The 71,903-nt window shown below is 38.6% G+C and overlaps 3 protein-coding genes across 23 annotated transcripts; all 3 read left to right on the top strand.

Moving 5' to 3' along the window:
* Positions 1 to 18,128: 18,128 nt before the first annotated feature.
* On the top strand, positions 18,129 to 22,130 carry LOC306768927 (uncharacterized protein). Its single transcript, XM_079257406.1, has 5 exons — positions 18,129 to 18,522; positions 19,789 to 19,844; positions 19,946 to 20,308; positions 20,411 to 20,464; positions 20,906 to 22,130. Exons 2-4 carry the CDS (start codon positions 19,796 to 19,798, stop codon positions 20,443 to 20,445), a joined length of 447 nt encoding a protein of 148 aa, XP_079113532.1. The 5' UTR covers positions 18,129 to 18,522; positions 19,789 to 19,795; the 3' UTR covers positions 20,446 to 20,464; positions 20,906 to 22,130.
* Positions 22,131 to 25,580: 3,450 nt separating this feature from the next.
* On the top strand, positions 25,581 to 39,364 carry LOC306769541 (uncharacterized protein). Of its 19 annotated transcripts, none has more exons than XR_013771698.1 (12): positions 25,581 to 26,041; positions 27,493 to 27,542; positions 29,751 to 29,952; positions 31,219 to 31,274; positions 31,533 to 31,862; positions 31,951 to 32,040; positions 32,257 to 32,382; positions 35,591 to 36,016; positions 36,439 to 36,503; positions 37,447 to 37,502; positions 37,604 to 37,966; positions 38,167 to 39,364. XR_013771698.1 is itself a non-coding variant. In XM_079258195.1 (12 exons), the coding sequence occupies exons 9-12, from the start codon at positions 35,994 to 35,996 to the stop codon at positions 38,364 to 38,366; spliced, it is 642 nt and encodes a 213-aa protein (XP_079114321.1). In that variant the 5' UTR covers positions 25,585 to 26,041; positions 27,493 to 27,542; positions 29,751 to 29,952; positions 31,219 to 31,274; positions 31,533 to 31,862; positions 31,951 to 32,040; positions 32,257 to 32,382; positions 35,591 to 35,749; positions 35,870 to 35,993; the 3' UTR covers positions 38,367 to 39,364. The 19 variants fall into 19 exon arrangements, 12 of the variants coding, with proteins under 12 accessions (XP_079114314.1, XP_079114313.1, XP_079114319.1 ...); XM_079258195.1 differs by lacking the exon at positions 36,439 to 36,503 and having other exon boundaries at positions 25,585 to 26,041; positions 35,591 to 35,749; positions 35,870 to 36,016; XR_013771694.1 differs by lacking the exon at positions 36,439 to 36,503 and having other exon boundaries at positions 35,629 to 35,749.
* Positions 39,365 to 55,182: 15,818 nt separating this feature from the next.
* Positions 55,183 to 59,292, top strand: LOC306769545 (uncharacterized protein). Of its 3 annotated transcripts, XM_079258201.1 has the most exons (5): positions 55,183 to 55,644; positions 56,909 to 56,964; positions 57,066 to 57,428; positions 57,531 to 57,587; positions 58,029 to 59,292. In XM_079258201.1, the coding sequence occupies exons 2-4, from the start codon at positions 56,916 to 56,918 to the stop codon at positions 57,563 to 57,565; spliced, it is 447 nt and encodes a 148-aa protein (XP_079114327.1). In that variant the 5' UTR covers positions 55,183 to 55,644; positions 56,909 to 56,915; the 3' UTR covers positions 57,566 to 57,587; positions 58,029 to 59,292. The 3 variants fall into 3 exon arrangements, with proteins under 3 accessions (XP_079114327.1, XP_079114328.1, XP_079114326.1); XM_079258202.1 differs by lacking the exon at positions 58,029 to 59,292 and having other exon boundaries at positions 57,069 to 57,428; positions 57,531 to 57,922; XM_079258200.1 differs by lacking the exon at positions 58,029 to 59,292 and having other exon boundaries at positions 57,531 to 57,922.
* Positions 59,293 to 71,903: the final 12,611 nt, after the last annotated feature.

Raw genomic sequence — 71,903 nt, 5'->3', positions numbered from 1 at the left:
CTGGAATGACTGAACTTTGACCTCATGTGTTCATGACTCTTCACCTCTGTCTCCTCTCACAGGAAGAAGATGATCTGCAGGATGCTGCTGCTCCTCATCCTCATCTCATGTGTCTGTGGTGAGTTTTCATCTTCAGAAACGTCTCTAGATGTAGTTAAAGACTCCCATGTTCCAGTTGTCAGTGTGTCTGCTCCTCTCTTTCCCTCTCTGTCTCCTCAGCAGCAACATTTGTAGTGAATGTGACACAGAGCTCCTATCAGGCAGAGGAGAAGCACAACATCACACTGGAGTGGACGTTCACAACCAAACCTGACAGCTCCCCCGACTCTCTCTTCATCTACTGTGAACTTCAAGCTGCTGAAAAACTCAAAGTCCTGTTTCATGTTTTTAAAGGTGTTGAAGCCTCATCGTTTACAGATAAACAGTTTGCAGGACGAGTCCAGAGTGATAAAGACGTCCTCAAAGAAGGACGAATCAGACTTCATGTGTCCAGACTCAGAACTAATGACTCAGGTGTGTACAGATGTCAGGTGAACACAGATTCTGGATGGGGCTCTGCCAGCTGTCAGCTCAGTGTTACTGGTAAGTTTACTGAGATTAAAATAGTTTCTTTTTTTTCCTTCTTCTTTATGAATATCTGTATTTTCCTACGTTAAACTGTGAAACCAGTTTAATGAAGTTTGACTGCTGAGAAGTGGATTATTTACTAGAATGTGTGGAATCTGTGAACACCATCAGTCCATGAGTCCATTTTCAACCTAGAAATATGATGTTATTTCCAGAAGCTGTAGAAGAGCTCCCACCTCAGAGACCAACCATCAGACCACAACCAGAGAGAGGAGGAAACATCTCACCATTCATTCTGATGGGATTTGGAGTTTCAGCAGTTCCTCTACTGATCATTTCTATCACTGCTTTTGTTGTCATGAAGAGAAAAAGCAGAGAGAAACGATATGTTGACGTCCCACAGAGACAACCCTAAAACATCCCTTTCATCATCAGAGCTTCATTTACAGTTTTTCTCAGTCGATTTGATGTTTTTCTCACAACATTTATCATTCTCAGAACTATTAGTTCAAAATCCACAACAATCAGTCCTTAGAGGAGCATTTCTCATTGCACTGATCAACTTGCAGATACAATATAATTTAATCCAATTCTCTGCGTTTTCATGACATCATCATCTGCTTTGGTCAAATCCCTCCAGATGACAGTTTTTCTGCATTGGTTTGGCTCATTTCTTGAAACAGAAACAATCTCAAAATAACACGACAAACCTCCAAACCACTTGGCAATTGTTCACATGATTGAATTTCCCATTAATTTCCTGAGACTGCAGATGTCTTAGTGTATGTCTCAGTGTCTCAGTACATCTTTGCAGATGCTTCAGTACAGGAAGCCTAAAGGCAGCACAGTTAGCCTACATTTAGCACAATTACCAAGTGAACAGATATTGTTGATGGAACCGCTTGTTGATTCTCAGTCTAACGCTTGTTCTCTCCACAACATGTCAGCATCATTTCATTGTACAAGTTATCACATGCACAGAAGTCTGTTCAGTTGTCTAAATTAGTCAAGAACATAATAGCATGAATACCATATATGAATCTCCTGGAACGTTTGATTTCCTTGTTTTATGTTTGTGTTTATATTCCAGCATATTAATCTGCTGTTTCCATTTTCTTTTTACTCTGCTGGATGGAAGTTACTTTATGTGTGTGAATAATAATAATGGTTACAGTTTCCTTGGAAAGAAGAACTGTAATGTATAGTTCAAGGGTTTATCCTGTATTTATCAAGCTGTCAGACCTCCAAACAGACCCAGTTGTTCCAGCTCACTGTATCACATGTTTTCATTTTAATTATTGTTTCATGCACTGCCTCACCTCATGTTTCTGTAATATTATATGTACATTATGTAAAGAAAGAATTTTTTTTTTTTTTATCAAACATTAAACAGTTTATCTGCAACAAAAAATATGTATAATTTTTCTTTCTTTTTTTTTTTTTTAAATAAAACAATCTTTTTACCCATAAATATCTAATTCTATATCTCCATAACACTCCCACTAACTACATAAACCAGTGGATATTTATAATGATGTAGGGGGATAAAAAAAAAAGGAAGCAGAAGAGAATATAAAGCAAAATACTGTAATAAAAAACGAATATAAAGGGTCTTTATAATAATAAAATAATGAGTGTAAGAAGAACTTTACAGACATAAACAGGAGAAAACACAGTTACATTTCTATGAGGAGCTTCTGGACAAACACATCTCTGTTGTTCCAGATTTCTCCACCAGGTGGCAGCACACCATCATGCTGACATAGGAAGTAACATTATTGACAAAGGTTTCTGTAAAAACACACCTCAGTGTGTTCAAACTTTTCAGTGTGTTCATCATGTGGAGTCATGTCATGATAAAGTGAAGCGTCAGGAGACATAAAAGCAAGAAGTTTTTATTCTAATCTTTAATATCAGCATCAGGACTGTGTGTCTGATCCAGTTTCATCATCACACACAGGATAGAAAGCTGCTGCTGTATGAAGAAACATCCAGAACTAGAATAAGAAACACTCTCATCGCTCAGTTTCCCTCCACTTCATTTCAGCCCAGACCTTCCTCATTTCCATCTTTTCCTTTATATTTTCCATCAAGTTCTTTTGAGGCTCAGTTTCCTGTTTTATGTTGGAATATTAATTCCTCACCGTACCGACATGAGTTGTTGTTCCTCCCATAAATTCATGGAGCTGCAGTTCTGCCATGTGAGAGAGAACATTATTATTTACCTCATTATTCCAGATGCAACCCTGGTGGAGCTAAACTGACTCGGACCAAGAATAAAAACATAGAAGCCATCATTGACGAGGCTTTTTTTTCTAATCAAAAGGATGCATCTGTCTTTAATAAAAGTAAAGATTCTTTGTAGGATGATTGAAATCACACAATTTGATCAGACGGAGGTGTTAGAAGCTCAAACTTGTGTTTCTTTTATTGTTTGTTTAAACTTTAGTCAGAACTTCTGTAATTACTATGATATTCATTGAAACCTTTGTTTGGTTCATAATGCTTGGAATAAAATGTCATGAATCTGGTTAAATGAAACTCAAAGAGTCTCCTGTTAACTTCCATCACATCCAGTTCAGCTGAGATTTTTCCTCTAAATAAAGAGTCTGAAATCATTTCTTGCTACTTGCAGCTGCACAACTAAAAAGTACAAAGGTAAAACCTGCAGTAATATATCAGGTTTCATTCTGAAATGGATCAAGTTCTTGTACTAAGCAAAAGTAAAAATGGACTTTGTCCCTCAAAAGCTGATTTTAACACTCATTGTTTTGTAAAAGAAAAAACCTTTAGAGGCTGACAGAACAGTGATGTATCTGCAGTCAGAGACATCAGATTGTAGAATAAACTGAATAAAACTGTAATAAGAGAAACTTTGACAAGAGTAAAATAGTTTTCAGAGATGTGAAATGACAGCAGTTTTCTCTGGTTCCTGGTTGTCAGGGACCAAGCAGTAAAGCCACGAGGACACAGAGGTCTTTTCTAAACCTGGGCTTTTATTGCTCAAACATGAGGGCAAAAAATCCAAAGAAATGAATAAACTAGCCAGCCTTTAATAGAGGTCACATAAATATAATGACACTCAGTGTCACTTGAACAGATCAAACTCAACTAAAGAAAACTGACCTCACACAGAGACACATCAGGGTAAGTTAGAAAGTGCTTCAGCCAAACCAAATTACACAGAGAGGGGAAAACAACATGCTGAACAATAACCAGACTAAACTCAAGAACCTGCATAGTAATAATGTCCATCAGCTGTAACAGCTTTCAGATATAATCAGAGTCCACATCATCATGTCTTGTTGGGTCCAGACAGCAGTCTGTCTGAGTCAACATGGGACTCTGTAAAAGCTACATTACTGCCATCTACTGGTTTTACTGGGAGCTGCAGTTTCAGGATGATCACTTCACACCAGCAGCTACTTTGTCAGAGTCTGAATGAACAAGTCTAAAGAGAGATAAAGAGTTCATGCTGTACTGTCACATCATCCCATAAGACATTAAAGTATCATTTACACACATGCTGCTGAACAAAACACTGAATGTTTCTGGTCTAAAATCCATTTCTGCTCTGATGAAACCATATGAGACATCAGGACCAGTTTGCTTTCCATCTTGTGAGTCTAAACCCTGCAGCAGTCTCTGCAAACAATTTGTTCCTGCTTCCCTTCTTTGCAGCCTTTCTGCTGGGCTGTAACAGTGGTCTTCACAGTAGATTTAGAAAAACAGATTATTAAAATGAATCCAATCATCAGAGCTGCTGCTGTTATCAGTCCCAGTGCAGCAAAGAGGCCGATCCTTCCTCGACTGTCTGCTTGTTGTTTCTCAGCTGGTTTCTGATGTTGATCCTGATGAGAAGCTGCTGTAAAGGACATCAAATATAACATAATTACTCTCATGATGAAGAGAATCAGGGTTGTTGTGTTAAAAAGGTTTTCAGAGCAGATTTCTAGATGGAAGTATAACTGTGTAGAAGCTGCTCTTTTTCCACCATGTACAAGGTCAGTTCATAGAGAACTGGGCTTTATGTTAGAACTGGACTGAAACTGAACATTCCTGTGTGTTGTCAACTCTGAAAAGTTGAAGCTTATTAAACTTATTCAAGTTTGAACAGAACATGAACAGAAAATCCTACATTTGTTTTGGAAACAAGAAAATCTTTTTACAAAAGAAAGAAGAAAGTAGCTTCACTCACCTGTAACATTTAGTTGACATTTTACAGAGCTGGAGCCGTAATCTGTCTTCACATTACACACATACAGACCAGAGTCATTAATTGTGAGTCTGGACACATGAAGTCTGATTCGTCCTTCTCTGATGAGGTTTTTATCACTCTGGACTCGTCCTGCAAACTGTTGATCCTGAGACTCTGGTACCTCATCACCATCATATACATGATACAGAGTTAAGACTCTGTTATCAGTTATCAGTCTACAGATGATAAACAGGAACCTCCAGGATGTGTCAGGTTTGGTTATATTCACAATATAATAAATATGAACTTTCATCACTTCAGACTGACAGAAGAAGAAAACAGACTAAGTTTTATCCTGATTGTACCACAGCAGGAAAATCAGCAACAAGCCACAGAGCACATAAACTGCAAAGGATACAAAGAGAAAGGCTACACCTGACACGGACAAGCACACAAATAACACAATCTAGATCACATTGTGTAGAACATTTTGTTAAAGCTTCCACAACAAAGTCTGTCATGTTGTCCACATTGATGATGTCATGAAGGATTCATGATCCTGAAAAACCTGATTGTTCTGATGTGATGAATGTTAGAAGTTGTTCAGAAGAAGTCCAACTTTTCTCTAAATGTATTCCAGCATTACTGTACAATGTTCAGAGAAAAGGTCTTTTAGTTTAGTCTGGCTGAGGTAACAACACATGGACACAGTGTCTCGTCTGGACATCTGACACGGAGGAAAGACGTCTTTATTATCTGAAATCTTGAAGGTTTAAAAGTCCAAATCTGAACTTTCTCTTTTAAAGCTGGAATTTTAAACTTGATCATGTTTTAATACTGTTAATATTTGTTTTTCTGTCCCTTGTTCCTAAATTTAAATTATACTTCTTATTTTCTGATGTTTCAGTCTCTGTAAAGCACTGAGTTGAATTGTTCTGTACAAACTTACCTTGATTAGTTTTGTTATTTACTGTCAGTGACTGTTTATCATTCTGATGTGTAGGTTTTACAAGAACGAAAAAACACAACAAATACATATTCTGTAAACAAAATAAAAATAATAATAAAAAGCTACTTGAATAAAATCTGGTTCTGTGTTGAGCTTGAAGTAATGACACAAAGATCATCTTTAGGACTTTAATCTGCTACATGTAATATGATCATATGAAAACAAGTGAAAAGTAAATGACATGGTTCAAAGAGAAGAAAACATCTGTAAAACACAATCGCCAATGCTTCTGCAGACAGTTAAAACCTTGACATTATTCTAGTTACGACATACTTTAAGCATTAAAAACTGCACAGAAAGAAGTTCATAAAAGGATTTGAACAATTTTAGACGAGTTTAAATATGAAAGTGCTTAATGCTGATATATAAAAACACAACCCTGTGGTTCCAGTTCCTTCTCTTGTCTCAGCTTCATTAAAGCTCCTCTCTGCTGTTTCCTCTGCAGCTACAATCTGATCCAAAGTCTGGATTTCCTGAACTGGAGGTTTCTCATGTCTGTTACTTCCTTCATGTCAGAAATACAATGAATATTCTCAGACATATGGAGCAGGATTAAGTGCAATTTGTTCATCTGAGTCCATAAAGCAGTTGATTTGTATCAGGAGGACAAGCAGGCCGATTACATTTACAGCAACAGATGGGAGAACTAACGACAGTATTATACCAGCTGATGGTTCATTCTCTGGTCGTTCTGCCGCTGCAATAAAGAAATAAAAACAGGAAAATTAACATTGTAACATTGAACATTTAGTGTAGAAATTGTAAAGAAATTCAAACCATTTAAGTTTTAATCCATCTTCACATCTTTCTGAAAATCTCTGTTTAACCTTTAACCTGTAAATGTGTTTGTTGTTCTACAATCAGTCTTCAATTTAACCCTCTGAAATTAAAACTTTTTTATTTTGCTTTGTTTTAATCTAAATAAAGGATTTGTTCATTTATATAATTTCCAATTAATTATTTCTAATGTCTATAGTTACCATGGTAACAACTTATTTACCTTCAACAGGTATCAGTCTAGATGTTGATGTGCTGGGAGTGCTGAGAAAGACTAAACTGTCCTCATGAGAGGTTCTGGTCACATTCAGGACAAAATGAACTGCGGAAGATATTTACATTAGTTATATGACACAACAGCAACACACACATCACCGCTGGTTTTAACTGGTAAAAATCTGCCAACTTACACTCATCCTGGAGCCGCCATGTCCTTCGAGTCGTATCATAAGCAGCCAGTTCACATCGGTAACTTCCAGAGTCTCCAGCTGTGAGTCTGGACAGATGAAGTCTGACTCGTCCTTCTCTCAGAGCGTCTCTGTCACACTGAACTCTTCCTGCAAACTGCTGATGCTGAGACTCTGGAAACTCAACACCATTTATCATTTCATACAAAACAAACAAATGCGTTGAGTTAAAAAGACAGATCATGTTGGTGAGAGACATGTCTGTTTGGTTCTGATCGTCCCATCTGATGGTGATGTTGTCGTCTTCCTCTGACTGATAGACTGTCAGAGTTGTTTTCTCAGATGACTTTCCTGCAGAGGACAGATGGAGATGATGTTTTACTGTCACTGAAATCAAGAGAACAACTTTTTTCTCTCTTCAACACCGAGAACTGGAACATACTATTCTTTTAACTGTGTCTATAAACGTTTCTGTCAGATCAACCTCAGGTTAAACTGGTGTTACCTTCACTGACAGTCTGCTCTGAGTTAAAACAAGATACTAATAATATTAGTAGTCTAAGCACTAACTGAAGATTTTAAAACACTTTAAATTTTATAAAGTATTTTAGTAAGTAAAATCTGAAACTCATCACAGACACATGAGATGAGGATGAGGAGCGGCAGCATCCTGCAGATCATCTTCTTCCTGTGAGAGGAGACAGAGGTGAAGAGTCATGAACACATGAGGTCAAAGTTCAGTCATTCCAGCATCTGATCCTGTTCATCATCCTGTTTATTACACATCACTGACCAAAGAACTTTCTGACTCAACTATATGAACTACAACCACTGACATGGAAGCTGTCACCATGGAAACCTGCACTTTGTGTTTCTATGGAAAAGTTTGATTTGTTCTTCAGGAATGTGTTTCTACCAGCAGGAGGCGCCAGAGACAAACTGCAGCGGAAACAGGTAAACTTAGCAGCTGGAAGTAAAGAGCATTTATTCCTGCTGTTATTTACTAGTTTATTTATTACAAGTAGGTCTAATATTCACAATATCATCCACTAAGTTTACAAATGAATCTAATTTCAGTTGATTTCGATTATTTCATTTTTTTTAAACAAAATGAATATATTTAAATTAAACATGCTCTTATGCTATTTCTGCATTATCATGTTGAATGCCGTAAAATTTGGGTCAATTTTGTTGTTTCTTAAAGTACATTATGAATTAAAAATGAAGTTTCACCACTTCAGACTGACACAGGAAGACAAAATCACCAACTACCTTTGCTAATTCATCTGATTTAATTTTACTTTGATAATTAAGGTCCGAACAATACAGCTTAATTCTTTTTTAAAAATAAAATGAATGCATTTAAATGCTCTTTTGCTATTTATATTCGTTATGTTATCATGCCGAAAGTCGTAATATTTGGGTCAATTTTATCGTTTCTCAATGTGCATAATAATAAATAAATATGAAGTTTCACCACTTCAGACTGACAGAGGAAGAAAACAGACTAAGTTTTATCCTGATTGTACCACAGCAGGAAAATCAGCAACAAGCCACAGAGCACATAAACTGCAAAGGATACAAAGAGAAAGGCTACACCTGACACGGACAAGCACACAAATAACACAATCTAGATCACATTGTGTAGAACATTTTGTTAAAGCTTCCACAACAAGAAACTTTCATGTTTTTCTTTCTAAGTGTTGTTAAACCCAGAGGGCAGAGTTAGGAGGTGACTACTTGGACTCAAGCTAATGGAGCTAAACTGCTCAAACTAAACATGCAGTGAAATATTAAAACATGCAGAAAAAGCCGCATCAACAGCGATCCTGTCACATGTTTACTTCACAAACACTAAAATAACATGTTTTATGTGTGAATGAAGCTGAGAAGACTGCGTGGGATCTTCCTCTAAAATACTGAGAATCAGATGATTCAGAAATGAAAAACAAACAACAGACATGTTAATAAAGTTAAAGACAGAAGTTAAAACATTCACACATACCTGCGTACTTTTCCACGTACAACATGAAACTTTTTAACACTATAATGAAGTCGGTTATGTCGTGACCACGTTACTGGCAAGTGAAACAATACAATATAGAGTCTTCTTCTGAAATCCAAAAGATTAAGTTCAACCTACACTGTTCGTTTTTGGCGGGAGTGTATCGTTGCGAGTCTTTCAGCTCATGCTGTTTATATTTTCGCACTCCACAAGTTCCGGGCTAATAGAGACGTTCAGTGAATTAAATGCACAAGTAGGAGTGTCAAGTCTCCAACACGAGACTGTTTTCAGAACTGGTATCACAGGTTGATAGTAGTGGTGCCAACAAGTAAAACAGATTTAGTCAGAACGTAAATTAAATCAAAAGGAAAAACGTACTTCATGTGATTACCACTTTAATTGAACTTCTAAACGATCAGAAGTAAATGATTCTTTTTGCGACATTATGTCCAATAAGTCTTAGCGGCCGCGTTCACTCATTAAAAATAGGCAGGGCTTTAGCCAGGGGTGTGTTATTTTCTGTTACCATAATATAACACGCTTTGTTGTGCAGAGTAGACAAGCACGACACCAGGTTGCGCACTGCATGTCCCCTTTTTTATTGCCGTAGGTTCGCGGCCAAAACACAACAGATCCACAACAACCGGATCAAACTCGCCTTACTTCCGCCTAAGAACGGGCACTATTTTATATAAGTATATGTGCGCGGCACAATATACACAATATATGGGCAAGAGTCCCCATCAGATGAAGACTTTGCCCCCTCAAATCAAATTCGTCAAAAAACTACCTAACTCTTCCTCCCCTGTGCATCAAGCTGCGTGCCGGTTGTACAACATTACACTGCAGGACCCGTACAACATTTACATTATCCGACATTTATATGTACAAAAAAAAACAAAAAACAAAAAAAACCATCTTCATGTGTCCAGACTCACAATTAATGACTCTGGTCTGTATGTGTGTAATGTGAAGACAGATTACAGCTCCAGCTCTGTAAAATGTCGACTAAAAGTTACAGGTGAGTGAAGCTACTTTCTTCTTTCTTTTGTAAAAAGATTTTCTTGTTTCCAAAACAAATGTAGGATTTTCTGTTCATGTTCTGTTCAAACTTGAATAAGTTTAATAAGCTTCAACTTTTCAGAGTTGACAACACACAGGAATGTTCAGTTTCAGTCCAGTTCTAACATAAAGCCCAGTTCTCTATGAACTGACCTTGTACATGGCGGAAAAAGAGCAGCTTCTACACAGTTTTACTTCCATCTAGAAATCTGCTCTGAAAACCTTTTTAACACAACAACCCTGATCCTCTTCATCATGAGAGTAATTATGTTATATTTGATGTCCTTTACAGCAGCTTCTCATCAGGATCAACATCAGAAACCAGCTGAGAAACAACAAGCAGACAGTCGAGGAAGGATCGGCCTCTTTGCTGCACTGGGACTGATAACAGCAGCAGCTCTGATGATTGGATTCATTTTAATAATCTGTTTTTCTAAATCTACTGTGGAGACCACTGTTACAGCCCAGCTGAAAGGCTGCAAAGAAGGGAAACAGGAACAAATTGTTTGCAGAGACTGCTGCAGGGTTTAGACTCACAAGATGGCAAACAAACTGGTCCTGATGTCTCATATGGTTTCATCAGAGCAGAAATGGATTTTGTGTTCTCTCCTCCCCTGATGCTCCTCCCTCCTGAAGTTGTTGGCTGTTCTGAAAGATGTCTCCCTTCTTCATTTTCACTTAGACCACGATCACTTCTGTCTCTCTGTTTTAGAAAGAGACTTGGTGACTCAGCCTCCGCAGTGTGTGGATGTGTCCTTCTCTAGTGGTGTGACCTGCTCTGACAACACACTCCTCAGTTGAGAAGTCATTCTTGTCCGTCCTCTCCGTTTCAATAGTTTTTCATAACCTTGATTGTCCTTGAAAAATTAAATTTGATCTTTTTTTCTTATTTAATCTTTTCTTTCTCCCTTTCTCTTTTTGTTTCTTTGTTCTTGATGATATTTCGAAATACAGAGTTTATCACCAAAATCTAATCAGAATAAAATATTTGTAAAAGGTGGAAAGAAGAAGAACCATTATCACTGTGTGAGACTGCTGCAGGGTTTAGACTCACAAGATTTCATTTCAGACAAATAACAATTCAGCTGCTAAACCAGAGGAATGAAACAGATGTACGTCGATGAAACTGTTGGGTTCAGTTTTATTTAGCAGAAACAGAAATAAATATTAATGTTTTCCTCCTTTTCCATGTTTTCTTCAGAAAGTGGTCATAGTCAACAAGTGAAGCACAAAATAAGAAACATGATGGAGGAATCAGGATCCATCCATTTCTCTACTAACAGGAAACATTAGATGATCAGATGGTTGTGAGATGGTTGGTTTTACAAAGATAATGATGTGTTTTTGCTGCAGCAACTGTCTTTAAATCTGACCCACTTATATCTACTTTGTCACTTTAGTTCATAACTTTTCTAATATTTAGGAAGGAAGTTTCATCAAAATTCACTGTGTTCACTTTACTTTCAGAAACATGTCTGCTTGTAACTTATGTGTGTAAAATGGCTCCACTTTTAGTCTTCATCTCCATGTGTTTCTAATATATTCATGTTTCTGTCCAGTCTGTCATGTTGTCCACATTGATGATGTCATGAAGGATTCATGATCCTGAAAAACCTGATTGTTCTGATGTGATGAATGTTAGAAGTTGTTCAGAAGAAGTCCAACTTTTCTCTAAATGTATTCCAGCATTACTGTACAATGTTCAGAGAAAAGGTCTTTTAGTTTAGTCTGGCTGAGGTAACAACACATGGACACAGTGTCTCGTCTGGACATCTGACAAGCAGCACTGACTTTATTTTACTTGATCATGTTTTTATTATTGTCTCCTTTGTTTATAATTTAAAATGATTCATTTTTATTTTCTAATGTTTCAGTATCTTTGTAGCATTTTGAGTCACCCTGTTGTTGAATTGTTCTGTACAAATAAACTTGACTTTGACTGAGTTTTAATGTTATTTCCTGTCAGTGATGCTGATCATTCTGATATTGTGTTGGTGCAGGTTTAATAAAATAACAGTGGTGTTAAAGATGTTCAGAGGGAGATTTTACTGGATATCAGATGATTATCTTCAGCTGGCTGCAGGTTACAACTGTGCTGAAATGGAAGAGATGATGTTGGGAGATTCTGATGATATAAAACATTAAAACTAAACTTTTTTGTGTAAAAGATCCATTCTGTGTCTGTTTCTGCTTTAGAACCAGAAATGATGTTTATCCATCACTTCTGGAAACTATGCAGGCAGTGTATGCATTAATTGTGTTTTTTAACAAATGTCTGAGGTTTCAGTTTGTGGTACAAATATTAGATTGTGAGGAAAGTAATGACACAACATGAAGTTACATCAAAATGCAAACTGAGTGGAAGAGATGACTCAGGTTTATTTCTACAGATTTAAAATAAACATAGTTATTAAAACATAAACTATTGACATGAAGGAGTTAGAAACAAGAAAATTTAACTCACAAATATATAAACAAAATAAAGAAAAAAAAGGTGCTTGAATAAAATCTGGTTCTGTGTTGAGCTTGAAGTAATGACACAAAGATCATCTTTAGGACTTTAATCTGCTACATGTATTATGATCATATGAACGTCTTCTACAAGTGAAAAGTAAATGACATGGTTCAAAGAGAAGAAAACATCTGACCTCAGAGAGTTAACCAACATTTAATCTGTACTAGTAAATGTCTAGCAGGATATTAATATTAAATTAAATTATATTTTGTCTCTTTATCACACAAACACAGATAAACCAGCTCAGTCCCAGTATCCCTTCATGTCCCAGTAAAGAAGGTGAGTAGCATTATGTTCAGGCAGGGACATGACAGATAATGGGGATTTTTTTTTATCATTTAAAATCATATCATATAAATGAAACACATTTTTAAAGAAACTGAAAAACATTTTTATTACATAATAATCAGTATGAAATAAGAAACAAGTGACTGTAATACTTTTACTGGAAACTGGACAGTTGACTGGAAACACTGAGGAGCTGTCCGTATTAAGATGACTGTCAATATTAAAGGACAGTTTTTGATTCACTTATTCTACGTATTGTAAATTGTCTTGTGTTTTAACTATTTTATGTGGTTATGTGTGTGTGTGCAGCACTTTGACCGATCTGGATTGTTTTTAAAGTGCTCTAGAAATAAAGAAGAGTTGAGTTTAGTTGAGAATATTAAAACAGCCCATTCGATGTAAACACTGTGATTTAAATACAGACATTAAATACAGACACAGATCTTTATTACTCCAACTAAAAGATATTTATTTCATCATCTTAAAGCAATTGAGGCAAAACTAAAACTCTGAAATTTACAACCAAGTGGCTTGCCGGCTTGCCAGATCCACTGGTCAATCCTCAGTCCTGGTCCTGCTGGATCAGTCTGCTGCTTTTGACACAGTGAACCATCAGATTCTCCTCTCCACACTCTCTGAGCTCGGCATCTCTGGATCTGTCCTCTCCTGGTTCTCATCCTACATCTCAGGAAGAGCCTTCAGAGTATCCTGGCGAAGAGAAGTGTCCAGCTCACATGGTTGAAAACAGGGGTGCCTCAAGGGTCAGTGCTTGGCCCTCTTCTCTCTCTTCTCTTCTCACGAACAGCAGCAGCTCTGATGATTGGATTCATTTGAATAAAATATTTAACTAAATTTATTGAGAAGACCAAACACTTCAGAGCAGATGTTTAGCAGAAAGATGAAGGTCCATGATGCTGGTCTTCCTGAACATCCTGACAGACCTCTGACCTTTTCTCTTTTCTATCTTCACCCACTGAGACAAACAGACAGGATGAGAGACAGAGAGACGACCAACATGTGATTAGAGACTGAGAGGAACATGTGCTCTCTGCTCCACTCATATATACATGTAAAATATTTGTAAAAGGTGGAAAGAAGAAGAACCATTATTACTGTGTGAGACTGCTGCAGGGTTTAGACTCACAAGATGGAAAGCAAACTGGTCCTGATGTCTCATATGGTTTCATCAGAGCATAAATGGATTTTAGACCAGAAACATTCAGTGTTTTGTTCAGCAGCATGTGTGTAAATGATACTTTAATGTCTTATGGGATGATGTGACAGTACAGCATGAACTCTTTATCTCTCTTTAGACTTGTTCATTCAGACTCTGACAAAGTAGCTGCTGGTGTGAAGTGATCATCCTGAAACTGCAGCTCCCAGTAAAACCAGTAGATGGCAGTAATGTAGCTTTTACAGAGTCCCATGTTGACTCAGACAGACTGCTGTCTGGACCCAACAAGACATGATGATGTGGACTCTGATTATATCTGAAAGCTGTTACAGCTGATGGACATTATTACTATGCAGGTTCTTGAGTTTAGTCTGGTTATTGTTCAGCATGTTGTTTTCCCCTCTCTGTGTAATTTAGTTTGGCTGAAGCACTTTCTAACTTACCCTGATGTGTCTCTGTGTGAGGTCAGTTTTCTTTAGTTGAGTTTGATCTGTTCAAGTGACACTGAGTGTCATTATATTTATGTGACCTCTATTAAAGGCTGGCTAGTTTATTCATTTCTTTGGATTTTTTGCCCTCATGTTTGAGCAATAAAAGCCCAGGTTTAGAAAAGACCTCTGTGTCCTCGTGGCTTTACTGCTTGGTCCCTGACAACCAGGAACCAGAGAAAACTGCTGTCATTTCACATCTCTGAAAACTATTTTACTCTTGTCAAAGTTTCTCTTATTACAGTTTTATTCAGTCTATTCTACAATCTGATGTCTCTGACTGCAGATACATCACTGTTCTGTCAGCCTCTAAAGGTTTTTTCTTTTACAAAACAATGAGTGTTAAAATCAGCTTTTCAGGGACAAAGTCCATTTTTACTTTTGCTTAGTACAAGAACTTGATCCATTTCAGAATGAAACCTGATATATTACTGCAGGTTTTACCTTTGTACTTTTTAGTTGTGCAGCTGCAAGTAGCAAGAAATGATTTCAGACTCTTTATTTAGAGGAAAAATCTCAGCTGAACTGGATGTGATGGAAGTTAACAGGAGACTCTTTGAGTTTCATTTAACCAGATTCATGACATTTTATTCCAAGCATTATGAACCAAACAAAGGTTTCAATGAATATCATAGTAATTACAGAAGTTCTGACTAAAGTTTAAACAAACAATAAAAGAAACACAAGTTTGAGCTTCTAACACCTCCGTCTGATCAAATTGTGTGATTTCAATCATCCTACAAAGAATCTTTACTTTTATTAAAGACAGATGCATCCTTTTGATTAGAAAATAAAGCCTCGTCAATGATGGCTTCTATGTTTTTATTCTTGGTCCGAGTCAGTTTAGCTCCACCAGGGTTGCATCTGGAATAATGAGGTAAATAATAATGTTCTCTCTCACATGGCAGAACTGCAGCTCCATGAATTTATGGGAGGAACAACAACTCATGTCGGTACGGTGAGGAATTAATATTCCAACATAAAACAGGAAACTGAGCCTCAAAAGAACTTGATGGAAAATATAAAGGAAAAGATGGAAATGAGGAAGGTCTGGGCTGAAATGAAGTGGAGGGAAACTGAGCGATGAGAGTGTTTCTTATTCCAGTTCTGGATGTTTCTTCATACAGCAGCAGCTTTCTATCCTGTGTGTGATGATGAAACTGGATCAGACACACAGTCCTGATGCTGATATTAAAGATTAGAATAAAAACTTCTTGCTTTTATGTCTCCTGACGCTTCACTTTATCATGACATGACTCCACATGATGAACACACTGAAAAGTTTGAACACACTGAGGTGTGTTTTTACAGAAACCTTTGTCAATGTTACTTCCTATGTCAGCATGATGGTGTGCTGCCACCTGGTGGAGAAATCTGGAACAACAGAGATGTGTTTATCCAGATGCTCCTCATAGAAATGTAACTGTGTTTTCTCCTGTTTGTCTGTAAAGTTCTTCTTACACTCATTATTTTACTTTTATAAAGACCCTTTATATTTGTTTTTTATTCTAGTATTTTGCTTTATATTCTCTTCTGCTTCCTTTTTTTTTTTTTTTTATCCCCCTACAACATTATCGATATCCACTGGTTTATGTAGTTAGTGGGAGTGTTATGTAGATATAAAATTAAATATTTACTGGTAAAAAGATTGTTTTGTTTTAAAAAAAATATCAGCAATAGAAAAAAATAGATAAACTGTTTAATGTTTGATTTAAAAAAAAAGTTTATATTATGTACATATAATTTTACAGAAACATGAGGTGAGGCAGTGCATGAAACAATAATTAAAATGAAAACATGTGATACAGTGAGCTGGAACAACTGGGTCTGTTTGGAGGTCTGACAGCTTGATAAATACAGGATAAACCCTTGAACTATACATTACAGTTCTTCTCCATCGGTTTGGCTCGTTTCTTGAAACAGAAAAGACGTTCTCTAAACTCTCCGATCATTTAACAAAACAGTCTTACAGTTCAGCACAACACCACAGCTCACTAGCAGAAGCTCATATCTCTCCCAAAACACTTCACTCACGTGTCAAAACTAAATTCCCTTCTCATGTAAATAGTCAGTCCTCCCAAAACACATGGTCTCTTTGACATTGTGGAAGCACTGCAAGTCAACATGTCCAGATGTTTTGTCACTGTGGCAGAGGACCACAGAAATATCCCTCATGTCCACCTCTCAGTCTGAGCCCAGTCCTTCATAGACAATAGTTACTGTACTCATTGTTTTAGTCCAGCTAACAGAAGACAACTGTGTATAAAAGTGGAGAAAGTTGGCAGAGCTCCATCTGTAACCTGTGTTCACCTGACATCTGTACACACCTGAGTCTTCACTTCTGAGTCTGGACACATGAAGTCTGATTCTTCTTTCTCTGAGGACGTTTTAGTTTAGTTTAGTTTCTTTGTCTTAATTCATATAAAATGTTATCTATATTGTAAGGACATTTAATAACAAAGTTTATGAGAAAACACTGAAACGGAGTCTGACAATGAAACCATGTTACCTCTGTAAATATCCATGTCTGAATAGTAGCAGGAATATATTTATTGACAGCAGCAGCCAGTTTATAATGAAACAGAAAGAGACACATCGTTCTCACCAGCCGCAAAGGCTCATGGGAGATGATGTTTCAGCAGAAAGAATCACGAAGATATTGTTCACATTTAGCAGTAAAATACAAGTGCTAATACTATTACTTCTGTTTTTTTTATTCAGTTTATTTAAATTTTAATCGAAAATTCAATTTTACTTGTTGACACCGTGATCATTAACGACACTTAAAAAACTAGTTTCATACTGTAATTCAGGAAATTGCTTTTACACAGAAGCATCGATTAAGTATCGTTTCACATTTCGGACCGTGACCTTAGTTCACAGTAACATCGTCTGCCAGTCTGTGTTCTCATCACAACAAGAAAAGGGGAAATATACACTGACGAGTAAAGAACAATTCGTTGCAACATGTAGTTGAAACCTCAATCTTGCAGAGCAGACACATGTACAGAAGTATAAACAGTTCACCAAATCAAGCTGCGATCCTGGAAACAGCGTCTCGAATGAAAACATAACAACCACGTTGGAAGTGATTTTCTCTCCAGGTGAGAAGGAACCGGGTCATTTTCAGGCTATTGGTAAAACTTAGGATGGAGGAAAGAGATTGTAAACTTTATCTTGTATTTAACGTGATCACGACGTGTCAGGTTACCTCTGTAAATATCCATGTCTGAATAGTAGCAGGAATATATTTATTGACAACAGCAGCCAGTTTATAATGAAACAAAGAGACACATCTTTCTCAGCAGCCGCAAAGGCTCATGGGAGATAAGGTTTCAGCAGAAAGAATCACTAAGATATTGTTTGCATTTTGCAGTAAATTTCAAGTGGTAATACAATTACTTCTGTTTTTCTCTTAGGTTTATTAAGGTTTGATAGAAAATTCTATTTTACTTGTTGACACCGTGATCATAAAAGGCGTTTCCAAATATCAGTTTCCTGCAGCACGTGACACAGACACATAACAGACTCGAGTGTGCTCGAAGTTTCTGTAAGTGGGATGCGTCCAAATGACATGTTAATTTTAAACGCCTCGCGCTATGAATAATATGACGCAAATATTTCTATGCTGGAAAATTGTTCCTACGAGATTTCACTAGACCCTTTCCACTGTATGTGCACACTCATGCAAATGACAACGGAGGTTAAGTTGCCGCCGTTTGTTTCGCTCCTCCCGAGACTCGGGACAAGTTCTAGATAAATATGAAGCCAAGTAGTTCGGTCCTGGAAACAGCGTTTAGAATGAAAACATGATCTTATAATATCTGCAGGTGGGAACGGACCGGGTCAGCTTTGTGCTATGTAAGACCTAATGTAGCAGTGGGGGTACTGGGATCCTGGACTGGGAGCTGCAGACCCATTAGAAGACAGAAACTGGAGGAAGGACTAGTTAGCAGCAGGTCTGACTGCAGGACTCCTCTTTTTAAAACCCCGTGTTTCCTCTCTCCTGACTTTTGATCCTCTCTACCTCTGGTAAGATACTTTTGGAGTTTGATTGTTTTATAAGTTTCAGTATTTTAATTGTTCAGGTTCTGTCGGGGTGTAAGACCCCGAGGTATTTGTGTTTTTATTATTGTAATTCTGGGTCTGTCAGGTTTGTTTCATCATGTTTTATGTGTTTGGCTTTTTAGTTACAACAATGGCCGCCGTTTTGTCTTAGTTATGATACATTTTTAGTTTATTGATCTTATTTCATTTTAGAGTTTTAACATCTTGTCATCTTGTTTCTAGTGCTGGGGCTGGTGTGGTCTTCCATCCACCGGCCTGGTTTGGACGCTGGGAGTTCACTTTAGAGGGTGATGTGTTGTATATAGTTATTGGTGTGGTGTTTTTTCATTTGAGTTGTTTATGTAGACCTCTTTGTTTAGGAACTAGTGTACTCCCAGCTCCCCTTGTAGTGAGTGGTTAGCCTCACAGTTAAGTAGTCACCTCCTAACTCTGCCCTCTGGGTTTAACAACACTTAGAAAGAAAAACATGAAAGTTTCTTGTTGTGGAAGCTTTAACAAAATGTTCCACACAATGTGATCTAGATTGTGTTATTTGTGTGCTTGTCCGTGTCAGGTGTAGCCTTTCTCTTTGTATCCTTTGCAGTTTATGTGCTCTGTGGCTTGTTGCTGATTTTCCTGCTGTGGTACAATCAGGATAAAACTTAGTCTGTTTTCTTCTTCTGTCAGTCTGAAGTGATGAAACTTCATATTTATTATAATGCACTTTCAGAAAATACAAAGTTGACCCAAATTTCACGACATTCAACACAACACAACCAATAGAAATAGCATGAGGGCATGTAAATTCTAATTATTCATTTCACTTTGAAAACACATTATTAAAAATGATAACGAAGATTAACCAAAATCAGATCAAATAGTAAAAGTAGTGGATGATATTGTGAATATCAGACCTACTTGTAATAAATAAACTTGTAAATAACAGCAGGAATAAATGCTCTTTACTTCCAGCTGCTAAGTTTACCTGTTTCAGCTGCAGTTTGTCTCTGGCGCCTCCTGCTGGTAGAAACACATTCCTGAAGAACAAATCAAACTTTTCCATAGAAACACAAAGTGCAGGTTTCCATGGTGACAGCTTCCATGTCAGTGGTTGTAGTTCATATAGTTGAGTCAGAAAGTTCTTTGGTCAGTGATGTGTAATAAACAGGATGATGAACAGGATCAGATGCTGGAATGACTGAACTTTGACCTCATGTGTTCATGACTCTTCACCTCTGTCTCCTCTCACAGGAAGAAGATGATCTGCAGGATGCTGCTGCTCCTCATCCTCATCTCATGTGTCTGTGGTGAGTTTTCATCTTCAGAAACGTCTCTAGATGTAGTTAAAGACTCCCATGTTCCAGTTGTCAGTGTGTCTGCTCCTCTCTTTCCCTCTCTGTCTCCTCAGCAGCAACATTTGTAGTGAATGTGACACAGAGCTCCTATCAGGCAGAGGAGAAGCACAACATCACACTGAAGTGGACGTTCACATCCAAACCTGACACATCCTGGAGGTTCCTGTTTATCATCTGTAGACTGATAACTGATAACAGAGTCTTAACTCTGTATCATGTACATGATGGTGATGAGGTACCAGAGTCTCAGGATCAACAGTTTGCAGGACGAGTCCAGAGTGATAAAAACCTCATCAGAGAAGGACGAATCAGACTTCATGTGTCCAGACTCACAACTAATGACTCTGGTCTGTATGTGTGTGAAGTAACGACAGATTATGGCTTCAGCTCTGAAACATGTCGACTAAATGTTACAGGTGAGTGAAGCTACTTTCTTCTTTCTTTTGTAAAAAGATTTTCTTGTTTCCAAAACAAATGTAGGATTTTCTGTTTTTGTGTTTCTGTTCATGTTTTTCCAGCAAAAGCAAGAAAAGTTGCTCTGATGTGTGAATGAAAACCTTGTGATGCTCATGGTGGTAAAACTTTGTCATTAAGAGTTACATTTCCTTTTTCAGCAGCAGGATTTCAAGACAAAAGTTGAAGTGAATTTTCAGTGTGAAGCAGATAAAAAGCTGCAGCTAACCATGAAAACCTCAGCTGCCTCTTGGAAATCAAAGCTGATGTTCAGCATCCCTCCACACACACTGAGCTTCATTTAACTTCAAGACAAACTTGAATAAGTTTAATAAGCTTCAACTTTTCAGAGTTGACAACACACAGGAATGTTCAGTTTCAGTCCAGTTCTAACATAAAGCCCAGTTCTCTATGAACTGACCTTGTACATGGTGGAAAAAGAGCAGCTTCTACACAGTTTTACTTCCATCTAGAAATCTGCTCTGAAAACCTTTTTAACACAACAACCCTGATCCTCTTCATCATGAGAGTAATTATGTTATATTTGATGTCCTTTACAGCAGCTTCTCATCAGGATCAACATCAGAAACCAGCTGAGAAACAACAAGCAGACAGTCGAGGAAGGATCGGCCTCTTTGCTGCACTGGGACTGATAACAGCAGCAGCTCTGATGACTGGATTCATTTTAATAATCTGTTTTTCTAAATCTACTGTGAAGACCACTGTTACAGCCCAGCAGAAAGGCTGCAAAGAAAAGAAACAGGCAGATTTTTTTTGTAGTTATTTGTGTCCTAAACTCGACCCAGGTTAGACCACTGATCAGCACGACTCCTGCAAATACTCAAAACAAAATCATAATGGAGCCATCTCAGCAACGTCAGAGCAGATGTTTAGCAGAAAGATGAAGGTCCATGATGCTGGTCTTCCTGAACATCCTGACAGACCTCTGACCTTTTCTCTTTTCTATCTTCACCCACTGAGACAAACAGACAGGATGAGAGACAGAGAGACGACCAACATGTGATTAGAGACTGAGAGGAACATGTGCTCTCTGCTCCACTCATATATACATGTAAAATATTTGTAAAAGGTGGAAAGAAGAAGAACCATTATTACTGTGTGAGACTGCTGCAGGGTTTAGACTCACAAGATGGAAAGCAAACTGGTCCTGATGTCTCATATGGTTTCATCAGAGCAGAAATGGATTTTAGACCAGAAACATTCAGTGTTTTGTTCAACAGCATGTGTGTAAATGATACTTTAATGTCTTATGGGATGATGTGACAGTACAGCATGAACTCTTTATCTCTCTTTAGACTTGTTCATTCAGACTCTGACAAAGTAGCTGCTGGTGTGAAGTGATCATCCTGAAACTGCAGCTTCCAGTAAAACCAGTAGATGGCAGTAATGTAGCTTTTACAGAGTCCCATGTTGACTCAGACAGACTGCTGTCTGGACCCAACAAGACATGATGATGTGGACTCTGATTATATCTGAAAGCTGTTACAGCTGATGGACATTATTACTATGCAGGTTCTTGAGTTTAGTCTGGTTATTGTTCAGCATGTTGTTTTCCCCTCTCTGTGTAATTTGGTTTGGCTGAAGCACTTTCTAACTTACCCTGATGTGTCTCTGTGTGAGGTCAGTTTTCTTTAGTTGAGTTTGATCTGTTCAAGTGACACTGAGTGTCATTATATTTATGTGACCTCTATTAAAGGCTGGCTAGTTTATTCATTTCTTTGGATTCTTTGCACTCATGTTTGAGCAATAAAAGCCCAGGTTTAGAAAAGACCTCTGTGTCCTCATGGCTTTACTGCTTGGTCCCTGACAACCAGGAACCAGAGAAAACTGCTGTCATTTCACATCTCTGAAAACTATTTTACTCTTGTCAAAGTTTCTCTTATTACAGTTTTATTCAGTTTATTCTACAATCTGATGTCTCTGACTGCAGATACATCACTGTTCTGTCAGCCTCTAAAGGTTTTTTCTTTTACAAAACAATGAGTGTTAAAATCAGCTTTTGAGGGACAAAGTCCATTTTTACTTTTGCTTAGTACAAGAACTTGATCCATTTCAGAATGAAACCTGATATATTACTGCAGGTTTTACCTTTGTACTTTTTAGTTGTGCAGCTGCAAGTAGCAAGAAATGATTTCAGACTCTTTATTTAGAGGAAAAATCTCAGCTGAACTGGATGTGATGGAAGTTAACAGGAGACTCTTTGAGTTTCATTTAACCAGATTCATGACATTTTATTCCAAGCATTATGAACCAAACAAAGGTTTCAATGAATATCATAGTAATTACAGAAGTTCTGACTAAAGTTTAAACAAACAATAAAAGAAACACAAGTTTGAGCTTCTAACACCTCCGTCTGATCAAATTGTGTGATTTCAATCATCCTACAAAGAATCTTTACTTTTATTAAAGACAGATGCATCCTTTTGATTAGAAAATAAAGCCTCGTCAATGATGGCTTCTATGTTTTTATTCTTGGTCCGAGTCAGTTTAGCTCCACCAGGGTTGCATCTGGAATAATGAGGTAAATAATAATGTTCTCTCTCACATGGCAGAACTGCAGCTCCATGAATTTATGGGAGGAACAACAACTCATGTCGGTACGGTGAGGAATTAATATTCCAACATAAAACAGGAAACTGAGCCTCAAAAGAACTTGATGGAAAATATAAAGGAAAAGATGGAAATGAGGAAGGTCTGGGCTGAAATGAAGTGGAGGGAAACTGAGCGATGAGAGTGTTTCTTATTCCAGTTCTGGATGTTTCTTCATACAGCAGCAGCTTTCTATCCTGTGTGTGATGATGAAACTGGATCAGACACACAGTCCTGATGCTGATATTAAAGATTAGAATAAAAACTTCTTGCTTTTATGTCTCCTGACGCTTCACTTTATCATGACATGACTCCACATGATGAACACACTGAAAAGTTTGAACACACTGAGGTGTGTTTTTACAGAAACCTTTGTCAATGTTACTTCCTATGTCAGCATGATGGTGTGCTGCCACCTGGTGGAGAAATCTGGAACAACAGAGATGTGTTTGTCCAGATGCTCCTCATAGAAATGTAACTGTTTTCTCCTGTTTATGTCTGTAAAGTTCTTCTTACACTCATTATTTTACTTTTATAAAGACCCTTTATATTTGTTTTTTATTCTAGTATTTTGCTTTATATTCTCTTCTGCTTCCTTTTTTTTTTTTTTTTATCCCCCTACAACATTATCGATATCCACTGGTTTATGTAGTTAGTGGGAGTGTTATGTAGATATAAAATTAAATATTTACTGGTAAAAAGATTGTTTTGTTTAAAAAAAAATATCAGCAATAGAAAAAAATAGATAAACTGTTTAATGTTTGATTTAAAAAAAAAGTTTATATTATGTACATATAATTTTACAGAAACATGAGGTGAGGCAGTGCATGAAACAATAATTAAAATGAAAACATGTGATACAGTGAGCTGGAACAACTGGGTCTGTTTGGAGGTCTGACAGCTTGATAAATACAGGATAAACCCTTGAACTATACATTACAGTTCTTCTCCATCGGTTTGGCTCGTTTCTTGAAACAGAAAAGACGTTCTCTAAACTCTCCGATCATTTAACAAAACAGTCTTACAGTTCAGCACAACACCACAGCTCACTAGCAGAAGCTCATATCTCTCCCAAAACACTTCACTCACGTGTCAAAACTAAATTCCCTTCTCATGTAAATAGTCAGTCCTCCCAAAACACATGGTCTCTTTGACATTGTGGAAGCACTGCAAGTCAACATGTCCAGATGTTTTGTCACTGTGGCAGAGGACCACAGAAATATCCCTCATGTCCACCTCTCAGTCTGAGCCCAGTCCTTCATAGACAATAGTTACTGTACTCATTGTTTTAGTCCAGCTAACAGAAGACAACTGTGTATAAAAGTGGAGAAAGTTGGCAGAGCTCCATCTGTAACCTGTGTTCACCTGACATCTGTACACACCTGAGTCTTCACTTCTGAGTCTGGACACATGAAGTCTGATTCTTCTTTCTCTGAGGACGTTTTAGTTTAGTTTAGTTTCTTTGTCTTAATTCATATAAAATGTTATCTATATTGTAAGGACATTTAATAACAAAGTTTATGAGAAAACACTGAAACGGAGTCTGACAATGAAACCATGTTACCTCTGTAAATATCCATGTCTGAATAGTAGCAGGAATATATTTATTGACAACAGCAGCCAGTTTATAATGAAACAGAAAGAGACACATCGTTCTCACCAGCCGCAAAGGCTCATGGGAGATGATGTTTCAGCAGAAAGAATCACGAAGATATTGTTCACATTTAGCAGTAAAATTCAAGTGCTAATACTATTACTTCTGTTTTTTTTATTCAGTTTATTTAAATTTTAATCGAAAATTCAATTTTACTTGTTGACACCGTGATCATTAACGACACTTAAAAAACTAGTTTCATACTGTAATTCAGGAAATTGCTTTTACACAGAAGCATCGATTAAGTATCGTTTCACATTTCGGACCGTGACCTTAGTTCACAGTAACATCGTCTGCCAGTCTGTGTTCTCATCACAACAAGAAAAGGGGAAATATACACTGACGAGTAAAGAACAATTCGTTGCAACATGTAGTTGAAACCTCAATCTTGCAGAGCAGACACATGTACAGAAGTATAAACAGTTCACCAAATCAAGCTGCGATCCTGGAAACAGCGTCTCGAATGAAAACATAACAACCACGTTGGAAGTGATTTTCTCTCCAGGTGAGAAGGAACCGGGTCATTTTCAGGCTATTGGTAAAACTTAGGATGGAGGAAAGAGATTGTAAACTTTATCTTGTATTTAACGTGGTCACGACGTGTCAGGTTACCTCTGTAAATATCCATGTCTGAATAGTAGCAGGAATATATTTATTGACAACAGCAGCCAGTTTATAATGAAACAAAGAGACACATCTTTCTCAGCAGCCGCAAAGGCTCATGGGAGATAAGGTTTCAGCAGAAAGAATCACTAAGATATTGTTTGCATTTTGCAGTAAATTTCAAGTGGTAATACAATTACTTCTGTTTTTCTCTTAGGTTTATTAAGGTTTGATAGAAAATTCTATTTTACTTGTTGACACCGTGATCATAAAAGGCGTTTCCAAATATCAGTTTCCTGCAGCACGTGACACAGACACATAACAGACTCGAGTGTGCTCGAAGTTTCTCTAAGTGGGATGCGTCCAAATCACATGCGAATTTTTGAACGCCTCGCGCTATGAATAATATGACGCAAATATTTCTATGCTGGAAAATTGTTCCTACGAGATTTCACTAGACCCTTTACACTGTATGCATACTCATGCAAATGACAACGGAGGTTAAGTTGCCGCCGTTTGTTTCGCTCCTCCCGAGACTCGGGACAAGTTCTAGATAAATATGAAGCCAAGTAGTTCGGTCCTGGAAACAGCGTTTAGAATGAAAACATGATCTTATAATATCTGCAGGTGGGAACGGACCGGGTCAGCTTTGTGCTATGTAAGACCTAATGTAGCAGTGGGGGTACTGGGATCCTGGACTGGGAGCTGCAGACCCATTAGAAGACAGAAACTGGAGGAAGGACTAGTTAGCAGCAGGTCTGACTGCAGGACTCCTCTTTTTAAAACCCCGTGTTTCCTCTCTCCTGACTTTTGATCCTCTCTACCTCTGGTAAGATACTTTTGGAGTTTGATTGTTTTATAAGTTTCAGTATTTTAATTGTTCAGGTTCTGTCGGGGTGTAAGACCCCGAGGTATTTGTGTTTTTATTATTGTAATTCTGGGTCTGTCAGGTTTGTTTCATCATGTTTTATGTGTTTGGCTTTTTAGTTACAACAATGGCCGCCGTTTTGTCTTAGTTATGATACATTTTTAGTTTATTGATCTTATTTCATTTTAGAGTTTTAACATCTTGTCATCTTGTTTCTAGTGCTGGGGCTGGTGTGGTCTTCCATCCACCGGCCTGGTTTGGACGCTGGGAGTTCACTTTAGAGGGTGATGTGTTGTATATAGTTATTGGTGTGGTGTTTTTTCATTTGAGTTGTTTATGTAGACCTCTTTGTTTAGGAACTAGTGTACTCCCAGCTCCCCTTGTAGTGAGTGGTTAGCCTCACAGTTAAGTAGTCACCTCCTAACTCTGCCCTCTGGGTTTAACAACACTTAGAAAGAAAAACATGAAAGTTTCTTGTTGTGGAAGCTTTAACAAAATGTTCCACACAATGTGATCTAGATTGTGTTATTTGTGTGCTTGTCCGTGTCAGGTGTAGCCTTTCTCTTTGTATCCTTTGCAGTTTATGTGCTCTGTGGCTTGTTGCTGATTTTCCTGCTGTGGTACAATCAGGATAAAACTTAGTCTGTTTTCTTCTTCTGTCAGTCTGAAGTGATGAAACTTCATATTTATTATAATGCACTTTCAGAAAATACAAAGTTGACCCAAATTTCACGACATTCAACACAACACAACCAATAGAAATAGCATGAGGGCATGTAAATTCTAATTATTCATTTCACTTTGAAAACACATTATTAAAAATGATAACGAAGATTAACCAAAATCAGATCAAATAGTAAAAGTAGTGGATGATATTGTGAATATCAGACCTACTTGTAATAAATAAACTTGTAAATAACAGCAGGAATAAATGCTCTTTACTTCCAGCTGCTAAGTTTACCTGTTTCAGCTGCAGTTTGTCTCTGGCGCCTCCTGCTGGTAGAAACACATTCCTGAAGAACAAATCAAACTTTTCCATAGAAACACAAAGTGCAGGTTTCCATGGTGACAGCTTCCATGTCAGTGGTTGTAGTTCAGGAAGGAATCTTTCTGAACAAAGATGATTATTAAAATAACAAGAGCTAAAAAGCATATACATGTTTTCCAGGCTTCCTGCAAGGTGCAGCAGTGTCTCTCAGATGTCTCTTAACACGGACAAACCTTTACTGCTTAGAGCAGCTGAGCAGAATTATAATATAGACCAGGGTTGTCCAAAGTCGGTCAGTTTGTGTTTAGTTGTTTTCAGGGAAACATTAATAATTGAAACAAGGTTTGATAAATAAGGAGACCCAACACCATGAAGACATTTGAAAACAACTAAAAGAACCTCATTCATCTGTTTCTTCTGACAGGAAGATGATCTGCATCATGCTGCTCCTCATCCTCATCTCATGTGACTGTGGTGAGTTTGTTTTATTTTAATAAGTTGTGAAACTATCACAGTGTTCATGATGTGTATTGTTATTGACTGTTACTATATTCACACTTTACTATGTTTAAATCTTGTTTTCATGCTCCTTTTTGGAACAACTGGGTCTGTTTGGAGGTCTGACAGCTTGATAAATACAGGATAAACCCTTGAACTATACATTACAGTTCTTCTCCATCGGTTTGGCTCGTTTCTTGAAACAGAAAAGACGTTCTCTAAACTCTCAGATCATTTAACAAAACAGTCTTACAGTTCAGCACAACACCACAGCTCACTAGCAGAAGCTCATATCTCTCCCAAAACACTTCACTCACGTGTCAAAACTAAATTCCCTTCTCATGTAAATAGTCAGTCCTCCCAAAACACATGGTCTCTTTGACATTGTGGAAGCACTGCAAGTCGACATGTCCAGATGTTTTGTCACTGTGGCAGAGGACCACAGAAATATCCCTCATGTCCACCTCTCAGTCTGAGCCCAGTCCTTCATAGACAATAGTTACTGTACTCATTGTTTTAGTCCAGCTAACAGAAGACAACTGTGTATAAAAGTGGAGAAAGTTGGCAGAGCTCCATCTGTAACCTGTGTTCACCTGACATCTGTACACACCTGAGTCTTCACTTCTGAGTCTGGACACATGAAGTCTGATTCTTCTTTCTCTGAGGACGGTTTTATCACCCTGGACTCGTCCTGCAAACTGTTTATCTGGATACAATGAAAGAATGTGAGAAAAAAGGATTTCTGCTCTTTAGTTTCTTTGTCTTAATTCATATAAAATGTTATCTATATTGTAAGGACATTTAATAACAAAGTTTATGAGAAAACACTGAAACGGAGTCTGACAATGAAACCATGTTACCTCTGTAAATATCCATGTCTGAATAGTAGCAGGAATATATTTATTGACAGCAGCAGCCAGTTTATAATGAAACAGAAAGAGACACATCTTTCTCACCAGCCGCAAAGACTCATGGGAGATGATGTTTCAGCAGAAAGAATCACGAAGATATTGTTCACATTTAGCAGTAAAATTCAAGTGCTAATACTATTACTTCTGTTTTTTTTATTCAGTTTATTTAAATTTTAATCGAAAATTCAATTTTACTTGTTGACACCGTGATCATTAACGACACTTAAAAAACTAGTTTCATACTGTAATTCAGGAAATTGCTTTTACACAGAAGCATCGATTAAGTATCGTTTCACATTTCGGACCGTGACCTTAGTTCACAGTAACATCGTCTGCCAGTCTGTGTTCTCATCACAACAAGAAAAGGGGAAATATACACTGACGAGTAAAGAACAATTCGTTGCAACATGTAGTTGAAACCTCAATCTTGCAGAGCAGACACATGTACAGAAGTATAAACAGTTCACCAAATCAAGCTGCGATCCTGGAAACAGCGTCTCGAATGAAAACATAACAACCACGTTGGAAGTGATTTTCTCTCCAGGTGAGAAGGAACCGGGTCATTTTCAGGCTATTGGTAAAACTTAGGATGGAGGAAAGAGATTGTAAACTTTATCTTGTATTTAACGTGATCACGACGTGTCAGGTTACCTCTGTAAATATCCATGTCTGAATAGTAGCAGGAATATATTTATTGACAACAGCAGCCAGTTTATAATGAAACAAAGAGACACATCTTTCTCAGCAGCCGCAAAGGCTCATGGGAGATAAGGTTTCAGCAGAAAGAATCACTAAGATATTGTTTGCATTTTGCAGTAAATTTCAAGTGGTAATACAATTACTTCTGTTTTTCTCTTAGGTTTATTAAGGTTTGATAGAAAATTCTATTTTACTTGTTGACACCGTGATCATAAAAGGCGTTTCCAAATATCAGTTTCCTGCAGCACGTGACACAGACACATAACAGACTCGAGTGTGCTCGAAGTTTCTCTAAGTGGGATGTGTCCAAATCACATGCTAATTTTAAACGCCTCGCGCTATGAATAATATGACGCAAATATTTCTATGCTGGAAAATATTTCCTACGAGATTTCACTAGACCCTTTCCACTGTATGTGCACACTCATGCAAATGACAACGGAGGTTAAGTTGCCGCCGTTTGTTTCGCTCCTCCCGAGACTCGGGACAAGTTCTAGATAAATATGAAGCTAAGTAGAGCTTCGGTCCTGGAAACAGCGTTTAGAATGAAAACATGATCTTATAATATCTGCAGGTGGGAACGGACCGGGTCAGCTTTGTGCTATGTAAGACCTAATGTAGCAGTGGGGGTACTGGGATCCTGGACTGGGAGCTGCAGACCCATTAGAAGACAGAAACTGGAGGAAGGACTAGTTAGCAGCAGGTCTGACTGCAGGACTCCTCTTTTTAAAACCCCGTGTTTCCTCTCTCCTGACTTTTGATCCTCTCTACCTCTGGTAAGATACTTTTGGAGTTTGATTGTTTTATAAGTTTCAGTATTTTAATTGTTCAGGTTCTGTCGGGGTGTAAGACCCCGAGGTATTTGTGTTTTTATTATTGTAATTCTGGGTCTGTCAGGTTTGTTTCATCATGTTTTATGTGTTTGGCTTTTTAGTTACAACAATGGCCGCCGTTTTGTCTTAGTTATGATACATTTTTAGTTTATTGATCTTATTTCATTTTAGAGTTTTAACATCTTGTCATCTTGTTTCTAGTGCTGGGGCTGGTGTGGTCTTCCATCCACCGGCCTGGTTTGGACGCTGGGAGTTCACTTTAGAGGGTGATGTGTTGTATATAGTTATTGGTGTGGTGTTTTTTCATTTGAGTTGTTTATGTAGACCTCTTTGTTTAGGAACTAGTGTACTCCCAGCTCCCCTTGTAGTGAGTGGTTAGCCTCACAGTTAAGTAGTCACCTCCTAACTCTGCCCTCTGGGTTTAACAACACTTAGAAAGAAAAACATGAAAGTTTCTTGTTGTGGAAGCTTTAACAAAATGTTCCACACAATGTGATCTAGATTGTGTTATTTGTGTGCTTGTCCGTGTCAGGTGTAGCCTTTCTCTTTGTATCCTTTGCAGTTTATGTGCTCTGTGGCTTGTTGCTGATTTTCCTGCTGTGGTACAATCAGGATAAAACTTAGTCTGTTTTCTTCTTCTGTCAGTCTGAAGTGATGAAACTTCATATTTATTATAATGCACTTTCAGAAAATACAAAGTTGACCCAAATTTCACGACATTCAACACAACACAACCAATAGAAATAGCATGAGGGCATGTAAATTCTAATTATTCATTTCACTTTGAAAACACATTATTAAAAATGATAACGAAGATTAACCAAAATCAGATCAAATAGTAAAATTAGTGGATGATATTGTGAATATCAGACCTACTTGTAATAAATAAACTTGTAAATAACAGCAGGAATAAATGCTCTTTACTTCCAGCTGCTAAGTTTACCTGTTTCAGCTGCAGTTTGTCTCTGGCGCCTCCTGCTGGTAGAAACACATTTCTGAAGAACAAATCAAACTTTTCCATAGAAACACAAAGTGCAGGTTTCCATGGTGACAGCTTCCATGTCAGTGGTTGTAGTTCATATAGTTGAGTCAGAAAGTTCTTTGGTCAGTGATGTGTAATAAACAGGATGATGAACAGGATCAGATGCTGGAATGACTGAACTTTGACCTCATGTGTTCATGACTCTTCACCTCTGTCTCCTCTCACAGGAAGAAGATGATCTGCAGGATGCTGCCGCTCCTCATCCTCATCTCATGTGTCTGTGGTCAGTTTCAGATTTTATTACTAAAATACCTCATAAAATATAAACGATTTTATAATCTTCAGTTAGTGCTTAAACTACTAATATTATTAGTATCTTGTTTTAACTCAGAGCAGACTGTCAGTGAAGGTAACACCAGTTTAACCTGAGGTTGATCTGACAGAAACGTCTATAGACACAGTTAAAAGAATAGTATGTTCCAGTTCTCGGTGTTTGAGAGAAAAAAGTTGTTCTCTTGATTTCAATGACTGTCCTCTGCAGGAAAGTCATCTGAGAAAACAACTCCGACAGTCTATCAGTCAGAGGAAGACGACAACATCACCATCAGATGGGAGGACCAGAACCAATCAGACATGTCTCTCACCAACATGATCTGTTTTCTTCAATCAAAACCTTTCAGAGTTTTGTATGAAATGATAAATGGTGTTGAGTTTCCAGAGTCTCAGCATCAGCAGTTTGCAGGAAGAGTTCAGTGTGACAGAGACGCTCTGAGAGAAGGACGAGTCAGACTTCATCTGTCCAGACTCACAGCTGGAGACTCTGGAAGTTACTGGTGTGAACTGGCTGCTTATGATACGACTCGAAGGACATGTAAGTTGGCAGATTTTTACCAGTTAAAACCAGCGGTGATGTGTGTGTTGCTGTTGTGTCATATAACTAATGTAAATATCTTCCACAGTTCATTTTGTCCTGAATGTGACCAGAACCTCTCATGAGGACAGTTTCATGTTCCTCAGTACAACACAGTCTAAACCGACACCTGCGCATGGTAGGTAACCATGTTGCCATGGTAACTTCACATTATGGCTTGGCTGTCACCTGATTTACATAGAAAATACTGATTTTAGAGTAACATGTTTATTTGGAAGTTGTTAAATAGAAATATTTAGAAAGACAAAAAGATAAATAAACTGAATAATTATGTGTGTAAATGTCAGTCTTGCTGTGAACATTTGATGCAGCTGAGATTTTTGTTTTCATACAGGATCATACCATCCAGCAGGTGGAGTAGTAATTACTTTTGGACTTGTATTGGCAGCTGTTTTAGTTGCAGGGGGACGTTTTGTATTTCGTGCAGTGAGACGTTTTTGTCACTGGAGAAAACAGAATGGTAAGCTCCATCCATCCATCCATCCATCTTCTGCCGCTTATCTGGGGTCGGGTCGCGGGGGCAGCAGCCTAAGCAGGGAAGCCCAGACTTCCCTCTCCCCAGCCACAATATCCAACTCTGCGGGGGGGATCCCGAGGCGTTCCCAGGCCAGCCGAGAGATATAATTCCTTCAGCGTGTCCTGGGTCTTCCCCTCCCAGAGGGACGTGCCTGGAACACCTCACCAGGGAGGTCCAGGAGGCATCCTGACCAGATGCCCGAGCCACCTCAACTGGTTCCTCTCGATGCGAAGGAGCAGCGGCTCTACTCTGAGCCCCTCCCGGATGACCGAGCTCCTCACCCTATCTCTAAGGGAGAGCCCGGCCACCCTGCGGAGGAAACTCATTTCAGCCGCCTGTATACGAGATCTCGTTCTTTCGGTCACGACCCACAGCTCATGACCATAGGTGAGGGTAGGAACGTAGATCGACTGATAAATCGAGAGCTTCGCCTTCTGGCTCAGCTCCTTCTTCACCACGACAGACCGGCGCAGAGCCCGCATTACTGCAGACGCCGCACCGATCCGTCTGTCGATCTCGCGCTCCATCCTTCCCTCACTCGTGAACAAGACCCCGAGATATTTAAACTCCTCCACTTGAGGCAGGACCTCACTCCCAACCCGGAGAGGGCAATCCACCCTATTCCGGCTGAGGACCATGGTCTCAGATTTTGAGGTGCTGATTCGCATCCCAGCCGCTTCACACTCGGCCGCGAATCGCTCAAGCGAGAGCTGGAGATCACGACCAGACGAAGCCAACAGGACCACGTCATCCGCAAAAAGCAGGGACCCAATCCTGAGGCCACCAAGTCGGATCCCCTCAACCCCTCGGCTGCGCCTAGAAATTCTGTCCATATAAGTTATGAACAGAATCGGTGATAAAGGGCAGCCTTGGCGGAGTCCAACCCTCACCGGAAACGAATCCGACTTACTACCGGCAATGCGGACCAAGCTCTGACACCTGTCGTACAGGGACCGGACAGCTCGTACAAGGGGGTCCGGTACCCCATACTCCCGGAGTACCCCCCACAGGAGCCCCCGGGGGACACGGTCGAATGCCTTCTCCAGGTCCACAAAGCACATGTAGACTGGTTGGGCAAACTCCCATGCCCCCTCCAGGACCCCAGAGAGGGTATAGAGCTGGTCCACTGTTCCGCGACCAGGACGAAAACCACACTGCTCCTCCTCAATCCGGGATTCGACTATCCGGCGGACCCTCCTCTCCAGGACCCCTGAATAGACCTTACCAGGGAGGCTGAGGAGTGTGATTCCCCTGTAATTGGAACACACCCTCCGGTCCCCCTTCTTAAAAAGGGGGACCACCACCCCAGTCTGCCAATCCAGCGGTACTGCCCCCGATGTCCACGCGATGCTGCAGAGGCATGTCAGCCAGGACAGCCCCACAGCATCCAGAGCCTTAAGGAACTCCGGGCGGATCTCATCCACCCCCGGGGCCTTGCCGCCAAGGAGCTTTTTGACCACCTCAGCGACTTCAGCCCCAGAGATAGGAGAGTCCACCCCTGAGTCCATCAGCTCTGCTCCCTCATGGGAAGCCGTGTTGGTAGGATTTAGGAGGTCTTCGAAGTATTCCCTCCACCGACCCACAACGTCCCGAGTTGAGGTCAGCAGCTCCCCATCTCCACTGTACACAGTATTGACGGAGCACTGCTTCCCCCCCCTGAGCCGCCGGATGGTGGACCAGAATCTCCTCGAAGCCGTCCGGAAGTCTTTCTCCATGGCCTCGCCGAACTCCTCCCATGCCCGAGTTTTTGCCTCAGCAACGGCCGAAGCCGCATGCCGCTTAGCCCGTCGGTACCCATCAGCTGCCTCCAGAGTCCCACAGGCCAAGAAGGCCCGATAGGACTCCTTCTTCAGCTTGACAGCATCCCTCACTGCTGGTGTCCACCAACGAGTCCTGGGATTACCGCCACGACAGGCACCAACGACCTTGCAGCCACAGCTCCGGCCGGCCGCCTCAGCAATAGAGGCACGGAACACAGCCCATTCGGACTCAATGTCCCCCGCCTCACCCGGGACATGTTCGAAGCTCTGCTGAAGGTGGGAGTTGAAGCTCGCTCTGACAGGGGACTCAGCCAGACGTTCCCAGCAGACCCTCACAACACGTTTGGGCCTGCCAGCTCTGACCGGCTTCCTCCCCCACCATCTGAGCCAACTCACCACCAGGTGGTGATCAGTTGACAGCTCCGCCCCCCTCTTCACCCGAGTGTCCAAGGCATGTGGCCACAGGTCCGACGATACGACTACAAAGTCGATCATTGAACTGCGGCCCAGGGAATCCTGATGCCAGGTGTACATATGGACACTCTTATGCTGGAACATGGTGTTCGTTATAGACAATCCATGACGAGCACAGAAGTCCAATAACAAAACACCATTTGGGTTCAGAGGGGGGGGACCATGCCTCCCAATCACTCCCCTCCAGGTCTCACTGTCATTGCCCACGTGAGCATTGAAGTCCCCCAGCAGAACAATGGAGTCCCCAGGAGGAGCACCCTCCAGCACTCCCTCCAAGGACCCCAGAAAGGGTGGGTACTCTGAACTGCTGTTCGGCGCATAAGCACAGACAACAGTCAGGACCCGTCCCCCCACCCGGAGGCGGAGGGAAACTACCCTTTCATCCACCGGGGTAAACCCCAATGTGCAGGCACCAAGCTGGGGGCTGATGAGAATGCCCAAACCTGCTCGGCGCCTCCCACCATGAGCAACTCCAGAGTGGAAGAAGGTCCAGCCCCTCTCGAGGGTACTGGTTCCAGAGCCCAAACCATGCGTCGAGGTGAGTCCAACTATATCTAGTCGGAACCGCTCAACCTCGCGCACAAGCTCAGGCTCCTTCCCCACCAGAGAGGTGACGTTCCACGTCCCTAGAGCCAGCTTCTGCAGCCGGGGATCGGACCGCCAGGGTCCCCGCCCCTTGCTGCCGCCCAGCTCACATTGCACCCGACCCCTACGGCTCCTCCCGCAGATGGTGAGCCCATGGGAGGTGGGGCCCATGTAACCCTTTCGGGCTGAGCCCGACCGGGCCCCATGGGCGAAGGCCCGGCCACCAGACGCTCGCTCTCGTACCCCGCCTCCAGGCCTGGCTCCAGAGGGGGGTCCCGGTAACCCGCGTCCGGGCAAGGGAACATTTATGCCCAGGTTTGTCATTGTCATAGGGGTCTATGAGCCGTGCTTGGTCTGGTCCCTCCCCTAGACACCTGTTTGCCATGGGTGACCCTACCAGGGGCATAAAGCCCCCGACAACATAGCTGCTAGGATCTTCGGGACGCACAAACCCCTCCACCACGATAAGGTGACGGCTCAGGGAGAGAATGGTAAGCTCATGTTGTTTTTATTTCTTTATTTTCTTAATGAACAGACACTATTGGTGCTTCATTGTTTATTTGTGCCACTGTTCTGTTTGCGCTGACTCTTGTGTCATGTAAATCCTACAGAGAGACCTTGCCCTGAATAAGCTCCAGATAAACTCCACCAACACAAATCAGCTGAATAATGTGGACTCAACTGAACAAGATGAACTCAAAACTTCTGAGATTTATCAGCATGAAACACTGAGTGATGATGGGATTCAGTCTTAAACAGTAAAACACAACTTATTTATGTGTCTGTCATTAAATGTGTGTTCAGATCAAACTCTTATGTAGTTTATGTGAACATGTTGCAGCAAATTAATGACAACGTGATTGATCAGAGTAAAGTTGTGTTTTTATATTGAATCTAATCAGAAAATGTTGCTTTAATACAGTAAGTTATAGCATTATAGTCTGAAAAAAGAGCAGAATGAACCCGTTTTTGTTGTTCAACTCAATTTTATTATGAACGAAATCAGAATGTTTAACATGAAAACATTGTTGTAAACAAGCTTCTTATTTCCATCCAGTTAATCAAGAATTTTCTTTCATATCAGCACTTTGGCCGCCGTTTTGTCTTAGTTATGATACATTTTTAGTTTATTGATCTTATTTCATTTTAGAGTTTTAACATCTTGTCATCTTGTTTCTAGTGCTGGGGCTGGTGTGGTCTTCCATCCACCGGCCTGGTTTGGACGCTGGGAGTTCACTTTAGAGGGTGATGTGTTGTATATAGTTATTGGTGTGGTGTTTTTTCATTTGAGTTGTTTATGTAGACCTCTTTGTTTAGGAACTAGTGTACTCCCAGCTCCCCTTGTAGTGAGTGGTTAGCCTCACAGTTAAGTAGTCACCTCCTAACTCTGCCCTCTGGGTTTAACAACACTTAGAAAGAAAAACATGAAAGTTTCTTGTTGTGGAAGCTTTAACAAAATGTTCCACACAATGTGATCTAGATTGTGTTATTTGTGTGCTTGTCCGTGTCAGGTGTAGCCTTTCTCTTTGTATCCTTTGCAGTTTATGTGCTCTGTGGCTTGTTGCTGATTTTCCTGCTGTGGTACAATCAGGATAAAACTTAGTCTGTTTTCTTCTTCTGTCAGTCTGAAGTGATGAAACTTCATATTTATTATAATGCACTTTCAGAAAATACAAAGTTGACCCAAATTTCACGACATTCAACACAACACAACCAATAGAAATAGCATGAGGGCATGTAAATTCTAATTATTCATTTCACTTTGAAAACACATTATTAAAAATGATAACGAAGATTAACCAAAATCAGATCAAATAGTAAAAGTAGTGGATGATATTGTGAATATCAGACCTACTTGTAATAAATAAACTTGTAAATAACAGCAGGAATAAATGCTCTTTACTTCCAGCTGCTAAGTTTACCTGTTTCAGCTGCAGTTTGTCTCTGGCGCCTCCTGCTGGTAGAAACACATTCCTGAAGAACAAATCAAACGTTTCCACAGAAACACAAAGTGCAGGTTTCCATGGTGACAGCTTCCATGTCAGTGGTTGTAGTTCATATAGTTGAGTCAGAAAGTTCTTTGGTCAGTGATGTGTAATAAACAGGATGATGAACAGGATCAGATGCTGGAATGACTGAACTTTGACCTCATGTGTTCATGACTCTTCACCTCTGTCTCCTCTCACAGGAAGAAGATGATCTGCAGGATGCTGCCGCTCCTCATCCTCATCTCATGTGTCTGTGGTGAGTTTTCATCTTCAGAAACGTCTCTAGATGTAGTTAAAGACTCCCATGTTCCAGTTGTCAGTGTGTCTGCTCCTCTCTTTCCCTCTCTGTCTCCTCAGCAGCAACATTTGTAGTGAATGTGACACAGAGCTCCTATCAGGCAGAGGAGAAGCACAACATCACACTGGAGTGGACGTTCACAACCAAACCTGACAGCTCCCCCGACTCTCTCTTCATCTACTGTGAACTTCAAGCTGCTGAAAAGCTCAAAGTCCTGTTTCATGTTTTTAAAGGTGTTGAAGCCTCATTGTATACAGATAAACAGTTTGCAGGACGAGTCCAGAGTGATAAAGACGTCCTCAAAGAAGGACGAATCAGACTTCATGTGTCCAGACTCAGAACTAATGACTCAGGTGTGTACAGATGTCAGGTGAACACAGATTCTGGATGGGGCTCTGCCAGCTGTCAGCTCAGTGTTACTGGTAAGTTTACTGAGATTAAAATAGTTTCTTTTTTTTCCTTCTTCTTTATGAATATCTGTATTTTCCTACGTTAAACTGTGAAACCAGTTTAATGAAGTTTGACTGCTGAGAAGTGGATTATTTACTAGAATGTGTGGAATCTGTGAACACCATCAGTCCATGAGTCCATTTTCAACCTAGAAATATGATGTTATTTCCAGAAGCTGTAGAAGAGCTCCCACCTCAGAGACCAACCATCAGACCACAACCAGAGAGAGGAGGAAACATCTCACCATTCATTCTGATGGGATTTGGAGTTTCAGCACTTCCTCTACTGATCATTTCTATCACTGCTTTTGTTGTCATGAAGAGAAAAAGCAGAGAAAAACGAAATGTTGAAGTCCCACAGAGACAACCCTAAAACATCCCTTTCATCATCAGAGCTTCATTTACAGTTTTTCTCAGTCGATTTGATGTTTTTCTCACAACATTTATCATTCTCAGAACTATTAGTTCAAAATCCACAACAATCAGTCCTTAGAGGAGCATTTCTCATTGCACTGATCAACTTGCAGATACAATATAATTTAATACAATTCTCTGAGTTTTCATGACATCATCATCTGCTTTGGTCAAATCCCTCCAGATGACAGTTTTTCTGCATTGGTTTGGCTCATTTCTTGAAACAGAAACAATCTCAAAATAACACGACAAACCTCCAAACCACTTGGCAATTGTTCACATGATTGAATTTCCCATTAATTTCCTGAGACTGCAGATGTCTTAGTGTATGTCTCAGTACATCTTTGCAGATGCTTCAGTACAGGAAGCCTAAAGGCAGCACAGTTAGCCTACATTTAGCACAATTACCAAGTGAACAGATATTGTTGATGGAACCGCTTGTTGATTCTCAGTCTAACGCTTGTTCTCTCCACAACATGTCAGCATCATTTCATTGTACAAGTTATCACATGCACAAAAGTCTGTTCAGTTGTCTAAATTAGTCAAGAACATAATAGCATGAATACCATATATGAATCTCCTGGAACGTTTGATTTCCTTGTTTTATGTTTGTGTTTATATTCCAGCATATTAATCTGCTGTTTCCATTTTCTTTTCACTCTGCTGGATGGAAGTTACTTTATGTGTGTGAATAATAATAATGGTTACAGTTTCCTTGGAAAGAAGAACTGTAATGTATAGTTCAAGGGTTTATCCTGTATTTATCAAGCTGTCAGACCTCCAAACAGACCCAGTTGTTCCAGCTCACTGTATCACATGTTTTCATTTTAATTATTGTTTCATGCACTGCCTCACCTCATGTTTCTGTAAAATTATATGTACATCATGGAAATAAAATATATTTTTTTATTTTTATCAAACATTAAACAGTTTATCAGCAACAGAAAATATGTATTATTTAAAAAAAGAAAAGAATAAAACAATCTTTTTACCAATAAATATTTTGTTTTATATCGACATAACACTCCCACTAACTACATAAACCAGTGGATATTGATAATGTTGTAGGGGGATAAAAAAGGAAGCGGAAGAGAATATAAAGCAAAATACTGTAATAAAAAACAAATATAAAGAGTCTTTACAAAAGTAAAATAATGAGTGTAAGAAGAACTTTACAGACATAAACAGGAGAAAACAGTTACATTTCTATGAGGAGCATCTGGACAAACACATCTCTGTTGTTCCAGATTTGTCCACCAGGTGGCAGCACACCATCATGCTGACATTGGAAGTAACATTGACAAAGGTTTCTGTAAAAACACACCTCAGTGTGTTCAAACTTTTCAGTGTGTTCATCATGTGGAGTCATGTCATGATAAAGTGAAGCGTCAGGAGACATAAAAGCAAGAAGTTTTTATTCTAATCTTTAATATCAGCATCAGGACTGTGTGTCTGATCCAGTTTCATCATCACACACAGGATAGAAAGCTGCTGCTGTATGAAGAAACATCCAGAACTGGAATAAGAAACACTCTCATCGCTCAGTTTCCCTCCACTTCATTTCAGCCCAGACCTTCCTCATTTCCATCTTTTCCTTTATATTTTCCATCAAGTTCTTTTGAGGCTCAGTTTCCTGTTTTATGTTGGAATATTAATTCCTCACCGTACCGACATGAGTTGTTGTTCCTCCCATAAATTCACAGAGCTGCAGTTCTGCCATGTGAGAGAGAACATTATTATTTACCTCATTATTCCAGATGCAACCCTGGTCGAGCTAAACTGACTCGGACCAAGAATAAAAACATAGAAGCCATCATTGACGAGGCTTTATTTTCTAATCAAAAGGATGCATCTGTCCCTAGTAAATATTTCTCTCCTGTTATATCGCTACTCCGCGAGAAGAAGTGGCTTCTCGTGGAGAATGTAACAAGCTTATAAACCTGACTTCCACTTATGATGTAGAAAAACAGGATCTTTACATCAACACAGTTTCATCTGAATTCATTCCCAGTGATCATTTATTGATCAGCTTGTGACACATCCTGCAGCCCACTGTGATGTTTGTCTTCATTCTGAATTACAGGATGACGGTGAAACACTCTTTATGTGAAATCTACAGTCAGAGAGAAGCTCCGTGTTTCTGCAGCTCTTTCACATGTGGATCATCCTGTCATTCATCAGCTGAGTTCAGGACCTCAGTCCTGCTCTGGATCTGTGTGACTGATAACAGACAGAAAGTAGAGATGAAACACTGGAACAGTCTCATCAAAACTTTAATAAAACATGTTTAAATGTAGCTGATTTCCTTTTGCCAATAATAAAAGTAAAGATTCTTTGTAGGAGGATTGAAATCACACAATTTGATGAGACGGAGGTGTTAGAAGCTCAAACTTGTGTTTCTTTTATTGTTTGTTTAAACTTTAGTCAGAACTTCTGTAATTACTATGATATTCATTGAAACCTTTGTTTGGTTCATAATGCTTGGAATAAAATGTCATGAATCTGGTTAAATGAAACTCAAAGAGTCTCCTGTTAACTTCCATCACATCCAGTTCAGCTGAGATTTTTCCTCTAAATAAAGAGTCTGAAATCATTTCTTGCTACTTGCAGCTGCACAACTAAAAAGTACAAAGGTAAAACCTGCAGTAATATATCAGGTTTCATTCTGAAATGGATCAAGTTCTTGTACTAAGCAAAAGTAAAAATGGACTTTGTCCCTGAAAAGCTGATTTTAACACTCATTGTTTTGTAAAAGAAAAAACCTTTAGAGGCTGACAGAACAGTGATGTATCTGCAGTCAGAGACATCAGATTGTAGAATAGACTGAATAAAACTGTAATAAGAGAAACTTTGACAAGAGTAAAATAGTTTTCAGAGATGTGAAATGACAGCAGTTTTCTCTGGTTCCTGGTTGTCAGGGACCAAGCAGTAAAGCCATGAGGACACAGAGGTCTTTTCTAAACCTGGGCTTTTATTGCTCAAACATGAGTGCAAAGAATCCAAAGAAATGAATAAACTAGCCAGCCTTTAATAGAGGTCACATAAATATAATGACACTTAGTGTCACTTGAACAGATCAAACTCAACTAAAGAAAACTGACCTCATACAGAGACACATCAGGGTAAGTTAGAAAGTGCTTCAGCCAAACTAAATTACACAGAGAGGGGAAAACAACATGCTGAACAATAACCAGACTAAACTCAAGAACCTGCATAGTAATAATGTCCATCAGCTGTAACAGCTTTCAGATATAATCAGAGTCCACATCATCATGTCTTGTTGGGTCCAGACAGCAGTCTGTCTGAGTCAACATGGGACTCTGTAAAAGCTACATTACTGCCATCTACTGGTTTTACTGGAAGCTGCAGTTTCAGGATGATCACTTCACACCAGCAGCTACTTTGTCAGAGTCTGAATGAACAAGTCTAAAGAGAGATAAAGAGTTCATGCTGTACTGTCACATCATCCCATAAGACATTAAAGTATCATTTACACACATGCTGCTGAACAAAACACTGAATGTTTCTGGTCTAAAATCCATTTCTGCTCTGATGAAACCATATGAGACATCAGGACCAGTTTGCTTTCCATCTTGTGAGTCTAAACCCTGCAGCAGTCTCTGCAAACAATTTGTTCCTGTTTCCCTTCTTTGCAGCCTTTCTGCTGGGCTGTAACAGTGGTCTTCACAGTAGATTTAGAAAAACAGATTATTAAAATGAATCCAGTCATCAGAGCTGCTGCTGTTATCAGTCCCAGTGCAGCAAAGAGGCCGATCCTTCCTCGACTGTCTGCTTGTTGTTTCTCAGCTGGTTTCTGATGTTGATCCTGATGAGAAGCTGCTGTAAAGGACATCAAATATAACATAATTACTCTCATGATGAAGAGAATCAGGGTTGTTGTGTTAAAAAGGTTTTCAGAGCAGATTTATAGATGGAAGTAAAACTGTGTAGAAGCTGCTCTTTTTCCACCATGTACAAGGTCAGTTCATAGAGAACTGGGCTTTATGTTAGAACTGGACTGAAACTGAACATTCCTGTGTGTTGTCAACTCTGAAAAGTTGAAGCTTATTAAACTTATTCAAGTTTGAACAGAACATGAACAGAAAATCCTACATTTGTTTTGGAAACAAGAAAATCTTTTTACAAAAGAAAGAAGAAAGTAGCTTCACTCACCTGTAACTTTTAGTTGACATTTTACAGAGCTGGAGCCGTAATCTGTCTTCACATTACACACATACAGACCAGAGTCATTAATTGTGAGTCTGGACACATGAAGTCTGATTCGTCCTTCTCTGATGAGGTTTTTATCACTCTGGACTCGTCCTGCAAACTGTTGATCCTGAGACTCTGGTACCTCATCACCATCATGTACATGATACAGAGTTAAGACTCTGTTATCAGTTATCAGTCTACAGATGATAAACAGGAACCTCCAGGATGTGTCAGGTTTGGTTATATTCACAATATAATAAATATGAACTTTCATCACTTCAGACTGACAGAAGAAGAAAACAGACTAAGTTTTATCCTGATTGTACCACAGCAGGAAAATCAGCAACAAGCCACAGAGCACATAAACTGCAAAGGATACAAAGAGAAAGGCTACACCTGACACGGACAAGCACACAAATAACACAATCTAGATCACATTGTGTAGAACATTTTGTTAAAGCTTCCACAACAAAGTCTGTCATGTTGTCCACATTGATTATGTCATGAAGGATTCATGATCCTGAAAAACCTGATTGTTCTGATGTGATGAATGTTAGAAGTTGTTCAGAAGAAGTCCAACTTTTCTCTAAATGTATTCCAGCATTACTGTACAATGTTCAGAGAAAAGGTCTTTTAGTTTAGTCTGGCTGAGGTAACAACACATGGACACAGTGTCTCGTCTGGACATCTGACACGGAGGAAAGACGTCTTTATTATCTGAAATCTTGAAGGTTTAAAAGTCCAAATCTGAACTTTCTCTTTTAAAGCTGGAATTTTAAACTTGATCATGTTTTAATACTGTTAATATTTGTTTTTCTGTCCCTTGTTCCTAAATTTAAATTATACTTCTTCTTTTCTGATGTTTCAGTCTCTGTAAAGCACTGAGTTGAATTGTTCTGTACAAACTTACCTTGATTAGTTTTGTTATTTACTGTCAGTGACTGTTTATCATTCTGATGTGTAGGTTTTACAAGAACGAAAAAACACAACAAATACATATTCTGTAAACAAAATAAAAATAATAATAAAAAGCTACTTGAATAAAATCTGGTTCTGTGTTGAGCTTGAAGTAATGACACAAAGATCATCTTTAGGACTTTAATCTGCTACATGTAATATGATCATATGAAAACAAGTGAAAAGTAAATGACATGGTTCAAAAAGAAGAAAACATCTGTAAAACACAATCGCCAATGCTTCTGCAGACAGTTAAAACCTTGACATTATTCTAGTTACGACATACTTTAAGCATTAAAAACTGCACAGAAAGAAGTTCATAAAAGGATTTGAACAATTTTAGACGAGTTTAAATATGAAAGTGCTTCATGCTGATATATAAAAACACAACCCTGTGGTTCCAGTTCCTTCTCTTGTCTCAGCTTCATTAAAGCTCCTCTCTGCTGTTTCCTCTGCAGCTACAATCTGATCCAAAGTCTGGATTTCCTGAACTGGAGGTTTCTCATGTCTGTTACTTCCTTCATGTCAGAAATACAATGAATATTCTCAGACATATGGAGCAGGATTAAGTGCAATTTGTTCATCTGAGTCCATAAAGCAGTTGATTTGTATCAGGAGGACAAGCAGGCCGATTACATTTACAGCAACAGATGGGAGAACTAACGACAGTATTATACCAGCTGATGGTTCATTCTCTGGTCGTTCTGCCGCTGCAATAAAGAAATAAAAACAGGAAAATTAACATTGTAACATTGAACATTTAGTGTAGAAATTGTAAAGAAATTCAAACCATTTAAGTTTTAATCCATCTTCACATCTTTCTGAAAATCTCTGTTTAACCTTTAACCTGTAAATGTGTTTGTTGTTCTACAATCAGTCTTCAATTTAACCCTCTGAAATTAAAACTTTTTTATTTTGCTTTGTTTTAATCTAAATAAAGGATTTGTTCATTTATATAATTTCCAATTAATTATTTCTAATGTCTATAGTTACCATGGTAACAACTTATTTACCTTCAACAGGTATCAGTCTAGATGTTGATGTGCTGGGAGTGCTGAGAAAGACTAAACTGTCCTCATGAGAGGTTCTGGTCACATTCAGGACAAAATGAACTGCGGAAGATATTTACATTAGTTATATGACACAACAGCAACACACACATCACCGCTGGTTTTAACTGGTAAAAATCTGCCAACTTACACTCATCCTGGAGCCGCCATGTCCTTCGAGTCGTATCATAAGCAGCCAGTTCACACCGGTAACTTCCAGAGTCTCCAGCTGTGAGTCTGGACAGATGAAGTCTGAGTCGTCCTTCTCTCAGAGCGTCTCTGTCACACTGAACTCTTCCTGCAAACTGCTGATGCTGAGACTCTGGAAGCTCAACACCATTTATCATTTCATACAAAACAAACAAATGCGTTGAGTTAAAAAGACAGATCATGTTGGTGAGAGACATGTCTGTTTGGTTCTGGTCCTCCCATCTGATGATGATGTTGTCGTCTTCCTCTGACTGATAGACTGTCAGAGTTGTTTTCTCAGATGACTTTCCTGCAGAGGACAGATGGAGATGATGTTTTACTGTCACTGAAATCAAGAGAACAACTTTTTTCTCTCTTCAACACCGAGAACTGGAACATACTATTCTTTTAACTGTGTCTATAAACGTTTCTGTCAGATCAACCTCAGGTTAAACTGGTGTTACCTTCACTGACAGTCTGCTCTGAGTTAAAACAAGATACTAATAATATTAGTAGTCTAAGCACTAACTGAAGATTTTAAAACACTTTAAATTTTATAAAGTATTTTAGTAAGTAAAATCTGAAACTCACCACAGACACATGAGATGAGGATGAGGAGCGGCAGCATCCTGCAGATCATCTTCTTCCTGTGAGAGGAGACAGAGGTGAAGAGTCATGAACACATGAGGTCAAAGTTCAGTCATTCCAGCATCTGATCCTGTTCATCATCCTGTTTATTACACATCACTGACCAAAGAACTTTCTGACTCAACTATATGAACTACAACCACTGACATGGAAGCTGTCACCATGGAAACCTGCACTTTGTGTTTCTATGGAAAAGTTTGATTTGTTCTTCAGGAATGTGTTTCTACCAGCAGGAGGCGCCAGAGACAAACTGCAGCTGAAACAAGTAAACTTAGCAGCTGGAAGTAAAGAGCATTTATTCCTGCTGTTATTTACTAGTTTATTTATTACAAGTAGGTCTAATATTCACAATATCATCCACTAAGTTTACAAATGAATCTAATTTCAGTTGATTTCGATTATTTCATTTTTTTTAAACAAAATGAATATATTTAAATTAAACATGCTCTTATGCTATTTCTGCATTATCATGTTGAATGCCGTAAAATTTGGGTCAATTTTGTTGTTTCTTAAAGTACATTATGAATTAAAAATGAAGTTTCACCACTTCAGACTGACACAGGAAGACAAAATCACCAACTACCTTTGCTAATTCATCTGATTTAATTTTACTTTGATAATTAAGGTCCGAACAATACAGCTTAATTCTTTTTTAAAAATAAAATGAATGCATTTAAATGCTCTTTTGCTATTTATATTCGTTATGTTATCATGCCGAAAGTCGTAATATTTGGGTCAATTTTATCGTTTCTCAATGTGCATAATAATAAATAAATATGAAGTTTCACCACTTCAGACTGACAGAGGAAGAAAACAGACTAAGTTTTATCCTGATTGTACCACAGCAGGAAAATCAGCAACAAGCCACAGAGCACATAAACTGCAAAGGATACAAAGAGAAAGGCTACACCTGACACGGACAAGCACACAAATAACACAATCTAGATCACATTGTGTAGAACATTTTGTTAAAGCTTCCACAACAAGAAACTTTCATGTTTTTCTTTCTAAGTGTTGTTAAACCCAGAGGGCAGAGTTAGGAGGTGACTACTTGGACTCAAGCTAATGGAGCTAAACTGCTCAAACTAAACATGCAGTGAAATATTAAAACATGCAGAAAAAGCCGCATCAACAGCGATCCTGTCACATGTTTACTTCACAAACACTAAAATGACATGTTTTATGTGTGAATGAAGCTGAAAAGACTGCGTGGGATCTTCCTCTAAAATACTGAGAATCAGATGATTCAGAAATGAAAAACAAACAACAGACATGTTAATAAAGTTAAAGACAGAAGTTAAAACATTCACACATACCTGCGTACTTTTCCACGTACAACATGAAACTTTTTAACACTATAATGAAGTCGGTTATGTCGTGACCACGTTACTGGCAAGTGAAACAATACAATATAGAGTCTTCTTCTGAAATCCAAAAGATTAAGTTCAACCTACACTGTTCGTTTTTGGCGAGAGTGTATCGTTGCGAGTCTTTCAGCTCATGCTGTTCATCTTTTCGCACTCCACAAGTTCCGGGCTAATAGAGACATTCAGTGAATTAAATGCACAAGTAGGAGTGTCAAGTCTCCAACACGAGACTGTTTTCAGAACTGGTGTCACAGGTTGATAGTAGTGGTGCCAACAAGTAAAACAGATTTAGTCAGAACGTAAATTAAATCAAAAGGAAAAACGTACTTCATGTGATTACCACTTTAATTGAACTTCTAAACGATCAGAAGTAAATGATTCTTTTTGCGACAACATTATGTCCAATAAGTCTTAGCGGCCGCGTTCACTCATTAAAAATAGGCAGGGCTTTAGCCAGGGGTGTGTTATTTTCTGTTACCATAATATAACACGCTTTGTTGTGCAGAGTAGACAAGCACGACACCAGGTTGCGCACTGCATGTCCCCTTTTTTATTGCCGTAGGTTCGCGGCCAAAACACAACAGATCCACAACAACCGGATCACACTCGCCTTACTTCCGCCTAAGAGCGGGCACTATTTTATATAAGTATATGTGCGCGGCACAATATACACAATATATGGGCAAGAGTCCCCATCAGATGAAGACTTTGCCCCCTCAAATCAAATTCGTCAAAAAACTACCTAACTCTTCCTCCCCTGTGCATCAAGCTGCGTGCGGGTTGTACAACATTACACTGCAGGACCCGTACAACATTTACATTATCCGACATTTATATGTACAAAAAAAAAAAAAAAAACATCTTCATGTGTCCAGACTCACAATTAATGACTCTGGTCTGTATGTGTGTAATGTGAAGACAGATTACAGCTCCAGCTCTGTAAAATGTCGACTAAATGTTACAGGTGAGTGAAGCTTCTTTCTTTTGTAAAAAGATTTTCTTGTTTCCAAAACAAATGTAGGATTTTCTGTTCATGTTCTGTTCAAACTTGAATAAGTTTAATAAGCTTCAACTTTTCAGAGTTGACAACACACAGGAATGTTCAGTTTCAGTCCAGTTCTAACATAAAGCCCAGTTCTCTATGAACTGACCTTGTACATGGTGGAAAAAGAGCAGCTTCTACACAGTTTTACTTCCATCTAGAAATCTGCTCTGAAAACCTTTTTAACACAACAACCCTGATTCTCTTCATCATGAGAGTAATTATGTTATATTTGATGTCCTTTACAGCAGCTTCTCATCAGGATCAACATCAGAAACCAGCTGAGAAACAACAAGCAGACAGTCGAGGAAGGATCGGCCTCTTTGCTGCACTGGGACTGATAACAGCAGCAGCTCTGATGACTGGATTCATTTTAATAATCTGTTTTTCTAAATCTACTGTGGAGACCACTGTTACAGCCCAGCAGAAAGGCTGCAAAGAAGGGAAGCAGGAACAAACTGTTTGACATTATTTGCATCCCAAACCTGGGAGTCACCCAGAGCTGATCAGTGGTCAGACATGACCCAGGTTTGACCACTGATCAGCACGACTCCTGCAAATACTCAAAACAAAATCATAATGGAGCCATCTCAGCAACTTGAGAGCAGATGTTTAGCAGAAAGATGAAGGTCCATGATGCTGGTCTTCCTGAACATCCTGACAGACCTCTGACCTTTTCTCTTTTCTATCTTCACCCACTGAGACAAACAGACAGGATGAGAGACAGAGAGACGACCAACATGTGATTAGAGACTGAGAGGAACATGTGCTCTCTGCTCCACTCATATATACATGTAAAATATTTGTAAAAGGTGGAAAGAAGAAGAACCATTATCACTGTGTGAGACTGCTGCGGGGTTTAGACTCACAAGATTTCATTTCAGACAAATAACAATTCAGCTGCTAAACCAGAGGAATGAAACAGATGTACGTCGATGAGACTGTTGGGTTCAGTTTTATTTAGCAGAAACAGAAATAAATACTAATGTTTTCCTCCTGTACCATGTTTTCTTCAGAAAGTGGTCATAGTCAACAAGTGAAGCACAAAATAAGAAACATGATGGAGGAATCAGGGTCCATCCATTTCTCTACTAACAGGAAACATTAGATGATCAGATGGTTGTGAGATGGTTGGTTTTACAAAGATAATGATGTGTTTTTGCTGCAGCAACTGTCTTTAAATCTGACCCACTTATATCTACTTTGTCACTTTAGTTCATAACTTTTCTAATATTTAGGAAGGAAGTTTCATCAAAATTCACTGTGTTCACTTTACTTTCAGAAACATGTCTGCTTGTAACTTATGTGTGTAAAATGGCTCCACTTTTAGTCTTCATCTCCATGTGTTTCTAATATATTCATGTTTCTGTCCAGTCTGTCATGTTGTCCACATTGATGATGTCATGAAGGATTCATGATCCTGAAAAACCTGATTGTTCTGATGTGATGAATGTTAGAAGTTGTTCAGAAGAAGTCCAACTTTTCTCTAAATGTATTCCAGCATTACTGTACAATGTTCAGAGAAAAGGTCTTTTAGTTTAGTCTGGCTGAGGTAACAACACATGGACACAGTGTCTCGTCTGGACATCTGACAAGCAGCACTGACTTTATTTTACTTGATCATGTTTTTATTATGGTCTCCTTTGTTTATAATTTAAAATGATTCATTTTTATTTTCTAATGTTTCAGTATCTTTGTAGCATTTTGAGTCACCCTGTTGTTGAATTGTTCTGTACAAATAAACTTGACTTTGACTGAGTTTTAATGTTATTTCCTGTCAGTGATGCTGATCATTCTGATATTGTGTTGGAGCAGGTTTAATAAAATAACAGTGGTGTTGAAGATGTTCAGAGGGAGATTTTACTGGATATCAGATGATTATCTTCAGCTGGCTGCAGGTTACAATTGTGCTGAAATGGAAGAGATGATGTTGGGAGATTCTGATGATATAAAACATTAAAACTAAACTTTTTTGTGTAAAAGATCCATTCTGTGTCTGTTTCTGCTTTAGAACCAGAAATGATGTTTATCCATCACTTCTGGAAACTATGCAGGCAGTGTATGCATTAATTGTGTTTTTTAACAAATGTCTGAGGTTTCAGTTTGTGGTACAAATATTAGATTGTGAGGAAAGTAATGACACAACATGAAGTTACATCAAAATGCAAACTGAGTGGAAGAGATGACTCAGGTTTATTTCTACAGATTTAAAATAAACATAGTTATTAAAACATAAACTATTGACATGAAGGAGTTAGAAACAAGAAAATTTAACTCACAAATATATAAACAAAATAAAGAAAAAAAAGGTGCTTGAATAAAATCTGGTTCTGTGTTGAGCTTGAAGTAATGACACAAAGATCATCTTTAGGACTTTAATCTGCTACATGTATTATGATCATATGAACGTCTTCTACAAGTGAAAAGTAAATGACATGGTTCAAAGAGAAGAAAACATCTGACCTCAGAGAGTTAACCAACATTTAATCTGTACTAGTAAATGTTTAGCAGGATATTAATATTAAATTAAATTATATTTTGTCTCTTTATCACACAAACACAGATAAACCAGCTCAGTCCCAGTATCCCTTCATGTCCCAGTAAAGAAGGTGAGTAGCATTATGTTCAGGCAGGGACATGACAGATAATGGGGATTTTTTTTATCATTTAAAATCATATCATATAAATGAAACACATTTTTAAAGAAACTGAAAAACATTTTTATTACATAATAATCAGTATGAAATAAGAAACAAGTGACTGTAATACTTTTACTGGAAACTGGACAGTTGACTGGAAACACTGAGGAGCTGTCCGTATTAAGATGACTGTCAATATTAAAGGACAGTTTTTGATTCACTTATTCTACGTATTGTAAATTGTCTTGTGTTTTAACTATTTTATGTGGTTATGTGTGTGTGTGCAGCACTTTGACCGATCTGGATTGTTTTTAAAGTGCTCTAGAAATAAAGAAGAGTTGAGTTTAGTTGAGAATATTAAAACAGCCCATTCGATGTAAACACTGTGATTTAAATACAGACATTAAATACAGACACAGATCTTTATTACTCCAACTAAAAGATATTTATTTCATCATCTTAAAGCAATTGAGGCAAAACTAAAACTCTGAAATTTACAACCAAGTGGCTTGCCGGCTTGCCAGATCCACTGGTCAATCCTCAGTCCTGGTCCTGCTGGATCTGTCTGCTGCTTTTGACACAGTGAACCATCAGATTCTCCTCTCCACACTCTCTGAGCTCGGCATCTCTGGATCTGTCCTCTCCTGGTTCTCATCCTACATCTCAGGAAGAGCCTTCAGAGTATCCTGGCGAAGAGAAGTGTCCAGCTCACATGGTTGAAAACAGGGGTGCCTCAAGGGTCAGTGCTTGGCCCTCTTCTCTCTCTTCTCTTCTCACGAACAGCAGCAGCTCTGATGATTGGATTCATTTGAATAAAATATTTAACTAAATTTATTGAGAAGACCAAACACTTCAGAGCAGATGTTTAGCAGAAAGATGAAGGTCCATGATGCTGGTCTTCCTGAACATCCTGACAGACCTCTGACCTTTTCTCTTTTCTATCTTCACCCACTGAGACAAACAGACAGGATGAGAGACAGAGAGACGACCAACATGTGATTAGAGACTGAGAGGAACATGTGCTCTCTGCTCCACTCATATATACATGTAAAATATTTGTAAAAGGTGGAAAGAAGAAGAACCATTATTACTGTGTGAGACTGCTGCAGGGTTTAGACTCACAAGATGGAAAGCAAACTGGTCCTGATGTCTCATATGGTTTCATCAGAGCAGAAATGGATTTTAGACCAGAAACATTCAGTGTTTTGTTCAGCAGCATGTGTGTAAATGATACTTTAATGTCTTATGGGATGATGTGACAGTACAGCATGAACTCTTTATCTCTCTTTAGACTTGTTCATTCAGACTCTGACAAAGTAGCTGCTGGTGTGAAGTGATCATCCTGAAACTGCATCTCCCAGTAAAACCAGTAGATGGCAGTAATGTAGCTTTTACAGAGTCCCATGTTGACTCAGACAGACTGCTGTCTGGACCCAACAAGACATGATGATGTGGACTCTGATTATATCTGAAAGCTGTTACAGCTGATGGACATTATTACTATGCAGGTTCTTGAGTTTAGTCTGGTTATTGTTCAGCATGTTGTTTTCCCCTCTCTGTGTAATTTAGTTTGGCTGAAGCACTTTCTAACTTACCCTGATGTGTCTCTGTGTGAGGTCAGTTTTCTTTAGTTGAGTTTGATCTGTTCAAGTGACACTGAGTGTCATTATATTTATGTGACCTCTATTAAAGGCTGGCTAGTTTATTCATTTCTTTGGATTTTTTGCCCTCATGTTTGAGCAATAAAAGCCCAGGTTTAGAAAAGACCTCTGTGTCCTCGTGGCTTTACTGCTTGGTTCCTGACAACCAGGAACCAGAGAAAACTGCTGTCATTTCACATCTCTGAAAACTATTTTACTCTTGTCAAAGTTTCTCTTATTACAGTTTTATTCAGTTTATTCTACAATCTGATGTCTCTGACTGCAGATACATCACTGTTCTGTCAGCCTCTAAAGGTTTTTTCTTTTACAAAACAATGAGTGTTAAAATCAGCTTTTGAGGGACAAAGTCCATTTTTACTTTTGCTTAGTACAAGAACTTGATCCATTTCAGAATGAAACCTGATATATTACTGCAGGTTTTACCTTTGTACTTTTTAGTTGTGCAGCTGCAAGTAGCAAGAAATGATTTCAGACTCTTTATTTAGAGGAAAAATCTCAGCTGAACTGGATGTGATGGAAGTTAACAGGAGACTCTTTGAGTTTCATTTAACCAGATTCATGACATTTTATTCCAAGCATTATGAACCAAACAAAGGTTTCAATGAATATCATAGTAATTACAGAAGTTCTGACTAAAGTTTAAACAAACAATAAAAGAAACACAAGTTTGAGCTTCTAACACCTCCGTCTCATCAAATTGTGTGATTTCAATCCTCCTACAAAGAATCTTTACTTTTATTAAAGACAGATGCATCCTTTTGATTAGAAAATAAAGCCTCGTCAATGATGGCTTCTATGTTTTTATTCTTGGTCCGAGTCAGTTTAGCTCCACCAGGGTTGCATCTGGAATAATGAGGTAAATAATAATGTTCTCTCTCACATGGCAGAACTGCAGCTCCATGAATTTATGGGAGGAACAACAACTCATGTCGGTACGGTGAGGAATTAATATTCCAACATAAAACAGGAAACTGAGCCTCAAAAGAACTTGATGGAAAATATAAAGGAAAAGATGGAAATGAGGAAGGTCTGGGCTGAAATGAAGTGGAGGGAAACTGAGCGATGAGAGTGTTTCTTATTCCAGTTCTGGATGTTTCTTCATACAGCAGCAGCTTTCTATCCTGTGTGTGATGATGAAACTGGATCAGACACACAGTCCTGATGCTGATATTAAAGATTAGAATAAAAACTTCTTGCTTTTATGTCTCCTGACACTTCACTTTATCATGACATGACTCCACATGATGAACACACTGAAAAGTTTGAACACACTGAGGTGTGTTTTTACAGAAACCTTTGTCAATGTTACTTCCTATGTCAGCATGATGGTGTGCTGCCACCTGGTGGACAAATCTGGAACAACAGAGATGTGTTTATCCAGATGCTCCTCATAGAAATGTAACTGTGTTTTCTCCTGTTTGTCTGTAAAGTTCTTCTTACACTCATTATTTTACTTTTATAAAGACCCTTTATATTTGTTTTTTATTCTAGTATTTTGCTTTATATTCTCTTCTGCTTCCTTTTTTTTTTTTTTTTTATCCCCCTACAACATTATCGATATCCACTGGTTTATGTAGTTAGTGGGAGTGTTATGTAGATATAAAATTAAATATTTACTGGTAAAAAGATTGTTTTGTTTAAAAAAAAATATCAGCAATAGAAAAAAATAGATAAACTGTTTAATGTTTGATTTAAAAAAAAAGTTTATATTATGTACATATAATTTTACAGAAACATGAGGTGAGGCAGTGCATGAAACAATAATTAAAATGAAAACATGTGATACAGTGAGCTGGAACAACTGGGTCTGTTTGGAGGTCTGACAGCTTGATAAATACAGGATAAACCCTTGAACTATACATTACAGTTCTTCTCCATCGGTTTGGCTCGTTTCTTGAAACAGAAAAGACGTTCTCTAAACTCTCAGATCATTTAACAAAACAGTCTTACAGTTCAGCACAACACCACAGCTCACTAGCAGAAGCTCATATCTCTCCCAAAACACTTCACTCACGTGTCAAAACTAAATTCCCTTCTCATGTAAATAGTCAGTCCTCCCAAAACACATGGTCTCTTTGACATTGTGGAAGCACTGCAAGTCAACATGTCCAGATGTTTTGTCACTGTGGCAGAGGACCACAGAAATATCCCTCATGTCCACCTCTCAGTCTGAGCCCAGTCCTTCATAGACAATAGTTACTGTACTCATTGTTTTAGTCCAGCTAACAGAAGACAACTGTGTATAAAAGTGGAGAAAGTTGGCAGAGCTCCATCTGTAACCTGTGTTCACCTGACATCTGTACACACCTGAGTCTTCACTTCTGAGTCTGGACACATGAAGTCCGATTCTTCTTTCTCTGAGGACGTTTTTATCACCCTGGACTCGTCCTGCAAACTGTTTATCTGTATACAATGAAAGAATGAGAGAAAAAAGGATTTCTGCTCTTTAGTTTCTTATAAACAGTTCACTAAATCAAGCTGCGATCCTGGAAACAGCGTCTCGAATGAAAACATAAAAACCACATTGGAAATGATTTTCTCTCCAGGTGAGAAGGAACCGGGTCATTTTCAGGCTATTGGTAAAACTTAGGATGGAGGAAAGAGATTGTAAACTTTATCTTGTATTTAACGTGGTCACGACGTGTCAGGTTACCTCTGTAAATATCCATGTCTGAATAGTAGCAGGAATATATTTATTGACAACAGCAGCCAGTTTATAATGAAACAAAGAGACACATCTTTCTCAGCAGCCGCAAAGGCTCATGGGAGATAAGGTTTCAGCAGAAAGAATCACTAAGATATTGTTTGCATTTTGCAGTAAATTTCAAGTGGTAATACAATTACTTCTGTTTTTCTCTTAGGTTTATTAAGGTTTGATAGAAAATTCTATTTTACTTGTTGACACCGTGATCATAAAAGGCGTTTCCAAATATCAGTTTCCTGCAGCACGTGACACAGACACATAACAGACTCGAGTGTGCTCGAAGTTTCTCTAAGTGGGATGCGTCCAAATGACATGTTAATTTTTGAACGCCTCGCGCTATGAATAATATGACGCAAATATTTCTATGCTGGAAAATTGTTCCTACGAGATTTCACTAGACCCTTTACACTGTATGCATACTCATGCAAATGACAACGGAGGTTAAGTTGCCGCCGTTTGTTTCGCTCCTCCCGAGACTCGGGACAAGTTCTAGATAAATATGAAGCCAAGTAGTTCGGTCCTGGAAACAGCGTTTAGAATGAAAACATGATCTTATAATATCTGCAGGTGGGAACGGACCGGGTCAGCTTTGTGCTATGTAAGACCTAATGTAGCAGTGGGGGTACTGGGATCCTGGACTGGGAGCTGCAGACCCATTAGAAGACAGAAACTGGAGGAAGGACTAGTTAGCAGCAGGTCTGACTGCAGGACTCCTCTTTTTAAAACCCCGTGTTTCCTCTCTCCTGACTTTTGATCCTCTCTACCTCTGGTAAGATACTTTTGGAGTTTGATTGTTTTATAAGTTTCAGTATTTTAATTGTTCAGGTTCTGTCGGGGTGTAAGACCCCGAGGTATTTGTGTTTTTATTATTGTAATTCTGGGTCTGTCAGGTTTGTTTCATCATGTTTTATGTGTTTGGCTTTTTAGTTACAACAATGGCCGCCGTTTTGTCTTAGTTATGATACATTTTTAGTTTATTGATCTTATTTCATTTTAGAGTTTTAACATCTTGTCATCTTGTTTCTAGTGCTGGGGCTGGTGTGGTCTTCCATCCACCGGCCTGGTTTGGACGCTGGGAGTTCACTTTAGAGGGTGATGTGTTGTATATAGTTATTGGTGTGGTGTTTTTTCATTTGAGTTGTTTATGTAGACCTCTTTGTTTAGGAACTAGTGTACTCCCAGCTCCCCTTGTAGTGAGTGGTTAGCCTCACAGTCAAGTAGTCACCTCCTAACTCTGCCCTCTGGGTTTAACAACACTTAGAAAGAAAAACATGAAAGTTTCTTGTTGTGGAAGCTTTAACAAAATGTTCCACACAATGTGATCTAGATTGTGTTATTTGTGTGCTTGTCCGTGTCAGGTGTAGCCTTTCTCTTTGTATCCTTAGCAGTTTATGTGCTCTGTGGCTTGTTGCTGATTTTCCTGCTGTGGTACAATCAGGATAAAACTTAGTCTGTTTTCTTCTTCTGTCAGTCTGAAGTGATGAAACTTCATATTTATTATAATGCACTTTCAGAAAATACAAAGTTGACCCAAATTTCACGACATTCAACACAACACAACCAATAGAAATAGCATGAGGGCATGTAAATTCTAATTATTCATTTCACTTTGAAAACACATTATTAAAAATGATAACGAAGATTAACCAAAATCAGATCAAATAGTAAAAGTAGTGGATGATATTGTGAATATCAGACCTACTTGTAATAAATAAACTTGTAAATAACAGCAGGAATAAATGCTCTTTACTTCCAGCTGCTAAGTTTACCTGTTTCAGCTGCAGTTTGTCTCTGGCGCCTCCTGCTGGTAGAAACACATTCCTGAAGAACAAATCAAACTTTTCCATAGAAACAAAGTGCAGGTTTCCATGGTGACAGCTTCCATGTCAGTGGTTGTAGTTCATATAGTTGAGTCAGAAAGTTCTTTGGTCAGTGATGTGTAATAAACAGGATGATGAACAGGATCAGATGCTGGAATGACTGAACTTTGACCTCATGTGTTCATGACTCTTCACCTCTGTCTCCTCTCACAGGAAGAAGATGATCTGCAGGACGCTGCCGCTCCTCATCCTCATCTCATGTGTCTGTGGTGAGTTTTCATCTTCAGAAACGTCTCTAGATGTAGTTAAAGACTCCCATGTTCCAGTTGTCAGTGTGTCTGCTCCTCTCTTTCCCTCTCTGTCTCCTCAGCAGCAACATTTGTAGTGAATGTGACACAGAGCTCCTATCAGGCAGAGGAGAAGCACAACATCACACTGAAGTGGACGTTCACATCCAAACCTGACACATCCTGGAGGTTCCTGTTTATCATCTGTAGACTGATAACTGATAACAGAGTCTTAACTCTGTATCATGTACATGATGGTGATGAGGTACCAGAGTCTCAGGATCAACAGTTTGCAGGACGAGTCCAGAGTGATAAAAACCTCATCAGAGAAGGACGAATCAGACTTCATGTGTCCAGACTCACAACTAATGACTCTGGTCTGTATGTGTGTGAAGTAACGACAGATTACGGTTCCAGCTCTGAAACATGTCGACTAAATGTTACAGGTGAGTGAAGCTACTTTCTTCTTTCTTTTGTAAAAAGATTTTCTTGTTTCCAAAACAAATGTAGGATATTCTGTTTTTGTGTTTCTGTTCATGTTTTTCCAGCAAAAGCAAGAAAAGTTGCTCTGATGTGTGAATGAAAACCTTGTGATGCTCATGGTGGTAAAACTTTGTCATTAAGAGTTACATTTCCTTTTTCAGCAGCAGGATTTCAAGACAAAAGTTGAAGTGAATTTTCAGTGTGAAGCAGATAAAAAGCTGCAGCTAACCATGAAAACCTCAGCTGCCTCTTGGAAATCAAAGCTGATGTTCAGCATCCCTCCACACACACTGAGCTTCATTTAACTTCAAGACAAACTTGAATAAGTTTAATAAGCTTCAACTTTTCAGAGTTGACAACACACAGGAATGTTCAGTTTCAGTCCAGTTCTAACATAAAGCCCAGTTCTCTATGAACTGACCTTGTACATGGTGGAAAAAGAGCAGCTTCTACACAGTTTTACTTCCATCTAGAAATCTGCTCTGAAAACCTTTTTAACACAACAACCCTGATTCTCTTCATCATGAGAGTAATTATGTTATATTTGATGTCCTTTACAGCAGCTTCTCATCAGGATCAACATCAGAAACCAGCTGAGAAACAACGAGCAGACAGTCGAGGAAGGATCGGCCTCTTTGCTGCACTGGGACTGATAACAGCAGCAGCTCTGATGACTGGATTCATTTTAATAATCTGTTTTTCTAAATCTACTGTGGAGACCACTGTTACAGCCCAGCTGAAAGGCTGCAAAGAAGGGAAACAGGAACAAATTGTTTGACATTATTTGCATCCCAACCCTGGGAGTCACCCAGAGCTGATCAGTGGTCAGACATGACCCAGGTTAGACCACTGATCAGCACGGCTCCTGCAAATACTCAAAACAAAATCATAATGGAGCCATCACAGCAACTTCAGAGCAGATGTTTAGCAGAAAGATGAAGGTCCATGATGCTGGTCTTCCTGAACATCCTGACAGACCTCTGACCTTTTCTCTTTTCTATCTTCACCCACTGAGACAAACAGACAGGATGAGAGACAGAGAGACGACCAACATGTGATTAGAGACTGAGAGGAACATGTGCTCTCTGCTCCACTCATATATACATGTAAAATATTTGTAAAAGGTGGAAAGAAGAAGAACCATTATCACTGTGTGAGACTGCTGCAGGGTTTAGACTCACAAGATGGAAAGCAAACTGGTCCTGATGTCTCATATGGTTTCATCAGAGCAGAAATGGATTTTAGACCAGAAACATTCAGTGTTTTGTTCAGCAGCATGTGTGTAAATGATACTTTAATGTCTTATGGGATGATGTGACAGTACAGCATGAACTCTTTATCTCTCTTTAGACTTGTTCATTCAGACTCTGACAAAGTAGCTGCTGGTGTGAAGTGATCATCCTGAAACTGCATCTCCCAGTAAAACCAGTAGATGGCAGTAATGTAGCTTTTACAGAGTCCCATGTTGACTCAGACAGACTGCTGTCTGGACCCAACAAGACATGATGATGTGGACTCTGATTATATCTGAAAGCTGTTACAGCTGATGGACATTATTACTATGCAGGTTCTTGAGTTTAGTCTGGTTATTGTTCAGCATGTTGTTTTCCCCTCTCTGTGTAATTTGGTTTGGCTGAAGCACTTTCTAACTTACCCTGATGTGTCTCTGTGTGAGGTCAGTTTTCTTTAGTTGAGTTTGATCTGTTCAAGTGACACTGAGTGTCATTATATTTATGTGACCTCTATTAAAGGCTGGCTAGTTTATTCATTTCTTTGGATTCTTTGCACTCATGTTTGAGCAATAAAAGCCCAGGTTTAGAAAAGACCTCTGTGTCCTCATGGCTTTACTGCTTGGTTCCTGACAACCAGGAACCAGAGAAAACTGCTGTCATTTCACATCTCTGAAAACTATTTTACTCTTGTCAAAGTTTCTCTTATTACAGTTTTATTCAGTCTATTCTACAATCTGATGTCTCTGACTGCAGATACATCACTGTTCTGTCAGCCTCTAAAGGTTTTTTCTTTTACAAAACAATGAGTGTTAAAATCAGCTTTTCAGGGACAAAGTCCATTTTTACTTTTGCTTAGTACAAGAACTTGATCCATTTCAGAATGAAACCTGATATATTACTGCAGGTTTTACCTTTGTACTTTTTAGTTGTGCAGCTGCAAGTAGCAAGAAATGATTTCAGACTCTTTATTTAGAGGAAAAATCTCAGCTGAACTGGATGTGATGGAAGTTAACAGGAGACTCTTTGAGTTTCATTTAACCAGATTCATGACATTTTATTCCAAGCATTATGAACCAAACAAAGGTTTCAATGAATATCATAGTAATTACAGAAGTTCTGACTAAAGTTTAAACAAACAATAAAAGAAACACAAGTTTGAGCTTCTAACACCTCCGTCTGATCAAATTGTGTGATTTCAATCATCCTACAAAGAATCTTTACTTTTATTAAAGACAGATGCATCCTTTTGATTAGAAAATAAAGCCTCGTCAATGATGGCTTCTATGTTTTTATTCTTGGTCCGAGTCAGTTTAGCTCCACCAGGGTTGCATCTGGAATAATGAGGTAAATAATAATGTTCTCTCTCACATGGCAGAACTGCAGCTCCATGAATTTATGGAAGGAACAACAACTCATGTCGGTACGGTGAGGAATTAATATTCCAACATAAAACAGGAAACTGAGCCTCAAAAGAACTTGATGGAAAATATAAAGGAAAAGATGGAAATGAGGAAGGTCTGGGCTGAAATGAAGTGGAGGGAAACTGAGCGATGAGAGTGTTTCTTATTCCAGTTCTGGATGTTTCTTCATGCAGCAGCAGCTTTCTATCCTGTGTGTGATGATGAAACTGGATCAGACACACAGTCCTGATGCTGATATTAAAGATTAGAATAAAAACTTCTTGCTTTTATGTCTCCTGACGCTTCACTTTATCATGACATGACTCCACATGATGAACACACTGAAAAGTTTGAACACACTGAGGTGTGTTTTTACAGAAACCTTTGTCAATGTTACTTCCTATGTCAGCATGATGGTGTGCTGCCACCTGGTGGAGAAATCTGGAACAACAGAGATGTGTTTGTCCAGATGCTCCTCATAGAAATGTAACTGTGTTTTCTCCTGTTTATGTCTGTAAAGTTCTTCTTACACTCATTATTTTACTTTTATAAAGACTCTTTATATTTGTTTTTTATTCCAGTATTTTGCTTTATATTCCCTTCTGCTTCCTTTTTTTTTATCCCCCTACAACATTATCAATATCCACTGGTTGATGTAGTTAGTGGGAGTGTTATGTAGATAAAAAATGAAATATTTATTGGTAAAAAGATTGTTTTATTTAAAAAAAAAAAATTATACATATTTTTTGTTGCAGATAAACTGTTTAATGTTTGATAAAAATAAAAAAATATATTCTTTCTTTACATAATGTACATATAATATGACAGAAACATGAGGTGAGGCAGTGCATGAAACAATAATTAAAATGAAAACATGTGATACAGTGAGCTGGAACAACTGGGTCTGTTTGGAGGTCTGACAGCTTGATAAATACAGGATAAACCCTTGAACTATACATTACAGTTCTTCTTTCCAAGGAAACTGTAACCATTATTATTATTCACACACATAAAGTAACTTCCATCCAGCAGAGTGAAAAGAAAATGGAAACAGCAGATTAATATGCTGGAATATAAACACAAACATAAAACAAGGAAATCAAACGTTCCAGGAGATTCATATATGGTATTCATGCTATTATGTTCTTGACTAATTTAGGCAACTGAACAGACTTTTGTGCATGTGATAACTTGTACAATGAAATGATGCTGACATGTTGTGGAGAGAACAAGCATTAGACTGAGAATCAACAAGCGGTTCCATCAACAATATCTGTTCACTTGGTAATTGTGCTAAATGTAGGCTAACTGTGCTGCCTTTAGGCTTCCTGTACTGAAGCATCTGCAAAGATGTACTGAGACATACACTAAGACATCTGCAGTCTCAGGAAATTAATGGGAAATTCAATCATGTGAACAATTGCCAAGTGGTTTGGAGGTTTGTCGTGTTATTTTGAGATTGTTTCTGTTTCAAGAAATGAGCCAAACCAATGCAGAAAAACTGTCATCTGGAGGGATTTGACCAAAGCAGATGATGTCATGAAAACGCAGAGAATTGGATTAAATTATATTGTATCTGCAAGTTGATCAGTGCAATGAGAAATGCTCCTCTAAGGACTGATTGTTGTGGATTTTGAACTAATAGTTCTGAGAATGATAAATGTTGTGAGAAAAACATCAAATCGACTAAGAAAAACTGTAAATGAAGCTCTGATGATGAAAGGGATGTTTTAGGGTTGTCTCTGTGGGATGTCAACATATCGTTTCTCTCTGCTTTTTCTCTTCATGACAACAAAAGCAGTGATAGAAATGATCAGTAGAGGAACTGCTGAAACTCCAGATCCCATCAGAATGAATGGTGAGATGTTTCCTCCTCTCTCTGGTTGTGGTCTGATGGTTGGTCTCTGAGGTGGGAGCTCTTCTACAGCTTCTGGAAATAACATATTTCTAGGTTGAAAATGGACTCATGGACTGATGGTGTTCACAGATTCCACACATTCTAGTAAATAATCCACTTCTCAGCAGTCAAACTTCATTAAACTGGTTTCACAGTTTAACGTAGGAAAATACAGATATTCATAAAGAAGAAGGAAAAAAAAGAAACTATTTTAATCTCAGTAAACTTACCAGTAACATTGAGCTGACAGCTGGCAGAGCCCCATCCAGAATCTGTGTTCACCTGACATCTGTACACACCTGAGTCATTAGTTCTGAGTCTGGACACATGAAGTCTGATTCGTCCTTCTTTGAGGACGTCTTTATCACTCTGGACTCGTCCTGCAAACTGTTTATCTGTATACAATGAGGCTTCAACACCTTTAAAAACATGAAACAGGACTTTGAGCTTTTCAGCAGCTTTAAGTTCACAGTAGATGAAGAGAGAGTCGGGGGAGCTGTCAGGTTTGGTTGTGAACGTCCACTCCAGTGTGATGTTGTGCTTCTCCTCTGCCTGATAGGAGCTCTGTGTCACATTCACTACAAATGTTGCTGCTGAGGAGACAGAGAGGGAAAGAGAGGAGCAGACACACTGACAACTGGAACATGGGAGTCTTTAACTACATCTAGAGACGTTTCTGAAGATGAAAACTCACCACAGACACATGAGATGAGGATGAGGAGCAGCAGCGTCCTGCAGATCATCTTCTTCCTGTGAGAGGAGACAGAGGTGAAGAGTCATGAACACATGAGGTCAAAGTTCAGTCATTCCAGCATCTGATCCTGTTCATCATCCTGTTTATTACACATCACTGACCAAAGAACTTTCTGACTCAACTATATGAACTACAACCACTGACATGGAAGCTGTCACCATGGAAACCTGCACTTTGTGTTTCTGTGGAAAAGTTTGATTTGTTCTTCAGGAATGTGTTTCTACCAGCAGGAGGCGCCAGAGACAAACTGCAGCTGAAACAGGTAAACTTAGCAGCTGGAAGTAAAGAGCATTTATTCCTGCTGTTATTTACAAGTTTATTTATTACAAGTAGGTCTGATATTCACAATATCATCCATGAATTTTACAAATTCCTCTGATTTAATTTTACTTTGATAGTCAAGGTCCAAGCTATACAGCTTTTTTTTTTAAATTTATTTATTTTTTTTAAATAAAATGAATGCATTTTAATGCTCTTATGCTACTTATATTTGTTGTGTTATCATGCCGAATGTCGTAAAATGTGGGTCAACTTTGTTGCTTTTCAAAATGCATTATCATAAATATGAAGTTTCACCACTTCAGACTGACAGAAGAAGAAAACAGACTAAGTTTTATCCTGATTGTACCACAGCAGGAAAATCAGCAACAAGCCACAGAGCACATAAACTGCAAAGGATACAAAGAGAAAGGTTACACCTGACACGGACAAGTACACAAATAACACAATCTAGATCACATTGTGTGGAACATTTTGTTAAAGCTTCCACAACAAGAAACTTTCATGTTTTTCTTTCTAAGTGTTGTTAAACCCAGAGGGCAGAGTTAGGAGGTGACTACTTGGACTCAAGCTAATGGAGCTAAACTGCTCAAACTAAACATGCAGTGAAATATTAAAACATGCAGAAAAAGCCGCATCAACAGCGATCCTGTCACATGTTTACTTCACAAACACTAAAATAACATGTTTTATGTGTGAATGAAGCTGAGAAGACTGCGTGGGATCTTCCTCTAAAATACTGAGAATCAGATGATTCAGAAATGAAAAACAAACAACAGACACGTGAATAAAGTTAAAGACAGAAGTTAAAACATTCACACATACCTGCGTGCTTTTCCACGTACAACATGAAACTTTTTAATACTATAATGAAGTCGGTTATGTCGTGACCACATTAAATACAAGCAAAAATGTACAATCTCCTTCCTTTATCCTAAATCCTACCAATAACCCACATATGTCTGTTCTCACCTGGAGAGAGATCAGCTCCAATGTGTTTCTTTTGCTCGTTTTCTCCAAAACATTGTTTCCAGAAGAACTGCTTGATTAAAGTAAATGTTATGACTGTCTGCATGCTACAACTAGGTACTGAAAGTCACTGGGTCTTGGAAACAATGCTCTCCACTTTGCTCTGAGGACAGGGAAGAGGTTGCACCACCTTCCGCATAAAATTTGTTTATTTTCAATTATTTGCATGTATCCCTGCTGAACTCGTATATAATGTCCTTACTTTCAGAACTCTGAACAAATTTAATCTATGGTAACCATCTGTTTTTCCATGAGCAAATGGTGTCCTGTTACAGGGTGAAATTATTTTTTGGAAATGTCTTCAATGATCAAAGTTTCAACAAGTAAAATAAAATTTTCTATCAAAACTTAAACTTAATTGAAAAAAAGAAGTAATATGATTACCACTTTAATTTTACAGCAAATTGTGAACAATATCATCATAATTCTTTGTGCTAAAACGTCATCTCCCATGAGCCTTTGCGGCTGGTGAGAAAGATGTGTCTCTTTTTGTTTCATTATAAACTGGCTGCTGTTGTCAATAAATATATTCCTGCTTCTATTTAGACATGGATATTTACAGAGGTAACATGTTTTCATTGGCAGACTGTTTCAGTGTTGTTTTATGATGAACTTTATTATTAAATGTTGTTTCAGTACTGAAATTTAGTTTTATATGAATCAAGACAGGTTGAGTGGTGGCGTAATGGTTACCACTGTGGCCTCACAGCAAAATGGTCACTGGTTTGATCTTTGGCTGGGGTGAGGTTTAGTCAGAGGCTTTTCTGTGTGGAGTTTGCATGTTCTCCCAGATACGGGCCATGGGTTCTTTCCAGGTACTCTGGCCTCCTCCCACTATCCGAAGACATGCATGTTAGGTTAATTGGTTACTCTAAATTGCCTCTGAGCATGAGTGGGTGTTTGCCTCTGTGTGGCCCTGCAATGGACTGGCAAGCTGTCAAGGCTGTACCCTGCCTTTTGCCCAAAGGTAGATAAAGATGGGCTCCAGCTCCCCACGACCCTGAATTGGATTAAACTGTTTGGAAAATGAATGAATCAAGACAAAAAAACAAAACAGCTAAAATGATTTTTTCTTTCTTTCTTTGCATACAGATAAACAGTTTGCAGGACGAGTCCAGAGTGATAAAGACGTCCTCAAAGAAGGAAGAATCAGACTTCATGTGTCCAGACTCAGAACTAATGACTCAGGTGTGTACAGATGTCCGGTGAACACAGATTCTGGATGGGGCTCTGCCAGCTGTCAGCTCAGTGTTACTGGTAAGTTTACTGAGAAGAAAATAGATTTTCCTTCTTGTTCAGCAGCAGATCATTTCAGAGCTTCTCTAACATCCATCTGGTGGACGTGTCTTCATGCAGTATTGTGGAGCAGCAGCATCTTTCTGTCCTGTTTCTTATGATGAAGCTCAGTATCAGACACATGGTTCAAATGCTGATGTTAAAGATTAGAATAAAAGTTTCATGAGCTTTAATGTCTCCTCATGCTTCATATCATCTTTATATGAATCCACATGATGAACACACTGAGAAGTTCCAGTAAAGAGGTGACATTTCATTTTATATTTAAGTGCTGCCACCTGGTGGATAAATCTGGAACAGCAGAAACACACTTATGTCTGATTGTCAAAAACTGATCTGATCAGTTTTAACCGGAGGAAATCATCATGATGACCTCTCATATCACTGTGAAGGAGTTTGGATCCAAACACGTCCTGCATCTGAAACCGTTTCAGCCATACAGCTCAGGATAGAACAGGACGGGACAAATAAGAAGGAAATAAGATGTTTGATTTCCTTCTGACTGGATGAAAAAAAAAGACTACAGACCAACATAGTTTTTCAAATAAAATAATAATCATGTTTTTGTGCACTCAAGATGCAATGAAAAGTCACCTGACAACGACAGTAATACAGATATTACTCATAAAACTTAAAACACTCTTATTTAAACATCACTTTTAACACACAAACAAGGAGCAGAAAGGAGCCCACCACTACAAATATTAGTTTGTAATGGTGGGCTGCTATTTTCCCTTTCATTTCAGTTTTCTCTTGTGTTGTTAGTCGTCATAGATCATCAGAATCTCCCAACATTTCACCTGCAGCCAACATGGTGTAACCTGGAGCCAGCTGAAGATAATCATCTGATATCCTGTAAAATCTCTCTCTGAAGGTCTTTCACAGCACTGTTATGACTTTTAAACCAGCCCAGACACAATATCAGAATGATAAATAAAATCACTGTCTGATAACCTCAAACTAGCTACCAAAAATGAGTAAGCTGGTGAGAATATCAATTCCATGCAACAGTAAAGGAACATTACGAGCTTGCATTGTGTACTCGCTGCACTGTTACCTTTGATTGGAATTTTCCTGCAGACGCTGAAAAATAATGCATGCAAGTCCAACTTATAAGTTATAATAACTAGAAGTTGGGTGACTTCGCATATTCCTGCATCTAGTACAGCAACTGGGGATGAGAACATGAGTTACCATCCTGTCTGACAACCTCAAACCAGGTGACATGAAATAGCAGCTGGTGAGAAAGTCATACATGCGAAGGTAAAGGAGCATAATGAGCATCAGAAAAACACTCATCTCTGCACCTGCCCTGCTTTCTGTTTAGGAGGACTTTCAAAGTATCCTGATAACAGAAAGAGGCAAATTAGTTGTGAACAAGTAGTTCAGTTGTAGCCAAAAAGAGCCCATATCTTTCCCGGCTTGGAGGTTGTGTAGTCTCCTTTTCTGCTTTCTTCCTCGATGCTGCAAAGACATGAAACAAAATGTCACCTTCTGCATTTCTAACAGAAACATGTCATTTAATACTCTCAGACTGCTGAACAACGTGGGGAAATCAGAAATGTAAGAAAATACTTCATCCAGTATTATTGGGACTCATTGAAAAGGTCATTTAGGTTGTTTGTGTTTTGCCTGAATGACTTCTGCAAATTACTGCCTCATTATTTCCACATTAATTTAACTGTGTAACTGTTATGTGTAATACTTATCGGACAGCAGCTCAGACTCAGCAACTCTGAAAGAAGCTCCAAAAACCTTCATTTAAAGGTTTGACTTCATGATCCGACTCAGGTTTCAGGAGCCACCACCCAAAAGGTTTGACTTGTTTATGTGCTCCATCACATCGCAGTTTAACTAAATGGAAATGAAGTGCTGTCACTGTTAAACCTGGCAAATGAAATCAAGAAAGCTATTTCAACTTTTCTTTTTTTTTTTTAACATTTAAATAAAAATACAAGCATTATTTTCTATGAGAAATAAGAAAAGACCAAAGAGTTGTGTCTGGACTTTCCAAAGCAGCAGCCTTCTCCACAATCTGTCTGTACTGGGAGTGTAGATACAGAAACAGTCACATCCTACAAATATTTGGATCTCATCTTGGACAGTGAACTAGACTGGTCTCAAAACATGGACTACCTCTACAGGAAAGGCCAGGCGAGGCTATACTTCCTGTGGAGACTGCATATTTTAACATCAGCAGCACCCTGCCAAACACGTTTTACTAGTTAATGGTTGCCGGTGAGCTGTACCAGCAGGAGGAGCCAAAACTGGCAGAATAAGTTCATTAAAAAGGCAGGATTTTCCATCTGATCCTTTTATATTTAGTATGAAAGTTTTTATGGGTACATGAGCAGCTGCTGACTAAAATTTCCTTCAGGATTAATAAAGTTTCCATCCACCCATCATTTGCATCAGTATTGGAGGAAATCATTTAGCAGAAGATAACTGTTAACCAATAGAGTTTTACTACATATATGTATCATGCAACTTGTGCAGAGCTCTCAAAAAGTCATATTTTAAATCTATTTAGAGATATAATATTATTGATTATTGATGAAGCTACAGTAGAACTCAACAGTAACTCTGAACAGTAAAAGTAGTTTAGTTACTTTTTTGAGTAACTTACACCAAAAGCAATTTGTTACCGTTAAGTGTTTTTTTTGTTACTTTTTACAAAGAACATTCTTGAAAATGCTTTAATCAATATTTATATAATTCCAGTGTTATAATAAACAGAGCAGCAGCATGGTGAGATTTTTCTTTGACATATTTACACTATTTTATTATTTATTATCGGGTATTATCTCCGTCTCCCTGTCAAATTAAGTTGTGTGTGTGTGTGTGTGTGTAGAGCCGTGCTGGTACACACAGCTGCAGTAACCAAGGAAACAGGCTGTAGATACTAGTTCCTGAAAACAAGGACTGTTGCACCCATGTTTACTGTTCTGGGTTTTCTGCATTATTGTGGACAGACCCGAGAAAATCAGGAAGGCTTCACGAAGGGAGCAGAGGAAGCATTAAGTCTACAACTACATGTAGGAAAAGAAGCCCAAAAAAACTGGGATTGATGATATTTACAAGCAACTTCACAGAAAAAACAAGCAGCTTGGTAACACTAACCTTGTCCTGCTGCATCCCTGTTGTCAACACAAGGAAGCTTATAGATGGATGAAATTGATTAAGAACAGGTGTTTTTACAAACAGGCTTGTCTACCTTGTAGTGGAGCTGAACCAATTAAATTCAGCTGCTTTAGTGACTGGTTGGAACAGCTGCTGGATAGGACTTTTACTTTATGGCTACTGGATTATACACCCCTGCTGGTTACTCATAATGCATCACAACCCAACACTGCCCCCGATGACCAGAGCTGGACAACATTTAGGTAAGAGGAGGGTTTGAATGCTGTGGTAACAAACAGAAACGTTAAACGCAAGTTAAAGATCAACATTTGATCATAGATTTATCATGTTTGAATTAATGACTTAATAAAAGGACCAAAACACTTCCTGGTTAGGATGAATTAAATCACTTCTTTACAGATAGAAATAGATGATTGTTAAAAAAACAAAACAAAACATAGGTTTTATTGTTTTTATCTCCAGGTTTCCTGTTATTTTGGGATTTAATGTGAATAAATGGTGTTTCTAACTTGAAATATTTTGTTGGCAACTCCAGTAACCAGGATGTATCTGCACCAACAGGGCAGAAAGATGAAGAAATTTGTTCAATTCAGCTTACCTGTAACATTGAGGTGAAATATTTCACTGTTTCTTCTTCCGTCAGCAAAAACAACACACCGATATGTTCCAGTATCGTTGAGCCTCAGATCAGCCAGGACACATTTGATCCGTTCATTCCTGATGAACGATGGATCACAGTGCAGTCGACCTTTGTAGAACTCTTCTGTATACGGCTCAGCCTCAAGTCTGCTGTCATAGTTATAAATCTGCCACAGCGATTTCTTCTCAGTCTCCTTCATCAGGCCTATTTGCAGTGAATCAGGAGGCATGTCAGTCCCAACAGGTAACAGACATGTCAGTGTGATGCTTCTGTGCTCCTCTGCATAGATGAGTCGAGTTTCATGACCTGTAAGAGTCAAAATGAAAAGCAAATTAAAGGACACACAAAGCAGTCAGATCTTCCACAGACTTAATAAATATAGTTCCATCTGGTGGATGGATTTAGTTCCTGCAACTAAAATTCAAGATGAGATGTTTCTGAACACACACAGCTGTAAAATATAATCCTGTTTTTGATGACCTCACTGGTCATGACTGAAAGTAAAACTTCCTAAAACCTCTTTCTGTGTATTTCAAACCCTGGAAGTAAACATGATGGTAAACACGACCACGAGGAAACTAAAGCGTTTCTCTCCGTTTTTTATTGTCCAGGGTTAAAAACTCTGATAACAGATGATTTCTGCCAATTCACTGATAATTATACAGTGTTTAAAGCAGCTTGGGGTGTTTTTTTAATCGAAGCATGAACTCTTATCGACTTTCTCAAGAATGGATCTGAAGGTGGTCATATTGGTAATATTAATAATAATAATAATAATTATTCATCCATTTGAATTATGGTGATAGTTTCTAATTAATCTCAATAAAAATATTTAGCTCATTTTCTTATTTACAAAACGCTGAGCATGGCTTATTGCTATTATGTTATATTTTCATATTGTTTGTTTCTCTTTATTTAATTTTGAGCTGAAGAGCCGAACTGACATGATCACAATATGTTAGATATAACATTTTTTATGTGTTATGTCTTCACTTTCTACTGTTGTGTGTCATGTCTGATTTCTATTATGTTGCATTAATGAGTCACTTAAATGCTAATTTAAAGTCAAACAAATAACACAGAAAATGTCACAAGAACCAGCTTGAGTCCAGTTTACGTACCGGATTAAAATTTAGTAAAGTAAATTTTTCAGTAAAGCTTTCAATGAATTACTTTTGTAGACAGCTTAACAATGAAATTAAATTAAATAAATTTAACCCTCTGATGCATGAATTATTGAGGAATAAAAAATGCCACATTTTCACAGACAATATTTTACTTCTACAGATATATACAGACACTTTTCTTTCTTTATTATTTCAATTTTTATTTAGTTTATTCATTTGATCTATTCTTTAAAAATATTTATAATATATTGTCATATTTATAAAATAGAAAATTATTCATAAAAATGGACTTGAATCATTTTATTTTCCTGTTTATCACTGATGTAAAGTTGGTATTTACATGTACGGGCAATTATAAAAATATTAGACCATATTGTTTATTCTTCAGTGAGTGGCAGTGTGACTCTCTTAATGTCCACTGAAGTGGCAAAATTACAAATATACCATCCTCACTTATGAATAGAAAAGAAACCAGCCTTTAATATCTACTGTAGTGGACATGATGCATTAAAGGGTTAAATTAAATGTGGCTGGTGAAGGTTAGGACGGCGCTTTGTGATGTTATTTTATAAACGTGTGTTTATGTGTGAATATGTGGCGTACATGTGATGGTAGTCATCTGATACATGACCAGGAACATCTCATCCTCCACTGATGTACTCATGAGGTGGTACGTTCAGAGATCAATAATCATCATATTACTAGTTTAACTAGTTTCACTTTGTCTCTTCTGCTGTTTTTGTTCACTGAAGCAGCAAAGAGGAATAAATCAGTGTCCACTAGTAAACGGCACCAATCTGACCTGCAGATACAGATTTTAACACAGCTGATATTCTCTCAGTTGGAGGCTTATTAATAACTGAATTCTGATTTTTCTTGTTTAGAAACAGCATTAAGTAGAAAGCATTAACTCACCCGCTGCAGGACTCAGAACCACAGTCAGCATCAGGAGGACTCCAGCTCTCCATGTCATTTCTCACTGAGCCGCCCTGAAACAGAGACTTTAATGAGGCTGCAGCATCTTTATCTTCATGCTTTTATTTATATACTTTATCTACAGCAGTTTACAACATTTATTAACACATCTGACACCATCTTATAAACCTCTCATGTACACAGTGTTCAGCTTCAGAGGAGAAAATGGTGGCTGTGCAGAGAAATCCTTACTTATAGTTTCACTTTGACGTTTTCTCTCCGGGTTATTAATACACATCATGCAGAGCTCAGACATGCAGACATGGAAATATTCAGCTTGTAGATCTCAGCAGTAGCAAACAAACACCGACAGACTGAAGATAAAACATTCAAATGTGTGAAACTTTATTTGATCACCAAGAAAATGAAACAAGATTATTTTTTCTTTTCTTTCCCAGAAAGCAGAAGTTGTTCCTTCAACATGGATTTAAGCTCATAATGCTTGATGTCTGCTTCATGGTAATGGTGGAAACTACTGTATGTTCCTGAATCAACATGTAATATGGCTGAAGTCTGACAAATGAAAAGCTGATGTTTAATAAACTGGATCAAAGTGTCGTGTACAGCTGTGCAGAAACCAGAGAAGTGGAGGAGACATTTCTGAAAGAGCACTGATCTGATTAAATGTAAATTAACTGTCTGACCATGTAAACACATGAACATGATAT

This window comes from Telmatherina bonti, assembly GCF_933228915.1.
Source record: "Telmatherina bonti genome assembly, chromosome: 18".
In the NCBI taxonomy this organism is placed as follows: Eukaryota; Metazoa; Chordata; class Actinopteri; order Atheriniformes; family Telmatherinidae; genus Telmatherina; species Telmatherina bonti.
The sequence above is the reverse complement of the archived record's forward strand: the minus strand, read 5'-3'. Positions and strand labels throughout refer to the sequence as shown.

What these genes read in the sequence shown, in the direction of transcription:
- LOC306769541 (XM_079258193.1), top strand. Translation starts at nt 31,226, where the DNA reads ATGATCTGCAGGATGCTGCCGCTCCTCATCCTCATCTCATGTGTCTGT. An exon ending in CCTCATCTCATGTGTCTGTG is followed by an intron (nt 31,275 to 31,532) that starts GTCAGTTTCAGA and finishes TGTCCTCTGCAG; the next exon opens with GAAAGTCATCTGAGAAAACA. An exon ending in TGATACGACTCGAAGGACAT is followed by an intron (nt 31,863 to 31,950) that starts GTAAGTTGGCAG and finishes TATCTTCCACAG; the next exon opens with TTCATTTTGTCCTGAATGTG.
- LOC306769545 (XM_079258201.1), top strand. Translation starts at nt 56,916, where the DNA reads ATGATCTGCAGGACGCTGCCGCTCCTCATCCTCATCTCATGTGTCTGT. An exon ending in CCTCATCTCATGTGTCTGTG is followed by an intron (nt 56,965 to 57,065) that starts GTGAGTTTTCAT and finishes CTGTCTCCTCAG; the next exon opens with CAGCAACATTTGTAGTGAAT. An exon ending in ATGTCGACTAAATGTTACAG is followed by an intron (nt 57,429 to 57,530) that starts GTGAGTGAAGCT and finishes ATGTTTTTCCAG; the next exon opens with CAAAAGCAAGAAAAGTTGCT.
- LOC306768927 (XM_079257406.1), top strand. Translation starts at nt 19,796, where the DNA reads ATGATCTGCAGGATGCTGCTGCTCCTCATCCTCATCTCATGTGTCTGT. An exon ending in CCTCATCTCATGTGTCTGTG is followed by an intron (nt 19,845 to 19,945) that starts GTGAGTTTTCAT and finishes CTGTCTCCTCAG; the next exon opens with CAGCAACATTTGTAGTGAAT. An exon ending in ATGTCGACTAAATGTTACAG is followed by an intron (nt 20,309 to 20,410) that starts GTGAGTGAAGCT and finishes ATGTTTTTCCAG; the next exon opens with CAAAAGCAAGAAAAGTTGCT.